Source organism: Euphorbia lathyris, chromosome 8 (assembly GCF_963576675.1).
Source record: "Euphorbia lathyris chromosome 8, ddEupLath1.1, whole genome shotgun sequence".
NCBI lineage: Eukaryota > Viridiplantae > Streptophyta > Magnoliopsida > Malpighiales > Euphorbiaceae > Euphorbia > Euphorbia lathyris.
Window position 1 is genome coordinate 82,174,199 of NC_088917.1, and position 72,089 is coordinate 82,246,287.

General features: G+C 34.4%; 4 protein-coding genes across 5 annotated transcripts; all 4 read left to right on the forward strand.

Annotated features, from left to right (window-relative positions):
• The first annotated feature begins 23,834 nt into the window (after window positions 1–23,834).
• On the forward strand, window positions 23,835–24,349 carry LOC136204093 (protein RESPONSE TO LOW SULFUR 2-like). Its single transcript, XM_065995286.1, has one exon. The coding sequence runs from the start codon at window positions 23,853–23,855 to the stop codon at window positions 24,147–24,149; it is 297 nt and encodes a 98-aa protein (XP_065851358.1). The 5' UTR covers window positions 23,835–23,852; the 3' UTR covers window positions 24,150–24,349.
• A 4,867-nt stretch (window positions 24,350–29,216) lies between these two features.
• Window positions 29,217–32,827, forward strand: LOC136203442 (uncharacterized). The gene is made up of 4 exons (XM_065994599.1): window positions 29,217–30,745; window positions 31,263–32,066; window positions 32,142–32,270; window positions 32,363–32,827. Exons 2-4 carry the CDS (start codon window positions 31,479–31,481, stop codon window positions 32,825–32,827), a joined length of 1,182 nt encoding a protein of 393 aa, XP_065850671.1. The 5' UTR covers window positions 29,217–30,745; window positions 31,263–31,478.
• An 87-nt stretch (window positions 32,828–32,914) lies between these two features.
• On the forward strand, window positions 32,915–33,834 carry LOC136204035 (vicilin-like seed storage protein At2g18540). Its single transcript, XM_065995227.1, has 3 exons — window positions 32,915–33,439; window positions 33,525–33,698; window positions 33,763–33,834. The coding sequence occupies exons 1-3, from the start codon at window positions 32,915–32,917 to the stop codon at window positions 33,832–33,834; spliced, it is 771 nt and encodes a 256-aa protein (XP_065851299.1).
• Window positions 33,835–53,494: 19,660 nt separating this feature from the next.
• LOC136203650 (fatty acyl-CoA reductase 3-like) lies at window positions 53,495–56,808 on the forward strand. 2 transcript variants are annotated; one of them, XM_065994852.1, is made up of 9 exons: window positions 53,495–53,658; window positions 53,767–53,870; window positions 53,954–54,156; window positions 54,243–54,343; window positions 54,437–54,629; window positions 55,532–55,693; window positions 55,876–55,957; window positions 56,032–56,426; window positions 56,531–56,808. In XM_065994852.1, the coding sequence occupies exons 1-9, from the start codon at window positions 53,574–53,576 to the stop codon at window positions 56,697–56,699; spliced, it is 1,494 nt and encodes a 497-aa protein (XP_065850924.1). In that variant the 5' UTR covers window positions 53,495–53,573; the 3' UTR covers window positions 56,700–56,808. The 2 variants fall into 2 exon arrangements, with proteins under 2 accessions (XP_065850924.1, XP_065850925.1); XM_065994853.1 differs by lacking the exons at window positions 56,032–56,426; window positions 56,531–56,808 and having other exon boundaries at window positions 55,876–55,966.
• Window positions 56,809–72,089: the final 15,281 nt, after the last annotated feature.

Genomic DNA, 72,089 nt, shown 5'->3' on the forward strand with positions numbered 1-72,089 from the left:
TCTCTCCTAACCAAACAACACCTAAATGACATCAAAACAAAAATTTTCAAAAATTAAAGTTCCTTAGAATATCATTAACTCTTCGAATTTTTTATTTTGAGGCCGTCAACGGTCGTTTTGAAGCGTTGAGTGGCCACCGATGTTAAAAAGTATAAAGTTTAGTGACTATACCATTAAAAATTAAATTTCAGTGGCCACAATGTTAAAATGAGTAAAGTTCAGTGGCTATGGGTGTAATTTACCCTTACTTTTTGTATCAATTTTTCGATGACCGAATGTTTCTTTCTTCCTCCGAATTCAATTGCTTTCTGTAAAATAATGGAAATGTCGGTAGTTGGTAGGAGACTTTAATAAAATAATAATACTGAATCTCTAGTAATCCTTACCTAAACAGGACTTTCAAAGCGTATAGCATATACAAAATCATCATGCCTAACCTTTGGTTCGGATCCACCAACATTCGGTTTATACTATCCGGTCTAATAGATCTATCGGATAACATTTGCATGTTATCATCAGTATATAAAATATAAAATGGATAATTTCCTATAGTTTAAGTGAAAATGATAACTACCGAACTTCAGTTTTTAAATAAAATTATTGAATATTAACATGAAGCCTAAAGATCAGATAATAGTCAGGCATCGGCCTAGAGAATAGGAGTTGGCACGCAGAGATGCTATCGGTCTACCTTTCTTTAGATTGATTGGAGTGCGCAGATTAGATGGCAGAAAAAGTTATTTGCTCAATACTCCATCCGTTTCATAATGTTTGACGTTTAAGGAATTTACACACAGATTAAGAATTGTAATTAATGCATGTTTTTTAAAGAGAAAAAGACTTATTTGTCCTCCTTAATTAAGGAAAAAAATCTGACGGCTGTTCATTTCCATTAGTTTTTTTATTTGATTTTTTATTAAATTATAGAAAAAGGGCTGAACTTTATGGTAGGCTTCGAGATATAGGTAGAATTTATTGGTCTGTTGGTCATCCATTGGTCTCTTTAATTGTGAAGTTGAAAAGTTGGAGTAGGATTACTTTGAGAAACGTAGAGATTAATAAGGGCATAGATGGAAAATTAATAATTAAGTGCCATGAATTAGAGTGAAACGTCAAACAATTTGGAACTAAAATTCACTCCCTAAACGTCAAACTTTAAGAAACAGAGGGAGTAGATCCCAGAGCTGCAGTGATTTTATATTAACTACATCCACGGGAGAAAGAAAACTTTAGCTGCATTGCATCAATATGGATCAAATAATCCATTGGGTGTACATTCAGAGATGGATAAAATAGCTTTTTACCCTTATTTTTATGTAAAGGATCTAGTAGGTTGGGTAGCTTTTGCTATCTTTTTTTCCATTTGGATTTTTTATGCTCCTAATGTTTTGGGGCATCCCGACAATTATATACCTGCTAATCCGATGTCCACCCCGCCTCATATTGTGCCGGAATGCCTACCACGCTTCGCCCCTCTCCGCCCCTTTCCTTTCAGTCGATAGCAAATCAAGTTGAGCGGAAAATTGTAGTCATTAATGGTTGGCTTCATTGGTACCTTTTCGGTATGCATTGCGAACACTTTCATTTTTAGCGTCTCACCTTCTTTAGAGGAGCAAAACTCGAACGGATAGAGCAGATGGTCCAACTACATAACTTTTTCTTTTTCATTACTTCCATAAGTCTTTCTTTCTTGCTTTGCAAAAAGTTGAGTTCTTCCTCTTGAGCGCAGGATAGCCACTGACTCTTCTGATTAATTAAGATATAGCGACAATACATTCGCAAGCAGAAAAATCATATAAGAAAGGAGTGCGTAAACATTCTATCTAAACTTCTTGGCATAACTCCTCATCACTACCCTACCTAGTATTAGACTTTTTCCACGAGTCTTGCATTCACCTAGTCCCAAAACCTTTAGTAAGCGGTGCTATCTTTCTATATAATTACAGGCATTTCAGTTACCTTGGATAGGGGTGCAGGCCTCTTTCCTTGGGGCTACGAATATTTTTTTTATCTCCTCTGGGCAAGACAGTTTTAAAGTACAAGAAGCATGTTGTAAGAGTTGTTGGCCCCATTTCCTTTCTTAGGGGAATATCTGCTCTTGATTCGATTGATGATAAAGAAAGAGAATTCTTGGTTCAGTTCTCCACCTTAACGATAGAAAAAGGGATTGATCAAATTCTATTGAGTCTGACTCATAGTGATCATTTATCAAAGAATGACTCTGGTTATCAAATGATTGAAGAGCCGGGAGCAATTTATTTACGATACTTAGTTGACATTCATAAAAAGTATCTAATGAATTATGAGTTCAATACACCATGTTTAGCAGAAAGACGGATATTCCTTGCTTATTATCAGACAACCACTTATTCACAAACCTCGTGTGGGGTGAATAGTTTTCATTTCCCATCTCATGGAAAACCCTTTTCGCTCCGCTTAGCCCTATCCCCCTCTAGGGGTATTTTAGTGATAGGTTCTTCAGCTTACCTTTTACGACCTAAACCAGACTCAACGCAATCTTATTCAAACTATGACAGAAGAATGTGAAAGGCTAGCGATGGATTCGCCTCTAAATTCTATCTAAGACGTTTTCCTCCAAACACTGTCGAAACTCAAAAACTCTTCGGTTAGGACTTAGATCTATGTATAAGGATGCTATGTTTTAAATTTCGAGTGATTCGGACGGTCGAAACTCCGTAAATCAAAGAAACGGTGGTGAAACGGTTCGGAGAAAATTGATGAATTTTAAAGGAATAGAAAAGAAAAGAAAAGAAATAAAAAGACGATGATGATCTATCGGATATCTCTTGGAACATTGAGATATATATCTCTAATTTAAAAAATATCCGTTTTGATCCTCCATCTTTGTATAATCTTTTACAAATTACTCTAAACTTTTAATTTACACATAAAACCATCAAATTAACTCCAAACTTTTCCTATAGCACCAAATAAAAATCACACACCTAATAATTATAATATATATTACTATCAAGGCACGGATGTGACAGATTGAGTGCCAGAGGCTGAAGTTCGAGGATGACTCCCTCCATGGGAGTTCTATTATTGAAGATTTCCTTGCGCTGAAGAACAGTTATTTAATATTTTGGGGGTATACCCGTAATTCCAGCCATTGGGATACCTACAGTTGCAGCCTCTTTTCTTTCTGTCCCTTAGACCAAAGCGGAGGCGAGTCGATTCAAGAAGTACTAAACTATTCGTCTTCCTTTCCTTTCTTTTCTTATTGCCCTTTCTCTACTTTCTTTTACTATTCCTATTCTTTATCCTCTGTAAGACTCTTTTCTTAAGCCTAAGCCCTTCGTCGCTTCCTACTGCTCTAGTACAGATTATGGACCGTCAGGGGCTTGAAAGCCTATCTGCTAGCCTTTTGACTTCCTCCTTTTGGCTCACCTTTTGCGATGTGAAAGAAATTGTCTATATAATAATAAGAGATAGATGAGGGCTTAGCTTAGTTGCTTACTGAACCTGGATTGCTGAGCAATCTAGGTGAATCACTGCCAAATCATGTTCTAAAATCTTTTATTTTAGATAAAAAAAAAGTTGCTAAAACCCGGGTTTTTTCGATGAAAATCTCTGATTTTAGAAAAGATGATATCTTATGATATTAGATCTAATCCCCGGCGCAGGAAGATGGGAGGAAGTGAAAGACGAATATTCCTTGCTTATTATCAGACAACCGCTACAGGCCTAATACATTTGTTCCGCTGTATTGATCCAAAATTTCAATTGTCCCATAAACTTTTAAATGTTATATGTGTAACATACTTAAGATTCTCTAAACCGGAAGATAATACTATGTCCCAAATTTTCTTTCCTCGTCACTATACCTGACACACACACACAAAAAGTCCTCATTTATTGAAAATAATATATTTTGTGTCAGTAGCAGTGTTCAACAACAAGAAACATGAACCGTATAGGTTTCATCTAGGTGCTTAAAATCGAGAATTCATAGTAAATTTTCTCGTCTAGGCCTTGGGCATTTTTTTTGTCTACAAGCTATTTTTTGGGCGCTTAAGTATCTCTTAATGGCACCTAGGGTCCACCTCGCTTGACCGGCAATAAAATAAAAACATTTTTTTGATTTATTATAATTCATGACATTTGAACATTCACACATGTTAATAGGTAAATTGTATTTATTAATTTTCATATAATTTTGTTTGCGCTCTCTATTTATTTTCATGATATTGTTTAAAATTTTAAGGATATTATTTCATATTTTCAGTGAATTATATTACTTATGTACATTATATTTCACTTATTTGGGTCGTTTCAATGATATTATTATCTATTGTTGGAATATTTTTAAAAATATATGTCAAAAATATACATATTTTTCTATATTAAAATCATTTTATATTATTATTTGTAGATAGTATAATACATATTTTAATTACATGTACATAATAGTTTGTTTATTAACAAATAATAAGATACAAAAATATAAATTCTATTAATTCCCGACTAATTTCTGAAATCTCCAATTAATTCTCGAGAGCCTTATCCGTCCAATTAGTCTCATCTTTTAGAAGTTTGGTCAGGAGGACCCGTGTAGAAAAATTGATATTTTTGTTTGTGTGAGGGATATGGATGGGCATAAGGAAATGGAAACACAAAGGATTATGTAGGCACATCTATACTCATAAGTAATAGTATGTGTTTTGCTTTATTATAGTTCACTTTTGAATATTGTCGCATGGTTTTGGATAAATTGTGTTTATTATTTTCAGATAATTTGGTGTTATTTGTTTTCTATTTGTTTCCATGATATTGTTTAACACTTTAAGGAAATTACTTCATAGTTTTCAATGAATTATATTACCTATGCACATTATATTTTACTTGCTTGAGTCGTTTCAATGATATTATGGCTTAAATATTATTGGTATATTTTTTAGGATATATGTCATAAATATATATGTTTTTCTATATTAAAATCATTTTATATTATTATTTTTACATAGTATAATATATATTTTAATTACATTTAAATAATAATTTATTTATTAATAAATAATAAAATATAAAATATAGATCTGATTAATCCCCGACTAATCCTCAATTAATCCTCGAGAGCCTTATCCACCCGACTAGCCACTTTTTTACAACTTTTGTAAGGAGGACCTATATAGAAAAAATGAGATTTTTGTTTATTGTGAGGGATAGAGATGGAGATAAGGAAATGGGAAGAGAGGATTATCTTGACTCTTACGTATTTAGGCACATTTATAGTCCTAAGTAACATATGACTTCACTTATCATATTCTCTTTTTAGAAATTAATGTCCTTAATAGAATAAGAAGATATAAAATAGGAATAGCGCATCTCTAGGAATTCTTATCTAAACAAAACTTTCAAGACATATAACATATATAAAATTGTCAATCTCTAATTTGGATACATCGACATTCGGTTCAGGTTATCCGGTTTAAACTTCAATAGCTAATCCATCAAATAACATTTGCATGTTATCAATATATAAATAAAAAATGAATAATCAAAACGCCAATTTTATTTTCTATAATTTAAGTGAAAATTATAATTTTTATCCAAATTTCATTTTCTTTAAATAAAATTATTGAATTTTTTATTTAATTTAATAAAGTCATTTCAGTTAATTTGTATATAAAAATTAATTAAAATATTAACACGATGGATAATTGATTATAGGCCTAATAATACATCTATTGTCTCTATGCTTGTCTAAAATTTTAATTGCCCTCTCTGAAGTTGAAATTTTCAAATGATTTCATATTTTTATCCAATTGTATTTAATAACCCTTTCTGCCATGTGTCAAAGTTCTCGCTATGTGTAAAAAATATATATATATATAAACAATGTTGCATTATCTCCTCAACTCCCATGTAAAAAAAAAAGTGAGATTCTTAAGGGGGTGTTACCTTGTGAATAGGCTTGGCCTTTAGTTGAATTTGTAGCAATCTGAAGACTAGTTAACTAGAAACGTGTAACTTGTGATTTGAGTTTGTGAGTGTGAGAGAGTTTTACAGATTTGTCCGTTCAAAAATTTAAGAGTTTATAGTAGAGACGTGAGCACCGATTTGTCCGAACTCAATAATGTATGAATTGTTACCCTTTAGTTGTAGGTCTGATGCGGTGAAATCGTGTCCAAGTCTCAAATCCAAAGCCTAAAAAAAATAAAAGTCAGTTTGAGTCCGTCATAGCCACAGTTTTTTTTACCAGTTTTTCTATACATATTATCAGGGTAATTAGTATCGGTAGTTATAAAAGTTTGGACAATATCCTCAAAAAGTCACAAAAGTTTAATTTGTTTCAATAAAATCACTTAAGTTTGTTTTTATCCCAATAAAGTCACTCTTGACGTTTTTCGATCATTTTTGTGCCGAAACTGCTCACATGACATATTAAAAAAAATGTAACTACATATTTTAATTGATAAATGATATGTCATGTAATTTAATTTATGGTTAAAATTTTAATTGACAATCCTTATTTACTTGAGTTAATTTATGGTTAATTTTTTTAATTATGTCACATGGTGTTGAGACGTGTGATTAAATATCACATAATCAATTCTAACAAAAAAAAATTGATTGAAAAACGTCCAAAGTGATTTTATTGAGATAAAAACAAACTTAAGTGATTTTATTGAGACAAATTAAACTTTTGTAACTTTTCGGGAACATTGTCCAAACTTTTGTGAGCACGGGTACTAAGTAACCCATATTACCATTAATATTATTTGTATAATATTAGTATATCAATTTTTTACATGAGATTATTAAGGTTAATTTATAGTATTATAAGTATAAATATGAATCTGTATTTTCAACTTTAACATGTTATTATGGTTCCTTCCAATTCGACCCCATGATCGTTAAATGACTTCAATCAGGTCCATCCTCTTTACGGTTTCCCCCATTGATTTATGTGGGTTTTAATTTGGCTTCCGGACAATTTAATTCGCCTCAATTAGGCCCTCCTCATTTTGTAAATTAACCCATTTTTATTTATCTATCTATCTATATATATATATATATATATATAGATGAGATCAAGTGTGACACATTTCTTATGGTAGAACAAGTCTTATTTTGTGACAAGTACCAATAGTGGCAAATTTATAAACAAAACGAAAGAGAAAATTGTTTTATTTTTTTTTTCTTTAAAATGCATTTTTCCAACTTTTCCAACCTTGTTTTTCAAAAAATTTTATACCGTTGGACTCGTCTTAATTAGACGGTCATTTTAAGATCCAATAAGCTCGGGTAAAAAAATTTCCGGTGAATGGAATCCGGCGATCTATTTTTCTGTGAGAAAAAAATATCCAGAAAATTCTCAAAAAATTTCAGCAAATGTAAAACATTATTCTGAGAAACTTTAATTCTTGACTCAAAATGAGATTCCTTACGGTTTAGTCCCAAATCAACGGAATCCGGCGATTAGATGGGCGTTTTCCGATAAAAAAAACCGAAAATGCCCAGAACATTCTCAAATAATTCCAGAAAATGTAAAACATTATTTGGAGAAACTTTAATTCTTAAGTCGAAGTAGGATTTCTTACGGTTTAGTCCCAATAAAACGTTTTCCTTAATTTTATCCATTTTACATCCTTCAACAATTTATTGGGTCAAAACCGTAAGAAATCTTGCTTCGGCCCAAGAATTAAAGTTTCTTAGAATAATGTTTTACATTTTCTAAAATTGTTTGAGAATTTTTTAGGCACTTTTTTTCTCGCCAGAAAACGCACATCCGGATTCCGTTCACCGGAATTTTTTTTACTTGAGCTTCAGGGATCTTAAAATGACCGTCTAATTTAGACGAGTATAATAGTATAAAATTTTTCGAAAAACGAGGTTAGAAATATCAGGAAAATGTATTTTAAAGAAAAGAAATAAAACATTTTTCTGTTGGAACAATATAAGTATTATGTCGGAACAAATGGTACACTGATTAGGAACAATGTAAGTAGGACAAAAAAACGTGCCCAGAAAATTATCAAAAAATTCCAAAACATGTAAAACATCATTTTAAAAAACTTTAAATCTTGGCTCAAAGAGAGATTCCTTATAGTTTTGACCCAATAAATTGTTGAAGCATGTAAAATGGATAAAATTAAGGAACAAGTTTTATTGGGACTAAACCGTAAGAAATCCCGCTTCGACCCAAGAATTAAAATTTTTTAGAATAATGTTTTACATTTTCTGGAATGTTTTGAGAATTTTCTGGACACTTTGTTTCTCGCCAGAAAATGCTCACCCGGATTCCGTTCACCGGAATTTTTTTTACTTGAATTCAGGGATCTTAAAATGACCGTCTAATTTAAACGAGTCTAATAGTATAAAATTTTTCGAAAAATGAGGTTAGAAATGTCGGAAAAATGTATTTTAAAGAACATAAATAAAACAATTTTCTGTTGGAACAATATAAGTATTATGTTGGAACAAATGGTACACTGATTTGGAACAATGTAAGTAGGACAAAAAAAAACGTGCCCAGAAAATTATCAAAAAATATCAAAACATTTAAAACATCATTTTAAGAAACTTTAGTTCTTGGCTCAAAGTGAGATTCCTTACAGTTATGACCCAACAAATTGTTGAAACATGTAAAATGGATAAAATTAAGGAAAAAGTTTTATTGGGACTAAACCGTAAGAAATCCCGCTTCGACCCAAGAATTAAAGTTTCTTAGAATAATGTTTTACATTTTCTGGATTTTTTTGAGAATTTTCTGGGCACTTTTTTGCTCGCCAGAAAACGTCCACCCGGATTCCGTTCACTGAAATTTTTTTTACTTGAGCTTCAGGGATCTTAAAATGACCGTCTAATTTAGACGATTCTAATAGTATAAAAATTTTCAAAAAACGATGTTAGAGATGTTGGGAAAATGTATTTTAAAGAAAATAAATAAAACAATTATATATATATATATATATATATATATATATATAGTTTTGTTATGTCATATTGGATCTCACCCTTATATATATATATATGGGTTCACTTTTAATGGTGATTACATTTTATCACCATATATGGTTACTACAATATAAACCATTAGATTAAAATCCAATGGTTTAGAATTTAATTAAGCTATTTAATGTAAGTTTGACTTTTTTTTATGTTAGTATATTATAAAAAAAAGGGTAATTAATTTATTAGTCCTTATATTTTGATAAAACACACTGTTTAGTCCCTGTATTTTCAAAAACACATGATAAAGTCCCTAATATTTTTTTCGATGAACTGTTTAGTCCCTAACGTTTTTTTAATACTTATGTTTCCAAAAAGCAAATAAATGCCATGTTTTCTCCCATGCACCACTTAAAGCTTTTGGTAATAATTCCATTTTAAATTGCATTTTTTTCAAAAATATTATACTTCTCTACAAAACATTATATATTGTATAATTATATAGTTATAAAACATAGTTAAGATAAAGAAAATTAAGAAATATGTTATATTTAGTATTAAAAAAACTAGGTCGATTGGACAGTATAGGTCCTGTGTAGGCGTTTAAAATCGATTTTTTTTTTTCAGTTTCTCCTAGGCCCTGTGTAACTATATTTCCTAGGAGATACCCGGAGCCGTTTGGGCAACGATCAAAATGAAAAAAAAATATTTTTTCATTATTATTTTGATTTTTTCTTTATTATAATTCACTTTTAATCATAAATAGTAATATGTTTGAACATTTTAAGGACAACGTTTCATAGTTTTCAGTTAATTATATTATTTATGCATATTATTTTTTACTTGTTTCAATAATATTATTGTTGATTTTTTTTTGTCACATTTTAAAATATATGTTACAAATTACATGTTTTTCTATAGTAAATCGTTCTATATTACTACTAATTTTAGATAGTATAATACATATTTTATTTTGCATTAATTTTTTAAAGTAATTTTAATTGCATTTATATAACAAAACACAAAAATGCAAATCCGAATAATCTCCAATTAATTTCCGACTAATCCTTAATTAATCATCAAGGGTCCTATCCGTCCGACTAGCACCTAACGTTTTCTACAACTTTGATCTCTTCTTAAAGAAAAGTATGTTATCCGATTGTGTTTCAATTCAATGTTCTTATACTTTATCATTTTTGGAGAAGTACAGATTTATCTCGTTACGTATGAAATGTAGTAATTTACCTCTAAAATTGCTAATTTTACTCATACATAATAATAAAAAATTGAACGAACTGATTTGAATACTAATTCACCCTCTCATCTTCAAAAAAAAATTATTCGAAACTTGGGGTAATTAGGAGAAAAACGGATTTTTAATCCGCTCCCTTACCTTTTCTAAAAATAAAATAAAAATATGTTAATACAGATAAAGATTGATTTTGTTTGAAAACGTTAGAGAGTAAAATTGTATCTTTCCGTACACTAGGAGTAATATTTCGTATACTATTTATTTTATGTAACGTTTATTAGGAGTGCAATCGAACCGAGCTTTGACCTACTCATGTTTGGCTTGACATAAAATGGACAAGCTCGAGCTCAGTTTGAAAACGTTAGAGAGTAAAATTGTATCTTTCCATACACTAGGAGTAATATTTCTTATAATATTTATTTTATGTAGCGTTAATTAGGAGTGCAATCGAGCCGAGCTTTAACCTACTCATGTTTGGCTTGACATAAAATGGACAAGCTCGAGCTCAGTTTGAGCTCAACATCTTATTTGAGCTTGGTCATTAAGAAAGTTTTCACGAGCACATTGTTTATTTGTTCATGAGTTTTCCTCGCAAGCACCTCGTTAATTATGTTCATGGATTTTGCTCGTGAATACTTCATTAATTATGTTTACCGGCTATATAGTTTTAAAACTTATAAAACTAGAGTTTCATACAAATTACATTTCTCTCCTTATATAAATACTATTATTCACAAACCTATAACTGAGCATGTTCACGAGCTTTTGATTCGAGTTTCACCATGTTCAAGCTTCGCTCATTTACAAATCGAGCCTTAAAATCATACTTAAGTTGAACTTGTTTATAAATTGAGTCGAACACGATCGAGTTTTTACCGAGCTCAACGCCAAACCACTCATCTAGTGCTTATAGTTTATGTAACGTGACATAACGTAATGTAACATAGTGTAACGTAACATAACATAACATAACGTTATGTAGCGGAACATGATGTAAAGTGACGTAACGTAACGTGACGTAATGTAAAATGATGTAACGTAATGTAACATGACGTAACATAACGTAACATGACGTAACATAACGTAACGTAACATAAAGTAACGTGACGTAACGTGTCGTCACGTAACGTGACTTAATGTACCGTAACATAATGTAACATGGTGTAATGTGAGTAACGTAGCATAACGTGACGTAACTTCACCTAACGTAATGTAACGTAACGTGATCTAACAGAATGTAAGTTAGCCTAATGTAATGTAACGTAACATAACATAACATAATGTAACATAGCGTAACGTAATATAACATAACATAACGCCATGTAGCGGAACATGATGTAATGTAACATAACGTAAAGTGACGTGACATGATGTAACATAACGTTACGTAACATGACATAATGTAAGATAGCATAACGTGACATGACGTAACGGTAATATGACGTAATGTAAGGTAGCGTAACGTGATGTGACGTAACGTAAATTAACTTAACTTAATGAAACTTAATATAATTTAATTTAACATGACATAACAGAATGTAACTTAGCATAATGTAATGTAACATGACGTAACATAAATGATATAACGTAACGTGACATGACGTAACGTAATGCAATATCACGTAACGTCATGCAACTGATGCAGAATATAAAAATAAAATATCTTAGTTTTTCTTAATATTGTTTGAAACTGATCTAACTTATCAATATTAGAGATAAAATTACTCTTACTTACTAATATTAAATTTAAAATTATCGTATTTTAAATATTTTTACATTTTATAAAAAAAATAAGGAAGAAACATGTGCAATTTTATTTTAATACATATAAAGATTGATAAACAATAGCGGAAATCAACTTTATATAATTAATTACAACCTAGATTTTTTCAAAAAATAAAAATAAAATGATAACCTAGAATTTCATAAAAAGAAAACACAATCTAGAAACTAGGAAGGCATTAATGCTAGCTAGTAGAAAAAATAGCATTAGTTAAGATATAAAAAGAGAAAAAACGTTTATATATCTCAAGGTCACATTAGTCATTTTATTAAATAAATATTATCTAATCAAATACTAGCATTATCCTTTATAATTAATTTTTATATGGAAGGAATATATAATGCACATTTTCCCATATTGTTTTTATAACATTATATTTTGGAATTTGATATCATAGGTCACTCTAATAAATTTAGACATTTTTCAAAAGTATCCATCCATAGATAATACCCATTGAGAAACAATCCATATATATATATATATATAGAGGGGAGGGATCAAGTGAGAACCCTATATACATAGAGGAGGGATCAAGTGAGAACCCTCCTTTAGATGAGGACACTTTGTTATGTGAGAACAAGATGAAACGACATAGTTTTGGTACATTTAATTAAAGATTAAATAAGAGGGATTCGAACCTGGGACTGGAGCATAAAAAGAGTGACACACGCATGCCATCTACCATTGGCCACTTATTTAGTTTGTTTATTATATAATTCATTTATTTATATATTAGTAAGTGGCTCTGATACTAAAAAAAAAATCCAATACTATATTTTTTAAATAAAAATACACTTGTTTTAGTTTGTTCATTATATAATTCTTTTATTTATATATTATTAAGTGCTTCTCATGCTAAAAAAAATCTAATACTATAACTTTTAAATAAAACACGCTTGCTTTAGTTTGTTCATTATACAATTCTTATCTAATGAAGTAAGTATGTTTATAAAAAAAAATGCATCTGATGCTAAAAAAAATCCAATACTATATTTTCTAAATAAAAATATACTATATATTTTAATAAAATTTCATATTAATATTTTATTTATATAAGAAAATATATTTTTTAAAACATACGTTAGAACATATATTTTAACTTTTAAAACACGAACTATAAAGTTTAGAACATACACCATATTTTTTAGAACATATGTTATGTTTTTTAGAACATGCGTTACGTTTTTTCGAACATGAGTTATAAATTATATTATAGAACAAATGCAAAAATGATCGAGATATCTACTGATTTTTTTAGAACATTATACTTAATTTTTAGAAAACAAACTATAAACTTTAGAACATACGTTATGTTATTTAGAATATGAGTTATAAATTATATTATAGAACAAATGCAAAAATATCCACATAATATTTTTTAAGTAAAAATATATTATATATTTTAATAAAATTTCATATTAATATTTTATTTATATAAGGAAATATATTTTTTAAAACATACATTAGAACATATATTTTAACTTTTAAAACATGAACTATGAAGTTTAGAACATACGATATATTTTTTAGAACATACGTTATGTTTTTTAGAATATGCGTTATGTTTTTTCGAACATGAATTATAAATTATATTATAGAACAAATGCAAAAATGATCCAGATATCTACTGATTTTTTTTAGAACATTATACTTAATTTTTAGAACACAAACTATAAACTTTAGAACATACGTTATGTTTTTTAGAATATGAGTTATAAATTATATTATAGAACAAATGCAAAAATGGTCCATATATTTACTGATTTTTTTAAAACATTATACTTAATTTTTAGAACACAAATTATAAAGTTTACAACGTATGTAACAATATTTAGAACATCGTCCTTAACATTTTAAAACATAAATTACAAAAATATAGAGGAATTAAATAAATAAGAAATTGGAGCATGTTCTTGGATTTATTTTTCTATTAATAATTCATTATTATGTACATTTATTTTTTTTCTATTAATAATTCTTTTTTTTTTTTTTGGTAGAAACAGGAAAAGAAAAAACAACAACAAAAACGAAACCTAACCTGGGATCAGCCTAGGAAAGCTAACCCCAATCCTATCTTCTAAAAGAAGAGAAGAAAGAAAAATAAGAGGATCAGAAAGGGTAGTGACGCCCAACATCCCCTCATGACCAGCCGCCGCCAAGCGATCAGCAACTCGGTTCTGCTCTCTGAAAATGTGGCTGAACTTTATGAACTCAAAGGAGGAACATAGCCTTTTAATAGCTTTGATAAAGTTACGGCTATTTAGACAAATAGCATGATTATCAGAAATCATTTTAATGGCCTCCAGGTTATCAGATTCAACAGATAACATCTTCAAACCCAGACTCTTGGCAAGCTTTATACCAGAGAGAATACCCCAAACCTCTGCTGAAAAGGAAGAGCACATCCCCAGATTCTGGGTGAACCCAGACAGCCAGGCTCCCTCAACATCTCTAAGAACACCTCCGGCAGCAATCTTCCCATCATTGAGGCATGAGCCATCCGTGTTCAATTTCACCACCCCTTCTCTCTGCCTGCTCCAACCAAGGAGGTGGACATCTCTCTTCTGGGTAGACCTAACAAGGGAATCCCCTTTGAAACTCTCAATAATGTTAGAGAGTTTGACCGAGAAGAACTCAGCTAAGTTAGGAATGTAAACAGCTTTATCACCAAAAATCTCCTCGTTCCTCCACTTCCAAATTTGGTGACAGATGATAGAAAAGAAAATATCACCATGCTCCAGGTTAGCCAGTAACTTCCCACTGACACCATCAGAGAACCAGTCACGCTCAGAGTGGGTAAGGAAAGAAGAAAGAATGTGGTGTGGGAGAATTTTCTTCCACACCTCTTTACTCTTAGAGCAGTCCCTAAGAGCATGGCACAAAGTTTCATCATGGCCTCTGCATCTACTGCAAGCTCCTGAATCCACCAAATGCCGTCTGTGCCTATCCGAATTAGTAAGCAATCTGTCCTTAACCCCCAGCCATAGGAAACTCCTAATACGGTAAGGGATTTTAAGGGCCCAAATGGATTTCCAAGTATCAGAGAGAGGATCGGACCTGTTGAGGGTAAAAGCTTCAAAGGCCGATTTGCAGGAATAAGCTCCATTGTTAGTCAGGGCCCAGCAATGCCTATCCTTGTTTTCATCTTGATTACTTATCTTCACTCCCCTAATTCTAAGGAGAGTATCCAGGCTAAAGAAGGTATCAAACTTTGACCAAATCCAGTCCCCCTCAGAATCCACCACATCGGCTATCCTCCAATTACGGATATTACTAGGCGGAGGGGACCTACACACTTCTAATAACGGTTTGTCTCCAATCCAGGTATCATTCCAGAAACTGATGGATTTGCCATTACTCACCTCCAAGCCAACCCCCGAGCAGAACTCTGCAAACACAGCGCTAAGCCCTTTCCAGAGGAAAGAACAATTGACAACTCTCTCCTTAGGACCCCCAAAGATTTTGTCTTTTCGATACTTACCACAGAGAAGACGAACCCAAAGAGAGGAGGGGCATTGCCACATTCTCCAGAGAAGCTGCATTAATAAGACTTTGTTATTATCCTTAGCTTGTCTTATTCCAAGACCCCCCATACTTTTCGGCTGGCAGACCTCCTTCCAAGGGACAAGGTGAATCTTTTTCCCCTCTTCAGACTCTCCCCAAAGGAAACGCCGGTTAATTTTGTCAAGCTCATTAAGAACAGGCTCAGGCAGTCTGCAGGCTTGCATGATATGATTAAGAGCCGCGTAATTGACAGACTGAATTAAAGTTAGACGGCCTTCCAGGGAAAGAGAATTAGCTTTCCAACTAGCACACAACCCATTAGTTTTATCCAGAGTCTCTTTAAAAGAGGTTTTGGAAACTCTGTCGCTATGGAGGGGGACCCCAAGATACTTACCCAAAGAGTGAGTAAGAGGAATACCAGATAAATCACTTAGCCTTTTACAAACGCCTTTATCCATGTTTTTAGAGCAAAGCATCCGAGATTTTTGGATATTGATCTTCTGGCCAGAAGCAGCGCAGAAACAATTAAGGATATCCATAACCACACCAACTTGCTCCTCATTCCCTTCCACAAAGATCATCACATCGTCAGCGAAGAACAAATGGGTAATAGGAGGGCAAAACTTGTTGATGGACACAGGATGGAGATTCCCATTGCTCACAGCCTCCTGGATCAGGTGCGATAACCTCTTCATTGCAATAACAAAAAGAAAAGGGCTCATAGGGTCCCCTTGACGGATTCCCCTGGAAGGGGAGAACTCATCAGACATATCTCCATTGATCAAGACCTGGAAAACAGAAGAAGAAATGCAATCCTTAATCAAACTCCTCCAGCTCTCCGGGATACCAGCTCTTTTTAAACTATCCAGAAGAAAACTCCAGTTTAAACGGTCATAAGCTTTCTCCAGATCCAGTTTGAGAGCCACAATTCCTTTCTTACCCTTCTTTATCTTCATGGAGTGAACCACCTCCTGGGCAATAACCACATTGTCCATCATCTGTCTGCCAGGAACAAAACTGCCTTGATTCTGGCTGATAATCTCAGGAAGAATACACCGGAGTCTATTAGCCACAATTTTTGTAATAGCTTTGTACAACACATTGCAAAGACTAATAAGCCTCATTTGTAAAAAGGAGGAAGGTTTTTCCACTTTGGGGATCAGAACCAGAAGGGTTTTATTCACCAGCCTAATATCATTGGATCCGCCAAAAACACCTTTAACAAAACTGTAAATGCCTTCCTTCACAGTTTCCCAGTGCTTGTGATAAAAGCTAGCAGGAATACCATCGATTCCCGGGGCCTTAGTAGCTCCAATACTAGAGAAAGCCAGATCAATCTCTTTCTGGTCAATAGGATGGAAAGCTTCCTTATAAGTTTCCTCCTTCAACCTAGGGAAGGAAATCCCAGAAAGGGATTTATCCAGATCCACATCATCCTCTTTAAATAAGTCTTTATAAAAGTCAAGGGCCAAGCGACGAATATCTTCATCCTCATAGACCCAATCACCATTAGAATCTTTAATAGCATCGATCTGATTCCTCTGCCTTCTAATAATGGTAGAAAGGTGGAAAAACCTAGTATTCCTGTCACCGTCCTTGATCCAAGTCTTCCTAGATTTTTGAAACCAAAGAAGCTCTTCCTGTCTAAGTACAACTTCCAACTTGTTCTGGATAGATCTAAGATGACAATTCAGACTGTGATCAAAACGGATCTCCAAACAGCGTTGAATGCCTTCAATTCTTCTTAAAAGTTTATTCTTCCTTCTGATAATGTGGCCAAAGATGTTTTTATTCAATCCCACCACATTCCTTCGAAACCCCTCAGCGGCAAGGAGAACATTAGAATGAGGCTGCCAATTGTCCTTGACAAAAATTTTAAACTCAGGATGGGACTCCCAAGCTATCTGGTACCTAAAAGGTCTGTCCCCTTTAAGCCGATGACATTTAACCAGCTTAACAAGGATAGGACAATGATCAGAGTGGCGGAAAGGAAGATTCAGCACATTTACTTCGGGAAATCTATAAATCGCAGCAACATTCGCATAAACTTTGTCCAACCGAACAAACACGTTGTTCCGTTTCCAAGTGAACTTGTGACCAGCGGCTCCCAGGTCAGACAGCCCGCATAAATCCATATTCTTCTTGTGATTGAGACACCGGTTCACATAATGATTACCCCCCCTTTCTGATCACTCATAAGGGCAATATCATTAAAGTCCCCAGTCACCATCCAAACATCTACCATGCTTGTACTAATAGAATACAGGATCTCCCACAACCTTTTACGGTTAGCCATAACAGGATCGGCATAAACAAAGGTGAAAAGGAAGGGTTTATTACCAGGGTAACAAACCTTACTATGAATAAATTGTTTATCCATACTGATAATATCAATTTTAACACGATCTGGCTTCCAGAAAAGCCAGATCCCCCCGGCCCGACCAGTAGCCTCAGATCTGACACAACTCTAATTCTTAAACTTTCTAACCACCTCATCTGCTTTGCAACCACTAATCTTGGTCTCAAGCAAAGCAAAACAAGAAGGATTAAATTGTTTAATTAAATCTTTAACATGGATGCGGGTAGCCTTACTAGCCGCACCTCTAACATTCCAAACAAAAAGGTCCATCAGAAAGGAAGACTACTGACCACAGGCCCAAACCCTAGACCAGGTATTTATTCGGGGCTCCTGAGAGCCTTGAAGAGGTACCCGCAGGATTAGCCTTAGGTTTCTTCATATTTAACTTATTGACTCCCATAGGTTTCCCATTTGAAATGTCAACAAAAGTTTTCAATTTACTAACCTCACTGGTCTTCAAAATTCCAGTTGAGCCAATATTCTGGGAGCTCCCCATGGCAACAACTTTGGAGTCGAACAGAGGATTGATAGAGTCACCTAGGATAGTAGTTGGCTCAACAGACTCTAGGACTGGCATACTCAACTCCAAATGCTCATTAGATAAATCCGAATCCTAGCCATCCTCAATAGCCAGGACCCCGAACCTTGACCCTGAGCCGGAGGCAGACTCTACACCAGCATCAATCTTGATATCGGGGGGCCTGACCTTGATCTTAGGAGCAATTTGGAGAGAGTTCTTTTCCTTGCTGATATCAGGGGGCTGAGTACGAACAACATTTGACCGTGGCTTTCTTCTAACCGACCTTTTAGCCAGCATCCAGGGTCCAAAATTCCTCTCTTCCCCTTGACTCTCTTCAGCTCTAACTTTATTAGTCACCATCACCTCCTCTGCCACCTTCCTTCTCTTAGGACAGCCATCATAAGTATGGCCAAACATGCCACACTCATAGCAAATATTGTGAATATCTTCGTATTCAATATGATAAACTGAATTCTGAACACAGAATTTAGACAGAAGAGGCTTAGCAAGATCAATGTCGATACAAACCCTGGCAAACTTGCCTCTTACTGGCCCAACGGTAGTTTTGTCCACATGGTGAACTTTCCCAACAAGGCCTCCAATTTTATTAAGGAATCTTTCGTTATAGTATTCAATAGGTAAGCCTGGGAATCTAACCCAAGTAAGGATCCTATTCACAGAGTAGTCATGAGGATTAAAATTTGGGACCCATGTCCTCAACGCCAAAACATGATTGGATATGATATAAGGGCCACCATTAACTACTGCATTAAAATTCTCTGCCCTTGTAAATTTAATGACATAATAGTCATTCTCCAGGTCCGTAATGGTAACCTTCCCTTTCTTTGCCCATTGTGCCTGGATCCTCTGAGCAAAGTAATTAAAGCTAATCCTTTTCCCAAGCACAGTGACAATTAAGGCTAATTTCCATTTTGATCTGAGAATGCGCTTATCCTCAGAGGACAGTCGGATCACAAGACACAGCGGGTCCTCTTGTTCACCATCCTCAACATCAGAATCGGAAAAGACTTCCTCCGACTCATCCTCGATAATGTCATCCTCCATCATGGGTTCCTCCTCGACTACCCCCATCACCTTATCTCTCCAGGAGGAATTCCCCAAACCTTTCTCAAAAGTAATATTATCTACCGTATCCCCAACTTGTTGCGGTCCCGGATTATCAATAGTAAAAGTAACATTTTTACCCGCAGCCCCCTGGGCCAACGACCCGCCCATCGGGGCTGCCTCAACATCCCTTACTGCCTTAGAATTCGTGGACACAGCCGTCCCCCTTGTCTGGGCAGCCTCCACCGCTGTCGGCACTTTCACAACATAATTACCCATAACCGCACCAGCAACAGAGCGACTCCTGCCAGGCGCCCCTGCCGGATCAATGTCCACCGCTGCGCATGACATCTCCTCACCAGGTCCAAGGGGCCGCTCGACAAGATCACCAGTTCCGGATCCCCTAACCGGCACTCCCGCAGCAGACACCGGCACCCCGCCCCCAACAAAACCATACTCCGCAGCCCTCTCGATCCGCTCCCTGGCCCACACCATCCCTGCAACCCCTGCACTAACCAAAATAACAGCCGGATCCGATCCCTCATCCCCCTTACGAGCCAGCCGCTCCCGCTCCCTGCTCTGATCCCTCACCCTCTCGCCACTCCCACGTCTATCACGTGGAGAGGAAGCCGATCTCCCTTCGCCCTCCGCCATCTCCCCCTCCGGTCCTGGATCCGCAACCAGCACCCTCCCAGCCGCCCGATCCCCCAACCCCTGCTCCGATCGGCCGCCTGCACCGCCCATCGCCATTGTCGCCCTCGCTTTCGCCGTTCTCTCTCGCTCTTTCGCCATTCAGAAATAATAATAGAAACCATATATATATTAATAATTCATTATTATGCACATTTCTTTTTTTCTATTAATAATTTATTTTTATTTTTTTTGGTAGGATTCTATTAATAATTTATTATTATGCATATTTCTTTTTTTTTCTATTAATAATTTATTATTATGCAAATTTAATCGATATTAATAAGTGTATGCGTCAAATATTAAACAATAGAAGATACAAGGACAGTAGTACATTAAGAAGCGCTCGACTAAATTTTCATAACCTGGAAGAAGCTTCTTGTAGAGTCTGATAACCTGGAAGCGGTTAGAATGCTTTTTGAGAATAATGCTTTGTGCCTAAATAGCCAAAACTTAATCAAAGGCATTAGAAAGATTGACTACTCCTTTGATTCTCTTAGCTTTGCTCATATTTATATGGAGCAAAATCGCGTAGCAGACCGTCTTGCAGTGGAAGGGCATTCAAGAATGTTGGGTCTCTCTATCTTTTCTTCTCCTCCGGTCTTCATTTCTTCTATGATCTTGGAGGATGTGGTGGGGGTCAGTTTTCCTAGGCTGATCCCAGGTTGAGCGGCTTTTATTGTTTGTTTTTCTTTTCCTATCCTACCAAAAAAAAAGAAGCGTTCGACATAATGTATAAGAAAAGCAATTGGTTTAGTGGGAAGCAGCATGAAATATAGTTGGGAGTGCATGGGTTCAAATCCCACTAGAAGCATTCTATGTTTTATTTAATTTTTATACTTAAAACGGCGTAATTTTGAGTGTTCTCACATAACAAAGTGTCATCACCTAAAAAAGGGTTCTCACAAGAGCCCTCTCCTATATATATATATATATATATAATTTTGTTAAATCCATTTATTTCAAGGGATATGTTTCTTTGCCCATGTTTTGAGGGAAATGAAAGATAGAGAGAAAAATAAGCAGGAAAATAGGAAAAAATGAGACAAGTGAGAGACTTTTTTTTTATATCTCGGGAAATAGGTTACTAATCATTCCAACATACTTACAAACTCGGGTTTGTTCAGATAGCATCTTCGTTTGTAGCTTTGGGTTAAAAATCATCAAATTTTCTTAGTTTGTATCGTATTCGGCTTCAACGTACTTTAGCTACGGGTTTCGACGTGGGAGACGCCAAGTCAGACTCTACGAACGCTGTCGAGGCACGATATAAAGGTAACATACTAAGAGGCTTAAAGATCGTGTTATTTTTCATATTTTAGACTATTTATTTTATTATGCTCGTTTGTATTTTTTCTTTTTCCTTTCTACTTACGAAGACTGATTGGCCTCGTAGGGTTGTTTCCGAGAGCCGATCGGCTTTATGAGGAAATATTTACATATTTTTCTTGTAAATATAAGTTGTTGGTACATTTGTTTATAAAATATATTCTTTCTGATTTTTGTGTGAAAGATGGATATTGTAAATTATTTGTAGAAACAGCTTTGTACAAAATATTTCATAGAGTTTATTTTATGTTTATATGTAAATATAGTATTTTTTAGATTAAGTTGTTTACCTACAAAAGAGTTTTCTTGTATAAGTATATTTTATTATATTTGTATGTGTAAAAAGTGACTTTTTTATATATATATTTTAATGTGCAAAGTGTCCTAGAACCAGGCTTGTCCCTAAGCATGGGCAGGAGGGGCGCCTGCCCAGGACCCAATTATAGTAATGTATGGTATTATTATAGGCTTTTAAACTATACTTGATTAAATTAAAAAAGAAAATATACTTTGATTCAAAACATTATCATAAGATTCTTTCCAAATTAAAAATCTTGGCATTAGATTAAATTCAAAAAAAAAGATTATACTTAATTTAAAACATGGGCATCCGTTACTAAGTAGTGTTTCTAAATTCTCTAATTTATCTCACATTCTTTCCAAATTTCTTAATAAAAATGTTAGACATCAATTCCCTAATTTATCTCAGAGTCTTTCCATAATTATCTCTCCCACCCATTATTCCTAACAAAATTTCTAATTTATCTCTTCTGTATTTGCAAAACTTTATCAGATTCTGATTTACTGTCTTCAGAAACAATTTGGGAGAAACGCATCAAAATCTTCCAATTTCAAGAACTTAGCCTCTAAAACCTGTTAAGTGAGATGATTTTCATATTTAATTTTTTATTTTTCTGTTATCATACTTTGTGTCTTGTAGAGCATAAAATTTATTACAACTATTTCATAATCTATTAAATTTGAAAATTTTGCATTTAGAAATGCTCATAGACATCATTTTGTATAAGAAATTAGGTACTCAAAGGAATATAAAATGTTTTTCTCATATGAAATGTTTTTATTAGATTGTTTGTTAAATATAATAAAAAATGTCATTTTTAAGTAATATTCTTTTATACAATTGACTTTTCTATTTTTATTTCTTACTTGTACTTATTTATTAGGGCCCCAATTAGTAACTCGCTCCTGGGCCTCTCAAACCTCAGGATCGGCCCTGCCTAGAACTAATGTTTGAACCAAAAACTCAAGTTAAGCTAATAGTTAAGATTCAATCATATATATTATATTAATTTCTAACACATTCCTACATGCAAAAGCCACTAGGCTTGTAATGTCTACAACAAGTCCATCCTACTATATATATTTAATTTCACAAATTAATAAAGTTGTGAGGACTTAAACCGTGAAATGTTTGGTCTAAAACACCCCGATACCATATTATGTCATACTATATTATAGGCTTAATACCTTTCCAGCCCTCCAAGTTGTTCCCATACTGCAACTAATCCTTCGAACTTAGACTTGTGACAACTAATCCCCTCAACTTGCTTTTTTGGAACAAATAACCCCTCAAATAAGTTAATATTTGTGATTTGATGAGTTTTTTTTTTTTACCTTTAGTTAATGTATTAGTAGGTTAGTTAGATTTACCAATCAATATTTTGGAAATCTTTTATTTCGGGTGTAATATTATATTGAATGTTTTTTTTTTGGATTTAGCAGTATTTGTTCCAAAATAAACAATTTGAGCAGTTATTTGTTCTAAATAAACAATTTAAGGGGTTATTTATTCCAAATAAGCAAATTGAGAGTGTTACTTATCACAAGTCTAAGTTTGAAATGTCAGTTGCAGTATTATGATAATATGGAAAGACTGGACATGTATTAAACCTATATTATATTATATTATATATAAATAAATTATATTTATGGATTTTTTTAGTAGAATAAAAATGTAATAAAGGAGATTTATTAATTTTGTAACATGTCATTTACTTGTTATTAAATTTACTTGTAATCGGACGAGTTTTTATATTAAGCATCGATTTCCATATCATTCGAAGGGTTTCTAATTCATATTTAGATATATGTATTATGATTTTATGTAATAATTAAAATAGTAAAATATTTTATAATATAAATCTATATTAAATGTGTCAAAATATGTATGGAAGATTCTCCATTTGGAACGAATTCTTCTAATAATTCAAGTAATCGGACACACGGATTAAAAAGAAAGACTAGATACTTTTCGTAATGAGTGGCTGGCTGGATAAAAAAATAAAAGAGTGGGTCCAAATCTTTTAGAAAAATAAACGAATATGCGAAATGTGTTGAGATTCATTGAACCTGGACATAGTCATACCAGTCTATAAAACACGAGGTTCCCTCTCTGTAAAAGAAAACAAAAATGGGGATATCAAGAAGAGATTTGGAAGAGAAAAATGAGGCAAAACTGCTGAAAAAGAGAAACGAAGAGCTGGAAAAAGATGTGCGAGAAAGTAAAGAGAGGGAGGAAAAGATGAGAATAGAGCTACAGAGAGCTTGGGAGAGACTGAGAGTGGCGGAAGAGGCGGAGGAGCGGCTATGCTCCGATCTAGGTGAGCTTGAGGCTGAATTTCTCAATCAAGCTCGATCTTATGAAGCTCGCATACTCTCTCTTATGAATCAGCTCTCTCAGGTTCATAAATCATCTAATTACTTGTAAAATCAATTTTCTGTAAATTTATCAAAAAATTGGGGAAGGAAGGATGTACTCCGGGGATTTCTTTCAAATTGGCTGTGAATTCATCTTCCTCCGGGGTTTACATGTTGTTAATTAATATTTCTTCTTGCTCGAGAATATGTATTGTAATGTATTCTATATATAAATACTAACAACTTGTATTGTATGTGTTTTCCTTATCATTTTGGATTAAGTGTTTGGTTTTTGGGTTGATGATAGCTTAATCACGTATGAGCGTGCAATGATGAGTGTATAAATTAAATTGACAGTAAATGATAGGTTAATTCGTTTAGAACATCTTTAATTGATTGTGATTGGACGGATGGAGACTCTGCAAAACACGCCGTTCAGTGTGTTGCAAAGGAAGGAGGAAAAGATGAGAATAGAGCTACAGAGAGCTTGGGAGAGACTGAGAGTGGCGGAGGAGCGGCTCTGTTCCGATCTAGGAGAGCTTGAGGCTGAATTTCTCAATCAGGCTCCATCTTATGAAGCTCGTATCCTCTCTCTTATGGATCAGCTCTCTCAGGTTCATAAATCATCTAATTACTTGTAAAATCAATTTTCTGTAAATTTATCAAAAAATTGGGGACGGAAGGATGTACTCCGGCGCTTTTCTTTCAAATTGGCTGTGATTTCATCTTCCTCCGAGGATTTTCTTTCAAATTGGGTGTAAATTCCTCTTCCTCCGGGGATTTTCTTTCAGATTGGCTGTGATTTCATCTTCCTCCGGGTTTACATGTTGTTAATTAACATTTCTTCTTGCTGGAGAATTTGTATTCGTTTTTCTCTCTGTTCTATATATAAATACTAACAACTTGTATTGTATGTGTTTTCCTTATTATTTACTGATTAAGTGTTTGGTTTTTGGGTTGATGATATAGCTTAATTCGTTTGAGCCTTTGAGCTGAAGTGTTTGGTTTTTGGGTTGATGATATAGCTTAATTCGTTTGAGCCTTTGAGCTGCAATGATGAGTGTATAGATTAAATTGATAGTAAATGATAGGTTAATTCGTTTAGAGCATCTTTAATTTGATTGTGATTGGACGGATGGAGAGACTGCAAAAGACGCCGTTCAGTGTGTTGCAAAGGGTGGACGGTTTGTCACGTCTATCACACCTGGGGCCAAAGAAGTTAACATGTGGGATCGGGCTTGGGCACGGCCCTTGGCTTGCTCTCTCATGGCTCAAGTGAAGGGGCAGCCCCTTGTGGGCCCAAGTCCTAGGGGCAAGTCTTGGGTCCTACGTCCTAGGGGCAAGTCTTGGGTCCTACGTATTTGATTTGGAATCATATCTCCGTTTGTAAAAGCATAATGTATATTTAGCTCCTTAAACTAAGGCTTCAAAGTCTATTAAAATCATCAATGAGGTCTCTGAACTATTCAAAAATCACTAATTGAATCTTTATTCTAAATAAAAATCATCAATTGAGGCATCATCGAAAATCATTCGGTTGAACAGTTTCAGATCATTTTCCTCAAACTCATTTTGAACCAACACAGAGATGATTATAGTCTATATCAAATAGTCACGGTTTATGATTTTAGAATAATATAGAGACTCAATTGATGATTTTTACTTAGTTCAGGGATCTGGTTGATGATTTTGATATTTTCAGATTCTAATTGAGTTTGAAGTTTTAGTTTAGGGATCTAAATGGATATAATGCCTTTAATATTTCCGTTTTTTAAAAACATTTTTCAATAGCAACACTAAAACCAAACAAAATCGTTAACTTTACAAATTCTTTCACGATTTATGATGCAATATGTTATGTTTCAAACTTGCAGTTAATTACAAGCAGCTGCAAAAAGATTATATAGAAGCTTAGGTGGAGAATATTCTAAGTTTTGAATGTTCAGGGAGTAATTTTACTTATCGTTTAAAATTGTACAATCTTATCCCTAATATTAATATCCAAGAGTAATTTTACCCTTAACGTTATAAATTAGGTCAATTTGAGAATAATTCATCAAACTGTTTTTTCGATTTGGAAGCTTATCATCTAAACTTCACACGTTCGATATTTTATCACTCATCTAAAAATTTAAATATTTTACTAGATTTATAAATATTAATCTTTAATTTTATTATTAAATCACATAAAATGCGATTTTTTTTGGAACCAACTGGTATGTTATAATAATGTATAAAATTGATTAAACTTGTAAATGTTAAGTGCAAAATTGCTCTTGACCGCTAACATCAGAGATAAAATTGCACAATTTTAAACATTAAAGATAAAAATTGTGTTTCTAAATGTTAGAGGTATTTTTATACTTTATTATTTTTACTCTATCAAAATGATGCAAATGATATCAAACCCGAAATTCCCATTGCATTCGAATACTTAAATCCATTTATAACTGATATCCATATTGCCCCCAAAGCAATGGCAAAGCCAGAATCTAAATGTCGGAGATTGAAACGTGTAAAATAATTTAAATGCTATTTTAAAAAATTAATTGTGCGGACGGGGCTGGAAATTCGGCCGACTCTCCTTGTCCTCTTTGGCTCTGCCCCTGCCTCAAAGGAGAGAAGTCTATTATACAAGCATTTAAAGAAACGATCTAATTCCTGTATAATTTCTCTAAGACATGATAAATAATGATGATGGAACCATAAAATCGTTGATAAAGTTTTAGTTAGCAGTAAAGGATTGAGAAAATTTCAAGAACTTCAAGAGCATAAACCGTTAGTTTGTTTAGCAATGAAGGATGGAGCAATTTTCTGTTATGGATAAATAAGCCTTTTTCTCGCGAGAGTTCAAAATCCAATCGCGGAATGGTGTGATGCCGAGACTGTCAATGATGATGATGCGGGCATCCAATCGACCAGATTAGAGGAGACGAGTGCCGGAAGAAGTCGGGATAAAGGGGCAACACACCGAAGCAAATGAAAGGCTATTTATGTGAAAATAGATCTCACACGCGGTATAGATTGTTGAAAGAACATCAGAGAGTTCAGAACCAATCCCACACGTCATTTGGACTACTTAAATCACCAGCTAAAATTCAACTTAAAAAGCCCACACGTCGTGTGGCTATTCCCACACGCCGTGTAGACTTTTAAAAGAGTCTTACAAATTAGCCATGCCCCTCACTCTGGGTGATTACTCCTTTAGTGTGGTAACCTCCTAGATCAGTGATATGAAGTCAATGTCAATTACTTTCGCTGCTATTCAACGGATCTGTGCTACAAGAGATAAGTCTAAATCTGTTGATTTACTTATTGATTAGATCCGGATTCATTACCCGTCCCTAAGAGGTTAGAGAAATCCATTAGGGTTTCCCATTGAAGCCTTCAGACCCATACTTCTATTTAGAGAGATGTTTATAGTTTTTTTTTTTTGTTAGTGTAATTTCGGCATTTATTTATTTTTCTCACATTTTATCACTTAATATAATTATTTCATTTAAAAAAAATAGCATAACTAAAATCTTAAATTAAATTAATTCTTATCCAAAATTGGGTATGTTGTCTTTATAAATAAATTATATCCCAAAATTTATTTTTATCATATGTTATTACTTAATATTATTACTTAATTAATTCGAAAAAAAATATTTAAAAGAAATAAAAAGAATAAACTCCATACAACATTCATGATTACAAAACGTTTTAGTGCATTGATATTCTGCACTAGTGCCGACGCGAAAGTATCATGCGGCTACTAAGAATATAATAGTTTTTTAAGTATAAAAATATATTTTAGGTATCAAAATGTAAACATGATAAAATTTGGGTATTAAGAGAGTCTTTGGTAGCTATTTTTCATGCTCATGTTTGTTTTTCCCTTTAAAAGGAAGAGTTTTAGGTGTTTGGTTAGTTATATATTGTTTGCCTTTTACACCTGAAAAGCAGCATTTTACAAAAGCAGAAATCCCTACTTTTTGGAAAAACAATTTTTTCCAACAATAAATAGCAAACTGTAACAGCAAACACCAAACCGTAAGTAAAACAAAGAGACCCTAAAACTACAGTAAAACCTTTATAAATTAATAATGTTGGGACCATGTAATTTTATTAATTTATAGAGTTATTAATTAATCGATAAATTAATCATTATTAATTTATAAAGTGATTTTAAAATTTCTTAAAAATAAATTTGAAATTACTAATTTAAATAAAGTTTTTATCTAAAATCAATGAACAAATAAAATTAAATATGCATTATATAAGTTAACTGAATTGGAAGTTCATTGTATTTATGTTAAAAATATTCAATGTATCATGGTTAATGAATTACTATATAAATTTATATGGAGTGTTGTTTCAAATCATACAAAAAAAAATGAGGATGAAGCTAAGGATGATTCAGTACTTTTGAAACCAATCACAAGAAAAGAAGCAACTATATATAGCATCATCAACTCTTTACAATTTTTTGTTACAATTTGACAAAGATACATCAAAACTTTTGAATGCACTGAAAATAGTTAGAGATGAAATTCAATTAGATTTAAATTTCAAGAAAAAATAAATTACTATAGATTAATATTTTGCTAAATTATCCTAAGTATGTATATCTATATATAGTTCGTATATATATTTTAGAAATTATTAATTTATAGAGGTAATAATACAATGTATTTATAAAGGGTTATTCTAGAAAATTATTATCTTATTAATTTATTAAAATTGATTTTAAAGAGTTTATTAATTTATCCAATATTAATTTATAAAAGTTTTACTGTATATTATATTTTCAGGGCTGATTTGATCATTGGTTATTTTAACTCTTCTCGTCAACTTTGAGGATTGAGTTGATATCCAAAAATGATTGGTACTAAATTGACTATTCATATCAATTCTAAGGACCAGTTTCAATCTGTATTCCCACAAATCCATTGGAAATAATCTTGTCTATTTAGAAAATAAAAGTATAAGCTTACAAGAAAGACTAAATATTTTTTTTAATGAGTGGCTGGCTGAATAAAAAAATAAAAGAGTAGGTCCAAATCTTTTGGAAAAAATTGAATGTGTTGAGATTCAGTCTATAAAATGAAGGTTCTCTCCCCTTTCTCTACAAAATAAAATAAAAATGGGGATATCTAAAAGAGATTATGAAGAGAAAAATGATCCAAAATTGCTGAAAAAGAGAAACGAAGAGCTGGAAAAAGATGTGCGAGAAAGTAAAGAGGAGGAGGAAAAGATGAGAATAGAGCTACAGAGAGCTTGGGAGAGACTGAGAGTGGCGGAGGAGGCGGAGGAGCGGCTCTGCTCCGATCTAGGAGAGCTTGAGGCTGAATTTTTCAATCAGGCTCAATCTTATGAAGCTCGGATCCTCTCTCTTATGGATCAGCTCTCTCAGGTTCAGGGGCCCGAGCCCCTCCTGCCGCCAGAACTACCATGACCACAATAGTTTCGTTTTCATGTCTTCACGAAATTTGAGGCCATGGTGGTTCTGGTTCTCTGTTTTCAATAAATAATGATCGGGTACTGAATTAACACTCCAATATTTAGACACCCTCTAAATCCACAATTCCAATTTTTTTTTTTTTTTTTTTTCATTTTAGCTCATTTCTAAATCTAAATTTCTAATTTTTTAATTCTAAATTTCTAAGGGTAAATTACACTCATGGCCTGTGAACTTTACTCATTTAACATTGTAACTATTGAAGTTTAATTCTTAACAGTATTGCCACTGAACTTTACACTTTTTAACACCGGTAACCACTCAACGCCTCAAAACGACCACTGACGGTCTAAAAATAAAAAATTCGAAGAGTTAATGATATTCTAAGGAACTTTAATTGTTGAAAATTTTTGTTTTGATGTCATTTATATGTTGTTTGGTTAGAAGAGAGAAATTGAATTTTTAGAGAGAGAAAGCTCCAAAAAATGTGATTTTGGAAAATAAAAAAGATGGTTTGATGGTAAATGTCGTTCTGAACAACTTTAATTCTTGAATATTTTCATTTTGAGGTCGTTAACGGTCATTTTGAGGACTTGGCTAAAAATTAGTAGCCACCGGTATTAAAAAGTGTAAAGTTTAGTGATCATACCATTAAGAATTAAAATTCAATGGCCACAATGTTAAAATGTGTAAAGTTCAATGGCCATGGGTCTAATTTACCCAAATTTCTATTTTTTTTTTTTTTTTGCCTATTAGGCCGTCCCTAAATCCGATTTTTTCTATTAGATTATTATATACAAATTTTTTTACATGTTAAGAATCTTAAACACAATATAGTTTAATTTTGAAATTTTTTACATTGATACTTAAAAATTGGTTCTCAAACACTATATATATATATAATGGGACAATTACAAAACTAGCACCTTTTTGGGGGTTAGTTTTCATTTCTAACACACTTTCAAAATCTCACCAAAACTAACACATTTCATTAACTAATTTCCAACCTTACCCTCATCTCTAACACTCCGCTCCCGCTCTTCAATATTCGAACTTCCATCACTCTAACCTAACACCCCTCTATTCATCTCTCTAACTTTCCGGCGATTCATTGGCCGATTCTGTACATTTCATCCGGCGAATCTCTGTTACTTGGAGTTGACATGGCGAGAACACAAAGCTCAGACAACGAATCGAACTCAGAAGGAAGAACGAAAAAGAGGGTAAATAACTTGACTTTACATTTGCGTGTTACTCTCTTCTATTGCATGTACATTTGTTGTGTTTGAGAAGGAACATTTCGTTTCGTTTCGTTTACTGCTTCTGGTGTTAGGGTTTTTTCTGGGTTCGTCTGGTGTTAGGAAGTCATTCGGTTTGGTTGAAATTCGTCGATGTGTATGTTCATCGGCAACCTAATTGTAGATAGCACATATTCATAGACAGCCTAATGGCCGATAGAACATCCATAACGACGATATACTGCCGCTATAATATTCATATCGTCGATCAGTTTGCCGATAGAACGTTCATATCGTCGTTATAATGCCGATAGAACATTCATATCGACGTTATATTGCCGATAGAACATTAATATCGACGTTATATTGCCGATAGAACATTCATATCGACGTTATATTGCCGATAACTCTCTTATTCTAGCATACGCTAGCTCATTCTAGGTCAACGTTATAATTAGCTTGATTTTATGTTCCCTGATTATATGTCTACAACATTTTTCAGCATGATCGTGTAGACAAGAGGAAGAGAGATGAGCATGCCTCTCCGTCGAAGAAGAAAGCCAAGAAGAAACCTGCATATAAATACAAAAAAGCATTTGGAACGGAAAGCGTCATCACGGTTAGGTGTAACCTACAAGCAGCAGAATAGATAAAGGGGTTGTTAACATCAGACCAACTAAATCTATTTAGGAAGAGTTGCTTCGGTCAGTACTTGGAAATGACCAATACAGTATTTGCAGGAGTCCTATGCCACACCGTTTTAACAAGGGAGATCATACGTGAAGACCTCAAACCCAGGGAGCTTTGCTTCAGAGTTAGAGGTGTTGAGTTAAGATTTGGGGATTGGGAGTTTGGACTCCTAAGTGGGTTACGGTTTGGGGACATGGAAGCATTTCTGGAAAGGTTCAGTGGGATAAAGAAGCCATATAGAATTAGGAATAAGTTTTTTCCAGGCATCCCTACACCATCCTATAAAGACGTGGAAACAATTATGCTGCAAACTGTTTGGAAGGATCAGTCTGACCATGATGCAGTTTCATTTGCCATGTTGTATTTTGCCATTGGCTGTGTGTTGGATAACACTCGGGAAAAAAAAGTTCTTCGTTGGGTGTTGGAACTTGTTGAATTTCCAAGATTGTTTAACGAGTTCCCGTGGGGTGTTTGTGGCTGGGATGTGACCTACAGGTCTCTTGTTAATGGAATAGATGGTGGAAAAGACCGAATTGATCAATTGATCGCTTATAGGGAGAATTTAAGGATTAACCGTGTCTCATACAACCTATATGGTTTTGCATACGTATTTCAGGTATGATGTGTGTATATTCTGTATACTAGAAATGTTGGTCATAGGCATAAATAATGAATTGTACCTTTGTTGCAGGCTTGGTTGTTGGAAGTATGGGATGCCACCCGGACATGGTATGAGAAGAAAGGCACTCGCATCCCACGATGGCTACGATGGAAAAAGACCGCTATCGCTAAATTGCCCAAAGTCCTAACCATTTTTGAAGTAAGTTGACCAAGCATTGTGCCTATATGTGTCACTATTGTGCTATACATCTGACTGATTTGTTTATTTGTACATTTGTATTGTATTTTTAGTCGGGTGTAAAACCAAATGCCATAAAACTTACAGCTGAAGACACCGAGAAAGAAAGCTCATGGTATGATCATCTAGTAAACCATGTGGATGGTCTGCATTGTAATTATGACCATGTCTTTACCGATTTGGAAAAGGTGCAAGAGGAGGAAAAAGGGCAAGAGGCTGCAAAGGGGAAGGAGGTGGAAGAAGAGGGGAAAGAGGAGCAAGAGGATGAAGGTATGGAAAAGGAGGAACAGGAGGGATTGGGTACATATGAAGGCGGATATGTTGATGTAGAGGATGGCAGTGAATCTGATACTGATAATGATGAAAATGCCTTCATTGTCTCACCTAGAGTACCTGTCCAGAAGAAGAAACACTCTGGTATTGAACGAGTACTGAGGAGGATGTTTGATGAGCACGAGAAGAAGATGAATGCCAAGTTTGATGAGCAGGAGAAGATGATAACTGAACACTTTGGTTAGCAAGATAGGAAACTGAATACCCTTGTAAATAGATTGTCCGTTGTAGAACGTGATGTGCAGGAACTGAAGTCACAACGCGACGTTGATATGTATGATATGGGGATTGGAGGACAAGGTCTGGATGACCAAACTGTTCAGGAGGAGAGGGAGAATAGAGAAACTGAGGAGAAGATAGACCAGGAGGAGAAGGAGAATAAAGATCAGGAGGAGAAGGAGAAGAAAGAGCATGAGGAGAGGGCTAAGAAAGAACATATGGAAAGGGAGAAGAAGCAGCAGGAGGAGATGGAGAAGAAAGAGCATAAGGAGAAGGAGAAGAAAGATCATGAGGAGAGGGCTAAAAAAGAACAGGATGAAAGGGAGAAGCAGCAGAAGGAGATGGAGAAGAAAGAGCAGGAGGAGAGGGAGAAGAAAGAGCATGAGGAGAAGGAGAAGAAAGATCATGAGGAGAGGGCTAAGAAAGAACAGGAGGAAAGAGAGAAGAAAGATCAAGAGGAGAGGGCTAAGAAAGAACATGCGGAAAGGGAGAAGAAGCAACAGGAGGAGATGGCTAAGAAAGAACAGGAGGAAAGAGAGAAGAAGCAGCAGGAGAGGGAAATTGTTATGCTGATTGATGTAAGTTTGTTTTTAACGTTTAAGGTGGTGCTTTTAACTGAATTCACAATGACATAATCTGTGTCTCTATTTGGTGTTTTAACAGGATGAGAGCCATGACGGCCATGATGCTGAGATCGATCATGGACAGCTTACTCTTCTGGTTAACCAAGTTGTCCAATCGTCTTTACCTATACGTGAAGACAAAGGAGAAATAGAAGATTTGACTATCGAGGTTAAACATGAGGAGGAAGGGCAGGGTAATAGAGGAGGAAGAGGAGTAGGAGGAAGAGGAGGTAGAAGAGGAGGAGGGAGAGGGAGAGGAGGGGGGGTAAGGGATGCAGGAGGAAGGGATGGAGTGGGAGGAAGAGGGACAAGAGGAGGAAGAAGAGGGAGAGGTAGAGGAAGGGATGTAAACATCAAGGAGGAAGATGTGAAAGGTAGACCCCAGCGAGAAAAGAAACGTGGGAAAGACGTTAAGTCACCATTCACTGATCCTCGGATGGAATATCACTTTGATGATGATGATGATGATGCAAAGTACCCCGTGGAACAACACGATGGTCGCGATCGGATAAAAGGACACCTTCTAGAATCATATGACGACTGGAAGAAGAGTACCCCCCGCGATCAGCTGAGGACGTTAGGTGGAACCGATTGGGGTCAGACTGTATCGTGGTTTGAAGAGGCAGAGATAACTGGAAAGTATATAGACAGTCAAGTAAGATATTGGTCACTTTCCAAGTTGTTGGTTTATATTCTTCACTATGTATGTGTTGTGTTTGAACTTATTTGTGCATGTGTGTTGCAGCTTGTAAATCCATTTTTGTGGTTATTAAACGGTAAATACGTCCATCAAAGTCAGGATTGGACTGCCATCGACTCAAATTTCTTTGGCTTTATGGAGTTTGCAAATATGACCAAGAATTATGACAAACCCGGCAAATGGGGACATTCCAATGTGTTTGTGCAATGAATCAATGGGATGAAAGAGTTTCACAGTCGGCCCTGGTATGAGGTTAAACATGTGCTAATACCCATCAATTATAAAGGAGAACACTGGTTACTCGGTGTGTTCTACGTGGAAGAAATGAGGATAGAGTTCTATGATAGTCTGGAGTCAAATGCATCCAAAGAATCAATGGACAAATGGCTTGAACCCCGTTTTCGTATCATGACAAGAGCAATGGAAGAGGCCGAGTTTTGGAAGAAAAGTGGGCGGCCTGATAACGGCAATAGATTGATAAAGTGGGAGAGGGCTCGCGGGTGCCCACAACAGCTGCGCAAATCCAATGATTGTGGTGTCTTCCTATGCTTGTTTGCTCAGCATTATGTTGAAAAAGGGCCATTATGTACGGATTATGGATTCTCTGGGTTTGATGGACGTTTCTATAGGCTGCGGGTGTGCTTGGAACTCTTCAACCAAAGATTGTTGAACCAGAATGATCTTATTCCAATGCCTAATTTGCTTGGCTTATAATCTATTTTAACATGTAAATGTTTGTTGGTAACTTATAAATGTATATTATTGGTGACATCTTCTTGTTGTACAAGGCCGATATGGAAACATATCGGCGATTACGTATGGACATATGGGGTCATGGAAGGCGTGGACATAGCCGATATGGAAACATATCGGCGTGTACAATGTCAATATGAAAACATATCGGCGATTACGTAGGGACATATGGGGTCATGGAAGGCGTGGACATATCCGATATGGAAACATATCGGCGTGTACAATGTCGATATGGAAACATATCGGCGATTACGTAGGGACATATGGGGTCATGGAAGGCGTGGACATATCCGATATGGAAACATATCGGCGTGTACAATGTCGATATGGAAACATATCGACGATTATCAATACTCATTATCAATACACAAATTATGAATACAAAGTAACAATACATAAGATAGAGTACACTATTTATCAATACTCATTATCAATACTCATTATCAATACACAAATTATGAATACAAAGTAACAATACATAAGATAGAGTACACTATTTGCCAGCAGAGTTTTTAGAACACCTTAGATTGACCACCAACGTATATCATAGTGTCCATTGGCCCCTCTTTTTTCCATTCTCCATCCCACGAAACCATACACAGACAAATATTCGGGGTGGACATATTTCTGCATTACCATAAACACATAAGTAAATTAAATGTTATATTATTGTAACTAAACGAAGAAAGTTAACGAAAATTATATATTATTGGTATTCACACTTCAAACTATGAGATATGCCGATATATGTCGATGCAACTTGCATATAGACACATATCGGCGCATATACGTCGATACGGCTCATATATCGACGTATATCGACGGAATCTGAATAGCCGTTTTTCTAGAATGATCTGTTAAGCGGTGCCTTAAATGCATGTAATGATGACTTTGACTATCAGGCTAAGCATTAAATACGTCGATATATGCCGATACAACATAGATTTCGACACCTATCGGCACGTATCTGCAAAGTATTGTCGGTTTGAATGTCGACACGGATTATATATCGACGTATATCGACGGAATATGAATAGACGTTTTTCTGGAATACTCTATTAGTGAGCATTAAATGCAGGTAATGATTAATTTGACTTTCAATCTTCTTCGAATGTCACTCTTATTTGAATATCACCCTATAGTCTGTTGAGATTCCCCATGCATATTACAATTCCTTCATCTATAAATAGACTCATTACCTGTTCATACTTTATTATTCATTCTAGTAAACTCTTCAGTTCTCAAGTTTATCCAAAAATAATGGCAGCGTCACCACCGGGATCACCACAGTCGCCACCACCACCACCTCATCCTATGCCTGAGTTTGAAGAACTCGTGGCTTCTTTCATCCTCTCGTTCCGTGATGGAGACACGGACGAAATCGTCAGGTTCATGAGGGGCATGGCACAAACCATGTCGTGGGCTGCAGAAGAGACCTCTGACCTTCTGGAGTCAGTCATGGCCCAAAACAGGCGGCTCAGGAGGACAGTAAGGCGCCTCAAGCGGGACTTGGAGAAGTCCAAGAAGGACTACGCTGAGGTGTTAATGGGTCTTGAGTATCAATAATTGTGTTTTTTTTGTTTTGTTTTTAATGTTTACGTACTTATATTAGTTGTTCTGTGTTTGTTTCTTTTTTTTGTTTATGTGTTTTGTGTTTGTTACTCTGTTTTTTTCGTTTTTTAATGTTTTATGTATTTCTTTCCTTTTTAATATATAATATAAAAATTATGCTTATGTTTTATGTGCTTTGTGTTTGAATTTTATGATTTAGAATGGAAAATCACACATCTCTGAATGTCGATATGAATCTTGTATCGACATTCATATCGACAGTATCGACAGTATCGACAATAATCGACACTGTCGAGAAAATCGCAGATTGAAGTTCCAAATCAAATGCATCTTCTTACAATTGATGTCACTCATTTTAGGGTTTCGCACGAACAGGAATAGCATGAATAGACGACAACAACGATATACATTGGGTTTCAAAGAAACAAATCGATACATCAACAATGAATAGGACGAAGCTTTAAATATTGTAAATTCATGAAAAACTTACATGATTGTGTATAAAAATCTTGAAGCACACACTGTGGGTTGGATTGATTATTGATCGTTAGCTGTAAATTGATCCCGTTCTTTAGAGAGAGAGAGAGACAGAGAGAGAGAGAGCGCGCGGGACGAAAAGAGAAAAATGGGGGGAAGACAACGTTATTAAAAGGTTAGAGATGAGGGTAAGGTTGGAAATTAGTTAATGAAATGTGTTAGTTTTGGTGAGATTTTGAAAGTGTGTTAGAAATGAAAACTAACCCCCAAAAATGTGCTAGTTTTGTAATTGTTCCATATATAATTGAACAAGTTCAATTTAGAAGAAAAAAAAAACAAATATTTTACACACCATCTCTAACCGAACAATTATGTATTCGCCATTGCCGTGATTCATAACCATAATAACAATTCATCCAATTACTGATAAATATTTTTTCTGTAAATTTAACAAACAATTGGGGAAGGAAATTTCTTCCTCCGGGGCTTCTCTTTCAAATTGGCTATGAATCCATCTTCCTCCGGGTGAATTTCTTCTTGCTCCAGAATTTGTATTCGTTTTTGTCTATTCTATTCCATATATAAATACTAATAACAACTTGTATGTGTTTTCCTTATTATTTTCGATTAAGTGTTTGGTTTTTGGGTTGATGATAGCTTAATTCGTTTGAGCTTTTGAGGTGCAATCATGAGTGTATAAATTAAATTGACACTAAATAATAGGTGAGTGGTTTACTTTTTGATTGGGTCCGAATTGGACAGATGGATGGAGACTCTGCAAAACGCGACGTTGAGTGGGTGTGGCACCGCCCTTTTGCTCTCGCACGCAAGCCAAGGGACAACCCCCTTGTGGGCGCAAGTCCAACGGGGCAGCCCCTCAGCTTGCGTCCGTGCGGGCGCAAGTTAAGGGCAGTGTGTCCCGTATTCCTATAAAAGGGGCACGAATCTCGAGAATCGGTGGCTGGATGTTTGTTGAGCGATTTCCACAAGTACACGGTTTCGCTTGTAGTAATAAAAAGATATCGATCCCATAGGAAACGTTTTGATAATAAAAACTTATAATTCTGATTAAATTCGTTTTCTCGAGGTTAATAGAAAAATCGTTAAATGGTTTAGATAGTATGGATTCTGATTCAAATTTTGGTTATAGTTAAAATTACAATTTCTAAAAATTATGTTTAGATTAAAGTTAATTTCAAAACTTATTTATACTAAGTGAAAACACAACTTATAACTTTGATTTGTTTAGAAAGATATGTAACAAATTATCAATTAATTCAATTGACAGGAATTGAACTGTAATCAATCTTTCCTTTCGGTCTAAGACTGAAAACCTTAATCAAATTCGGAATCTAAATTCGATTATTCAGGGTAACACAATGACCAAATATAAATCCGAATTTGCTTAAGTTTTCAACAAAGTTTTCACGGGAAATACCAAATTTGTTTATAAATGTTTTGCATAAAAACACAAATTAGATTACTTAAAGAATATCGGTTAGATCAAACTTTAAATAAACAACAGTAAAAATGGAATTGCATTGAAAAGATATTTTATTAGTTTGAATTGAAACGTCATAAGTTAAGAGAGAAGAAGAAGCTTGGATAGCATTTTAACTAATTGAGTTCCGGGTTGTCAATCCTTTCCTCAACTTCGTAGGTTTGTGAGACCCTGGGGTGCCTCCTACACTGGTTCCTCTCACTGAATCCTCGAAATAGCACTTGGTAGGTCACTGCAGAGCATAAACTCGTCTTCGAAGAAAACTCTAATGTAAACTATAAAATATGTATATTGTATCTAACTATTTGTACAACTTGTATAATAAGTATGTTTCTAACAAAATTATAAAACTAGAAAATCTAATTTTGAATTCTGAAAATCTCTTCTATTTATAATTGTTCAAGAGATGAGTTGAAGGGACGTATCCGTTGGTGAAGAGTCGCCTCTATCTGGATGAAAGAATGCGTCACTTGGAATTTAAAACATGTAAAATATGCTAAATTGAGTTGCTGTTTCTGTAGAGATTATTGAAATCTCTATCGCGGCTTAGGGAGCAAGGAGGAGTGGACGAATTGCGCGTTTCTAGTGTTACTAGATGCGTGTCGCGATCGAGATTTACAGAATCTCGGTCGCAACAGAGAGTTGATATTGCCTCATTTGTTTTGTTTGCTGAATCTCTGGTGCGGCCTCTGAATCTCGTATGCGTCTTTCACTGAAAACTTGATTTCTTACTCATTTTTGCTCCATTTAAGCTTCTATTTGGATTTTTCCAAATAATTAACACTTTGGATACAAGTAACAAATACCAACGTAAAATCTTTCCAAAATAATGTAATTAACATATTTTTCCTATGAAATTGACATATTTATGCATGCTATTTTAGGTATATTTTGGGCTTATCAACACTTTTGAATGGAAAAATTTAGAGGTGAAAAAAAGGAGAATTTGGTAGTAAAACATTAAAAAATCGATCATGAGATTAGTATTTACAGAGTTGGTAAAAGTATACATGACACAAAATCGACATGAAATTTTAGTGTTCAAATTTAGTTTAGTAGGTAATGTTATACGAAACTGACACGCAAACTTTTGGATAGGGTTAATATACTAACCCGAAAACGATACGAAATGACACGAATGGTTAAAATTATTGTTATATTTTCTAATGTTTTTATATGTCACTTTATTAATAAAGATAATAAAATTATAATTATTACTTGCAAATATGATTCTGTTAGCGATATTTTGCAAATATTGCTAAGTTCAATCTTGCCACGTGTGGTTAGTGTGCGGGCGTGCTAGAGAAGTTACTTCTTAATTAATGTGTACGGTTAAGTTTATGGATTTTGTGCGATAAAACTTGAAATCTAAACGAAACGATTGGCGAGGGATGCAAGGATTGAAAAAGTCCATCTTGGATCTTTAGGACTCTTATAAATTTTGCTAGATAGTTAATATTTTTTTAAGCTATTGTGGATATATAAAGACGATTAAGGGTAAGAAAATAAAAGTGCAAAATTGACACAAGCTTTGATGAATGGATATGTAAATAAAGGTCTGAATAATGTTTAAAGATAAATAATTACAATTGAAATAAATATATATTAATATAATATATGGCTAAACAATTGTAAGAAATAAGTTAATACAAATCAATAATGTGTGTAGCAATTGAATTGCAATATTCACAATAAAAGAAACATAATTGAAAATTCAAACGATAAACTCGGAGCTACAATTGGCTATCTCGGTGAGGCGTTGAATTGACGTTAGCTTGGGATTCATGAACACCACGATTGGTCGGTAAGGAACGAGGATGACTTTGATAGAGGATTTCTGGTTTGCGTGGTAATTGAGTGGATCGGAACAATTAATTAAAGTAAGAGGCAGATTTGGACAAAACTTTGGATGACTCGTGTGTGAGCTTTTGGATACTAAATTGAGTGAATCAAAAGAGTAGAATGAAGTTCAAGAATTCAAGAACGAGTGTATGTAAAGATTGGGGGAAAAACGAACTTTAGATGCTCGAGAACGTGTAAATGGAAAATGGGGTACATTTTATAAAGCTAAAACCGAAAATGTAAAATGATTTAGGGTCAGAAGAGTGACTTGTAAAATGAGAATCCGGATTCGGAATCGAGCAAATTGAAAGGCTAACATGAAATTTAAAATGTGAGGAACAAATGTTTATAAGAAGTCGAGAACAAAAATGGACTTTAAAGGCTCGGAAACGATAAAACAAAAACAATGGGTAGAATTTGTAAAAGTTCGGTAGATTGTGTAAAAGAATTTGAGGTGCAAAGATTAGCTCGTAAAATGTATTTCCGGACACGGAATCAGGAAAAATGAAATGCTAAATTTGAATTTCAGGAAGTCAGGAACAGATATTTATGAGAGACCGAGAGCAAAAACGGACTTTAAATTGTCTGAAACGGGAACGGAAAATTACTAGAGAGAAACTATAAAACTTGATAGAAAATGATTTTAGTGAACTTCTAGCCAATAAATTAGTAACTTTTGGACTAGCAATTATTAATTGAATGTAAACAAGTTGAAATTATATTTCTGAAGGATTGAATTGAAATTAAAACAAGATTGAACAGTAAAATTGGAAATAGGAATTATGAAAAACAAAGCTAAGAATATAAGAAGATTGTGACATTATGTATGTGTTTTACAGATTGTTGGTTGGTGATTTGGAATGAATGTTTGGGATTATATATATACTTTTTTAGGGTAGTTTGTTTGTTGAGTTGGTTACCAACTATTCATATTTTTCTCCCATCTTTTACCCACTAACTTGCCACATCAGCCCACTATTTCCATTCATCAATTTCTTCCTATTTTTACTCTCATTATCTTGCCTCATCAGACCACTACTTCCTACTTTCTTGTGTTAGGGATTGTTTGTGGTTGTGCACTTGTGTGAGTAAGGAATCGGACACTTCAAGCGTGAGCTATTGGTTTGGTTCGGTGTATGTTGGTGCGTGTGGGACCTCCTGTATTATTGAGCCATGTGTATGCACATGATATGCGTATATTATACTTATTTTTACCCATTAATTCTCATGATTTAATTGGATAATTAAGCTATTAATGAGAATTTTAAGTGATTTTCCTATAGATTATAGAAAGAGGACCTTGGTAGATCATTTGTGCTTGATCGGAGTGAAATTGGTATTTGGAGGAGCCAAAATACCAAAATGGAGAACCAAGGATCAAAGAGGAATTTGGAGAAAAACATATTCTGCTCGTTCAAGGGTCACTACCCGTTCAATGGAAGAGCTCATGTTGGGTGCAAGAGGAAAGGAGTGCTTAAAGGAGAAGAACAACCAGAAATGAGTGAGAACAACTGGTTGGGTGGAGCATGAACCCAAAATATGAATTATTAATCTTTTCTGAATTCCAAGGATACCTTTCTTGAAGAAGAATTAAATTTGCTGCAAAACAGCCATGATTTTGGCAGAAAATGATACAACATGGACTGTTTGACTGTTCAGCAGACTGTTTTCTGTCTGTCAGAATAGTCTGGCAGACCTTATCTTGAATATTTTAATTTATCTAGAACAGTGATTTCTGTTTGATTTTTTGGCTATTTAAAGAGCTTTCTTTTATGTTTTGATCATTCAGATTTTACATCTGAATCTTTAGTGCGTAACTTTGTTTTTAGTTTTTTTGAATGAATTGTTCTCTTCTTCCTTATTATTTTTGTGTTACCTCATTCAATTATGAGTGAGTAATTTAATTAACAGATATGCAGATGTGCATGAATAGGTAAAAGAGCAGGTTTAATTCCCTCTAAATTCATTTGGTTCGGGGTCTTTAGGAATGAGAATGAGAATGGGAGGGTTTCATTCCCTTTGTTATTGTTTGTTTAAAAAAAACTCATTCACTTTCCCCATTTTAGATTATGGGTTTACCCCACTTTAGGTTAAGTCCACTACCCCAGGCCCTGTAGGGAAGTGGATTCCCTTTACCCCATTCCATTTCCTAAACATATCCAAACACATAGGGAAATTAATGTTTATTCATTTCCTTTCCTTTAATTTCACTTTCTTGATTCCTTTTCCCTTACCCATTTGTGAACCAAACGCCCCCTAAGTATACTTAGCTTGACTATTCAGTGAGTAATTAGCATTAAATAGGAGTAGCTAACCTATTTCTTAGTGGAGCAATTACGAGGAGACTCTATTTGTGAAACTGAACTTTCACTAAACACATATAATTATGAAACGGAGACATAATTGATTATGTGTTAAGGGTTTTAATTGTTTAATTAAATGTTTTCCTGTTCTTAATGATTGGAGATATATTAATCTCAAGGAGACTTATTTTAATTGTTTTTAAAGAACGTTGGGAACAAGGGACACCTAACTCAACCGATTTTCGTGAAAGATACCTTAAGCCAAAACTGTTTCTACTTAATGAACAAGGAGTGAAGTGTCTGTTCACTATAATTTCTATGCATGATGTATGCCTGTTTTCCCCAAATCTGAAATCAAACTTCTTTTGAACTTGCTTTATTTTTTTATTTTGTCAAACAACACCAATTCAATTTGAGTGATAAGTTACTTTTAAATCTGACTGTACTCATGTTTTTAAGTAATTATATTCAACTGTTCTATTCTTGTGGAAATGATAATTTACTTACAGTTTATTACTTGTATTTAGTGCACTTGCTAGTGTTCACATTTTAGGACAATAACACCATTACAGAGTTTCTATTCCACACGATATATGAGTTAAGTCACAATGCATATGAGTTATGTGATTATTCCTATCAACTTTAAGAACAGAGTTAATATGTAATTGATTTTAGTTAATTTCACCATTTATAACAACTTTAGGACCAATTTGAACCTTTGTTGCCTCAAATCATTTTTTTTATGGATATTCCCTCAAATCATTGAAAATACTCTTGTTTATTTAAAAAATAGAAGTATAAGCTTAAAACAAAGACTAAATACTTTTTTAATGAGTGGCTGGCTGAATAAAAAAATAAAAGAGTGCGTCCAAATCTTTTGGGAAGATATTATTTTGATCGAGTTAAATGGACAAATATATGAATGTGTTGAGATTCATTGAACCTGGACATAGGCGATCCCATTCTATAAAACACAAAAGCTTCTCTCCCCTTTCTTTACAAAATTAAACAAAAATGGGGATATCTAGAACAGATTATGAAGAGAAAAATGATCCAAAATTGCTGAAAAAGAAAAACGAAGAGCTGGAAAAAGATGTGCGAGAAAGTAAAGAGAGGGAGGAGAAGATGAGAATAGAGCTACAGAGAGCTTTGGAGAGACTGAGAGTGGCGGAAGAGGCGGAGGAGCGGCTCTGCTCTGATCTAGGAGAGCTTGAGGCTGAATTTCTCAATCAGGCTCGATCTTATGAAGCTCGCATCCTCTCTCTTATGGGTCAGCTCTCTCAGGTTCATAACCATAACAACGATTCATCCAATTACTTGTAAATCATTTTTCTGTAAATTTATCAAAAAATTGGGGGAAAAAGGAGATGCTCCGGGGCTTTTCTTTCAAATTGACTGTGAATTCATCTTCCTCCGGGGCTTTTCTTTCAAATTGGGTGTGAATTCCTCTTCCTCCGGGGTTATTCTTTCAAATTGGGTGTGATTTCATCTTCCTCCGGGGTTACTTGTTATTAATTAATATTTCTTCTTGCTGGAGAATTTGTATTCGTTTTTCTCTCTGTTCTATATATAAATACTAACAACTTGTATTGTATGTGTTTTCCTTATTATTTTGGATTAAGTGTTTGGTTTTTGGCTTAATTCGTTTGAGCCTTTGAGCTGTATAAATGAAATTGACAGTAAATGATAGGTGGGTGGTTTGACAGTAGATTAAATAGATTTCGGATATCAAAACGTGAACATAATAAAATTCGGATATCAAAATAGATTAAATAGATTTCGGATATCAAAACCATATTATACTGATCATGAGTTTATTTTACTCTTTAATCAAACATATTATACGGATCATGAGTTTATTTTACTCTTTACACAAATTTTGGATTTTGATTTGCGCTAAATTGGCTGTTCATGCCAATTTTGAGGCTAATTTGAACTTTTATTCCGTCTTTAATTGATTGGGTCCTAATTCGACGCACGGTTGGAGACAATGCAAAACCTACGGTCTCTCACACCTCGAGCCAGTCGGATCGGGTCTGGGCACCGCCCTTGGCTTGCTCTCTTTACACAAATTTTAAGAATTGAATTAACACTTAAAAATGGATTTGATTTAAATTGATTTTAAGGTCATCTCCAACCATACTCTATACTTTATTTTTAGAATAAAAAGTACTCTCTCTAACAGTACTTTAAAACCTTACAGTATCTTACCTTATCTTTAGATTAAGGTTTTTAATACTATATATATATATGAAGTATTAAAATGTTTTAACGAATATTTAAGAAAAAAACTATCATTTAATAGTAAATGATATATAAAATTAATATAATATATCCATTCGTTTCACAATACTTGTCTTTTTAAAGAATTTTTTTTCCACAATACATGATATTTTGTTTTAATCTATACAAATTAATTTACATTTATCAAATATATCCATATTTAAATTAATTTTTTATGGGAATAGATAAAGTTACTAGTGAATGCAATTAATACAAAGATAACAAAGTCTTTTACTTAAAATTAGTTGTATTTCTTAATTAATGTGCATTAACCTTAAAAGACATTTATTGTGTAACATATGGAGTAATAATAAAATATCATTTGTTAATACAAATATTATTATTTAAGTTGTAAATAGAGTAGATAGTTGGAAAAATGTCACTACAATAACTCTATAATTGAAGATGGAATAGAAAAAAATAGAGTTAAAGTAGAAAAAATAGAGTTGATGGTTGGTGATCACCCAATGCGACGTTTAAGGCGAATTTGACTCTTTGTTCCATCTTTAATTGAATGGTCTGAATTCGACGGACAGATAAAGACTCTGCAAAACGCATGTGTGGTTGAGTGGGTGTGGGTCGTGTGTTGCAAAGGGAGGAGGGTTTGCCGCGTCTATCACATTTGGTGCCAAAATTGTTAACATGTGGGAGGCTTGGGCATCGCTCTTGGCCACAGGTGCAAGGTGGGCCCAAGCCAAGGGGCAGTTCTTAGGCTTGGATCCTTGCAGGCACAAGTCAAGGGCAACGTGCCCCGTGCCCCTATAAAAGAGGCACAAATCCTGAGAATTGGAGCCGTTTTGCACCAAAAAATTTTAAGAGGTGAAAGAATGAGAATTTGGAACCGAAACACTAAAAAATCTATCCCGAGATTGGTATCCAGTTATTAGTGCCGGTTAAGGCTTCGGAACTGGACTCTTTGATATAAGAGTATGCAGATTTGTGTACAATGTAACTTTTGAATTATTAATAAAAAAATGGCTTAATACATCATTTGTTGTGAACTTGTTTAAAAAGCTTGATTGACCCCCTCAACTTTCATAAAATGTTCAGTTAGTCCTCTGAACTTGCACAAAATGTAATAAATTGATCACTCGGTTGCCAAAAAGTAAGTTAAATGTGGAAGATGTATTGCACGAGTCTTAAAAAAATGTAAAATGACTAAAATCAGGATATGCGGTTGAGCAAGTAATAACTCTATTTTTAATTTATTTTTGAATTATGTAATCACATTCTAAGATGCGTGGAATGTCATAGAACCGATTGAAACCGTTTGAACCAAAAGCTCGAACTGATAGTTAAGGTCCAATCGTAGATCTTATATTAATCTCCAACATGGAATACATTTTCCGCGTTTAACTTATTTTTTTGTGATCGAGTAATCAATTGATTACATTTTATGCAAGTTCAAGGAGCTAACTGAACATTTTATACAACTTCAGAGAACTATCGGAATACTTTAAAAATTTAAGAATCAATTAAGCTTTTTGTACAAGTTGAAGGCCACGGAACCTAAAAACATTGTTTACCAATGATGCACACATTTAACTTTACAAATTGTTTTGCAATATGTTAGGTTTCAAACTTGCAGTTATTTACGAGCAGTAACTTTAGTGCAAAAAGATTCTATAGAAGCTTAGGTCTAGAATGTTTGGAAAGTTTTTATGTTTATAAAATTAAAACTTGATTATTTCAACATTTATTAAACAAAAAAAATAAGTGAATCAAATAAAAATAAGGTTTAATATATTAATATATCATTTGCCTCGTGAATTTGTCCAACAAACTTGATTGGTCTCCTGAACTTTCAAAGTGTCTCGATAATCCCTTCAACTTGCATAAAATGTTCACATAGCTTCTCAACCTGCGTAAAACGTAATTAATTAATCACTCGGTTGCAAAAAAAGTAAGTTACATGCGGAATGTGTTGCACGCACCTTAGAAAAGTAAAACAACAAAGGTCGAAGTATTCGGTTCTAATATTAGAGAAAATAAGTTTTATAGTTTACCAAGTAACAGGTCCGTCTTAAACATTTGTGGGGCCCTGTGCGAATACAATCAAGTCTTAATATAATTTTAAGCTAATATAAATTTTTTACTTAAAAAGTGCTATCCTTCTAACACTTTTTGAAACAAAATCATCAATTAAGTCTTCATATTCTATTTTCTCCAAAAGATCATTTTCAATCGATATCAATGCCAATCCATTAAATCTTTCTTGTAACATCGTAGATCGCAAATAGGACTTCAATAACTTCAATTTTGAAAAGCTTCTTTCTGCGTATGCAACAGTCATAGGAATAGTCAACAAAATTCTCTATGCAATAATTGTATTAGGAAAACAATCTAAACCTTTCAAAAACATCAAAACATCAAGATTATCATTCTCAATAGGCATATCATCAACATTATCATTCTCAATAGGCATATCATCAACATTATCTTTCTCAACATTATCATTCTCAATTCGACATTAATTTGATCATTCTCAGTCGATACCACATCTTCAACGATAACACTTTGATTTTCAAGAGGAAAATATGACTCTTTCGTAATGAACTTGTCAAGAACTCCTCTTTGAGACTGAATTAACACGTCGATTTTTTTCCTTTTCATACATTTTTCATATCTAGATTCGTATTTTCTAATTTTAGGTGGCATAATTAAAAAAACTCAAACCAATGTTTCAAGTATTTAATATTAAATACAAAGTAAATAAAAAGAACATACAAAATCGTAAATGAAAATGACAAGTGGATCGAAACAATCTGGAAGACAGAAGCTTCAAAGTTAAAATCAGTAAAATACCACGCCACTCTCCATTTTCAGCCAAACAAAATTCAACCTAAAAAAAGTTATTAGTTTACAAAGAGAGAGAAGCAAATTAATAGAATTTAAGTATGTGTTGTTGATAATAAAAACAATTTGTATGTTTTGTTGTTGATAATAAGAAACTAAAACTTTTGTCTTGTACTGAGATCTTTATAAACTGTACAAAAGGTTTTTGATTTATAATAATGATAATGAATCAATTAATTTAATAATTACTTTGAATTTGGGATTCTCAAATTTGTTGCAGGCATAAGACAAAACAACCTAATGAAGAGGTGGAGTGGAAGAACTCAAAAGGAATAGAATAGATGGCCGTCTCAAAAAATGGATCGCGCGGCTGCCAAGGGTAGGTTGAAGAACTGTAAGTTTTGTTCTATTTTATTTTTAATAACTCATATATATATAATTCTAATTAATAAAATAACATAAAAAAAAAATTTAAAATGGGCCCCTAAAATTTGGGGCCCTGTTCCATAGAACTGCTTGAACTGGTCTATCTACGGACCTGCCAAGTAAGAACTTCATTTTTAATATGTTTTAATGAATTCTTTGGATTATTTAAAGGTGCGTGCAATATATCTTTCGCATACTGAATATTTTTTTTTTTTTGGCAAGCAAACGATTAATTGATTACATTTTACGCAAGTTAATGGAGCTATCAAGATACTTTCAAAGTTGAGCGGGCCAATCAAACTTTTTGGATAAGTTCAGAGTGCAAATTAGGTATTAAACCTATAAGTCTAAAAATAATAACTATAAAATATTATGTAACACGTTCATCTCAATTTTAGCCAACTAATATTGTTGCTCTTTTTAAGGGCTTGTGTTTTTTTATTTATTTGAGTTGATAGCAGTTGATGTTGTTAACTTTTGTCTGTTACTGTTAGTTGTTGTTATTAACTATTTTTTTTGTTTGATAAAATTATAATGAATTGTTGTTGTTAGTATGTAAAATGTCTAATATGAGCGTATTTAAAACTAATCAACAAATAAATTATAAAAATAAAAAATTTAGGACAAAACACAAACTCTCTAAACATAACTTCCTAAATCGAAACCATAATCATATGGTGGATATTTAATGTTTTTTTTACTAATTTGATAGGTTATAAACTAAAATGATATCTAAGTTCATTTTACACAGCTGTAATTTGAAAACAATTCATCTCATTGGTCGATTTAAGATGATGCGTTTAAGCAACGACTTCACCCAATTGGCGTAAGCCTCAAAAAGCATCCAAAAGCCTAATGAGTCACGATTGTTTGATGATTGTTTTAATTCATGCAATAAAGTCGACATCACGCATTCCATGAAGACTTTCAGGACTATGTAAATAAGAAGTCTAAGCGAAAGGAAGAGAAAAATGAGTTGCTGAAGAAGGATATCATTGAACATGTTGTGGACATGCATGGACTCAGTTCCAGTGGAGAAGAGTTATACAATTTGAAAACTTACGTGTCAGGGTTAGCTTTGCCCTTGAAATTCAAGTCCCTAAGATGAAGAAGTTCGATGGAACTAGTGATGCTAACGCCCACATTAATCAGTACGTGGCGGTGATGAAACACATCATCTTGAATGAGGAACAAGTTTTGGGATTGTTCAATACTTACCTAGAAGGAGCTGCTCTCATCTGGTTCCACTCTCTAGCTGCAGTACTGAGGAAAGATTAGAAAGAATTGGTGTGAGCTTTTATTGCTCAGTACAACTTCCATAATGTACTTGAGGTTACCTTGAAGGACCTAGAGAGAACTAAACAACAATTTGTGGAATCCCTTTTAGACTTTGTGCGAAGGTGGAGAGAAAAAGTGGTAGTGATGAAGCAAAAGCCTCCGGAGCAAGACCAGATTCGAATGGCGATTAACAATGCCCTCCCTTAAATGAAGAATGAACTCAAGTATATGCCATTCTCAGGATTTACTCAATATACAGATGTGCTCTAGCCGTTGAAAATGATGGATAACCAAATAAAGGTTATACCAAATGGGCTAAGGGAAGTTATGAAAGCAATAATGCATGTATGAGTAGTGAAGGGGTGGTTGTAAACATGTTGGATGTCAATATGATGTCTAAAAGTCAGTTCTCAAAATTCGATCAACACTACGCTAAGGTTTTAGAGAAGGGGTTACTGCACGCTTTGGTACCTAAAGAGAAGATTCCCCTAACTCCCCAGATGCAAGCAAATGGATACTGTGATTTTCATAACATTTACGGGCATACAGCCGAGACTTATGACAGGCTCGTATCATTCCATTCACTTCCTGGTTCAATTGTCTTGGTAAAGATCATTTAGGAGTAGGATTAATTTAGATAAACCACATCAATCTAAACCCCCATCGCCTAGATAGCATTAGAAGCCTAGTAGTTTGGTACTCGCGGTATAAATCTTGTGGATTCGATACTTGAAATTGTCCAGATTTATTACTTGATAACGGTGGAGCCTTTGAGAGCAAGCTCAGGGCGCATCAATAATTTTTGCATTAAGAATGTGATGTTTATTCCTGAATTTAGCTTTAATTTAGTTTCTACTAGTAAACTAATGAAAGACATGAATTGTGAGGTATTGTTTACCTATGATAATGATCTTTTACAGGACAATCTGACTCTAAAGAGGACTGGATGGACTGTATGTTCTTAAGCAAGACATTAGCAAACATCAATCCAGTTCTGCTAATACATATATAAATAATCTTCACAAGGAAAATGATGTAAACACTTATGTTTTTCCTTTATAGCATTTTAGATTGGGGCATTTAGCTCATACTAGACTAAAATAATTACTTGTTTAATTTAATGGTATTCAACATAGTGATAATATTGCTTGCTCTATCTGTCCTTTAGCTAAACATAACATAGCAATTTTTCATATGACTGGTAATGTTATTAATAACTCCGTTGATCACTTAAATACTAATATTAGTCATGAAAATATAGATTTTTTTGATGATGTTTTTGGGGAATCTGATGTTGTTCAGGGTATTACTATGACTAATGTATAGAGTGAGAATCGTCTAGTATTTCCAGAAGCTTCTTTATTACCTAATCAATAGGTTATCAATTCTGCTCAGATTGTTTAAAAATATGAAAGAATTAAGAGAGCACCTGAATATCTTAGAGAATTTCACTGCAATCACATTTCTCCAAAGACAAAAGATAGTTTATCTATGGAAATTCCTAAAGTTAAATATTCTATTTCTTCGGTTATTAGTTATTAGTTATGAAAACTTGTTTGAGTCTCATAAAGTTCTGTTATGAGTATTTCAATTATTTCTGAACGAAAGACCTATGCTCGAGCTGTTAAACATCAAGTTTGGAGATGTTATGGATACATAGATCAAAGCTTTAGAAAGCATCAAAACTTGGGAAATCACCACTTTACCTCCAGGAAAGAAAATAGTAGGAATAAATGGTAATTTAAGGTTAAGTATAGGTCAGATGGAATTATAGAAAGGTATAAGGATCAATTAGTGGCAAAAGGATATACACAGTAGGAGGGGTATATTATTTAGACACTTTTTCACATGTGGTTAAAATGACCACTGTTAGATTAGTTATTGCCTTAGCTAGTCTACACAATTGGGGATTGTTTCAATTGGATGTCAATAATGCATTTCTCAATGATGAAGAATTTAGTATGTAAATTGACTAAATTATTTTATGGCTTGAAACATGCAAGTAGACAGTAGGCATCCAAATTGTCCGAGACCTTAATGACTACTCAATACCAAAAGTTCCCTTTTGATCATTCTTTATATTAAGAGTGATAAAATTACTTTATTGTTAGTATATGTTGATGATGTGATCATGACCAAAAATGACGTTGTGGAGATAGAATCTGTTAAAATGATCTTAGATGATAAATTTAAAATTAAAGACCTAGGAAATTTAATTTTTTTCTTAGGACTCGAAATTCCTAGAAACAGAGATAAAATATCTATCTGTCAAAGTAAATATGTATTGGATTTATTGCCTAAAACATGTTTTCTAGCATGCAAGCCTGTATATACACCAATGGATTCCACTATCAAACTATCCAGAAAAACAGGTGTTGCACTTGATGCTAATTAATTTATTTGGCCAACACAAGACCAAACATATCCTTTTGTGTTAGCTGTAAGTCAATTCATTGAATATCCAATAGATATTTATATGCAGGCAGCACATAGAGTTCTGAGGTACGTGAAGAAGACTCCAACTCAAGGTCTTTTCTATACAAGCATCTGAAAGCCTTTAGTGACTAAAATCGAGCTAGCTGTGTAGACACAATGAGGGAGAAATTTTACAGTACTTCTGGAGTAATACTCTGACCAATGAAAATCGTTTTAAATCCCACTATAATGAGGTCTGTTACAGAATTTGCAATTTTTTTAGGAGAGTCTCTTATCTTCTGGAAAAGCAAAAAACAACCAATCGTTGCCAGAAGTTCGAGTGAGGCAGAATATAAGATCCTAGGACTAACAACTCATGAAGTGCAATGATTTCTCTATATGCTCGATTACCTACATGTTCAACACAAACAAGCTGCATCTATGTGTCAACCAATCTGCAGTACATATTGTAAACAATCCAATCTTTCATCAAAGGACCAAGAACATAGAGCTTAATTATCATTTCATTCGAGAGAAAGTTCAAACAAGGTGGTACATTTGTTATCTATTTCTACTTCTCAGCAACTAGCAGACTTAATGATCAAAGCTTTATACAGACCTCAGTTTTAAGAATTTGTTTGTTAGGCTGGACTGAAAACTTTATACTTGTGGGGGATATTGAATTAATTAGTTTACAATTATTTAGTTATAAAGGGTAGTTAGTATTTTTGTATAAATTTATGTACTATTTTTGTACTATTACCTACTATAGAACCGTAACGCAGGTAGTTATTTATATGTACCTTTACTCTTTCTTCTTCTTCCTTACTTTTTGTGAACTCTGTGTATTTTTCTTTTTCAATTCAATATTTCTGATCATCAATTTTTAGTTTTATTTAAACATTTTAAGCAAGTTGAAGGGACTATAGAAATAATTTGTAACTTTATGAGACCAATCAAGTTTTTTTTGGATAAATTTGTAAGTTTTTAACCTTTTGTTTTTTTATTCAAAACTCTGCTCTATGATCTTTTTCTCTCTTCTTATATTTATCTCTCTCCTATCTCCTCTCTCTCTACACTATTATCAGATGTTATATATCCAACTTACTATAATATATATAAAGAAAAATACATATTTAAATCTCTAATCAATTTAATTTTTATTGATTAAATAATCTTTTATTATAATTATAATGTCTAACATCTTTGACTAGAAATTTTGAACTTATTTGATGATGAATTCCTTAATATACTAATTGTTATTGAGTTGATGAACTCCTTCTATGAAACTTCATCCAATATTGTATAGAACACATTTTTGGAACATAATAAAAGTACTTTAAAACTGACTGCTGCAGAATACATAATTTTGAACTTATTTGAATTTATGAAACAAGTTGATAATATAATTAAGATAGAAAAAAATATAATAATATCTGTACGTACAGTTTTGGTTTTGATCAAACAGTATACTTTTCCACAAAAATAAAAAAAATATAATAATATCTGTAAGTAAGTCATGTCTTTGAGAAATTAATTGGAATAATTGACCGTTCATATAAGATGGCCAATAGTTTTATTAGTTTAATCCATAATCTCTCCTATATATATATACCTTTCTCTTGCTTCTCATTTCCACAACTTACACCTCAAATTCCAAACGAATAATTTCAGAATTCATAAATCTGTAGCAATTTATACAATATTACTTTATTTTTTATTCAATCCATTAAATTGATTATAATGGCAGCTGAGTTAGGAAGCATTACTCAGTTCCTTGAAAATAAAACTTTTTTGGTCACTGGTGCTACTGGTTATCTAGCTAAGAGTATGTATTTATATTCTATATAATCCTTTCACTTTCTCTCTTCATTCAATTTAATCCTTTTTTATATGCAGTGAAATTAATTGATTTTCTTTAATTAATTTGGTGCAGTTTTCGTGGAGAAAATATTAAGAGTTCAACCAAATGTGAAGAAAATGTATCTTCTTTTACGAGCTTCCGATGCTAAATCTGCTATGCAACGTTTACAACAAGATGTATTTACTCTCCCTATAGCTTTAAATATTTCTTAATTTCTTGAAATTAGTATTAATTTTGATGTAATTAATTATATAATCAGGTGGTAGAGAAGGAATTGTTTAAGGTTCTCAAAGAGAAACATGGTGAAAATCTGAATTCGTTCATATCAGAAAAAGTTAGAGCTGTTGCTGGAGATATTAGTTGTGAAGATTTAGGAATCAAAGATTCTTCTTTGAATGATGAACTCTTGAAAGAAGTTGATTATGTAGTCAACTGTGCTGCCTCAACCAACTTCAATGAAAGGTATATAATTATTTTAATTATAATTATCTCATTAATTAATTCATAACTAATGAAAACTAACTATTTTGTTTTGGGGGATTTTGAAGATATGATGTTGCATTAGGCATCAACACATTTGGAGCTTTGAATGTAATCAACTTTGCAAAGAAATGTCACAAAGTCAAGATGCTTGTCCATGTCTCTACTGGTAATTAATTGATTAATTAAATGCCTTGATTAGTTAATTGACCTTCGAATTAATTAAAGTTCCATTAAAATTAATTAAATATTTTCTGTGCAGCTTATGTATGTGGAGAGGATGGAGGATTAATACTGGAGAAGCCATTATCATTAGGAAAATCAAAAAATGGAAGTAACAAAGTAGATATTGAAGTTGAAAAGAAATTGGTACAAGAAAAATTGGATCAACTTCTATCTGAAAATGCTTCACAGAAAGAAACTGCAATAGCCATGAAAAAATTGGGTCTTGAAAGGTAATCATTTATTAATGAATTAAGTATATATATTAGGGTAAATAATTATAAGGTCTCGGTGTTTTTACCTAATACACTACTTAGTCTCTCTGTTTTTAGAAATAATTATATAGTCCATCAATTTTTGTTTTTGTTAACTCCTCAGTCCTTATGCTTAGGTAAATTGTCAAACTATACTAAATAAATTTTAAAATACCAAAATTACCATTTACTTTATGTTTTAATAATAAAACATCTGTTTTTCTGTTTTATATTTTTTTTTCTCTTTTTTCTTACATAATCACAATCTCTCCAATATAAAGTAATTGATTTATTAATTTTTATACAATTATAAAACTTGAATTTAATAACGTAAAATTGATTGACTAAAAAAATGAATGAAAAATATTTCAAAAATTATTAAAATAGGAGTAAGACTATCTTTGTAAAAAGTTTTTACAATTCTAATAAATTTTACGAACGAAGAAAAAAATATATGATTTTTAAAAAATTATAAAATATTTATAAGAATATTTAATGTTTAGTTTAAAGATATTATATTAAAAATAAAGAAAAAAATAATTACAATTTAAGAAAATTAATAATACATATTTTCAAGTATATTAATTTCAGTGTATATGTAGTTCAAAAACTTTATTACAACTAATTAGATTAAATATGGAACTAAAACAATTTTTTTTATGTATATAACTAGTGGCAATTTTGGATTTTCATTTACAAAAACAAATGGAAGGATTCAAAAATTAATAAAGATAAGACTTAACGATCTTATAATAATATGATGGACTTCCTAACGTGTTAAGTAAAAATATAAGGACTTTATAATTATTTATCCTATATATTATGAGATATTTATGAGATTAAGATAATAATTTATGTATGTTCTTATTGACTAATTATAGAGCAAAATTACATGGATGGCCAAATACATATGTATTCTCAAAAGCAATGTCAGAGATGCATTTAGTAGCTTCAAAAGACAATTTATCTCTTCTCATCATTCGTCCATCTATGATCATTAGCACTTACAAAGAACCTTTTCCTGGTTGGATTGAAGGTGCAAAGTAAGTACAACTTCCTTCATAGAGACCTGTATATACGATAAGATTTAATAAGTAACTCGAATTGTTCTACTATAGTTGTTAAATCAAGATTCGACTAGTGAATCAAAATTCTTATTTTGTGAATCATGACTGATGAATCGCAAATGAATGTGAATAATATTTTGTTGATTTGAATATGACAGAACCATTGATAGTGTGATTGCTGCCTATGGAAAAGGGAGATTAGAATGCTTTGTTTACAATCCAGAGACAGTCTATGATCTGGTTAGTTAATCTTAATTATATTTGTATAATCTAATTAATGATTAATTGAAATAAATATCTAATGATCCATGCAGATTCCTGCTGATATGGTGGTGAATAATATGATAGTAGCAATGGTAGCAAGAGAGAAGAAATATTCAACAGAAATAGTGTACCAAAGCGGATCATCATCGAGAAATCAAGTTACATTATCAAATATTGATGACTTTATGTACCGGTACTTCTCTGCAAATCCATTATTCGAAAAAGATGGAAAACCAATTCAGTATCACAATCTCACTCTTATCAACTCTATGTCCGCCTACCGTTTGTACTTGGCTATTCAATATCTCTTGCCTTTCAAGGCATTGCAATTAGCATCCAGATTCTCAAAGAAATACGAAGATATGTATATGACTCTTGGTCTCAAGATAAGGTTGCTCACAAGATTCATTGAATTTTATAAACCTTATACCTACTTAATGGGCATGTAAGAATTCTTAATTAACCTTATTACATCATCACTAATACAATTATGCTTTATCAAAATTCTATATATAATAATATTTAACTTTTTTTATGTTTGTGATACAGTTTTGATGACACGAATTCAGAATACCTGAGAAAAGCATTGAGGGAAACATGTTCCAATAATGAGGCAGAAATATTTAACTTTGATCCGACTACCGTTAATTGGGATGATTTCGTTGTTGGTTCTCACATTCCTGGTCTCGTCAAATATGGAATTAAATTACAATATTAATTCATTAATGTTATTAATCAATTAGTGTATATTCTAATTGGATCAATCAGCAATTTGTTGATAGTTCCACATATTTTTATTTCATTTGTAATTTCTGGAAATAATAATGTTCGGGAGTTTATTTTATTTGTTAATAAACAAGCGTAGAGTTGTCAAAAAAAAAAAAAAAAAACAAGCGTAGGAAATTGTGGTATATATCATAACTAATTTACAATAAAAATATTGGAAGACATATATATCGTGAGTGTAAGAAAGTATATTGTCTATTTTACGGTTTTTTATTTGCCCAAGCATTACGGGTAGGTTTGTGTGACACTATGTATCACTGTTCGAAATGAAGGCCGTCTAGATCGTCTAGGCCTCGCCTAGACGCTCGAAATTGAGAATCCGTCATGATTTTCTCCAATTAGTCCCTCTAAACGTCTTATTGACTCCTAGGTGATTTTTAGCCATCTTGCCTCCGCCTAGGCTGTCTTGACGCCGCCTAGATCACATAGGTACTGCCTAAGCGACAATGAACAATATCATTTTTCATTGTGAATTTAGTTTTTTGGTTTATTATAATTCAATTTTAAGTTTTTTCAATAATATTGTTGTTGAAATGTTGATGTTTGCACATTTTTAAAGATATATGTTACAAATATACATGTTTTTCTATATTATTATTTTTTTTATAGTATAATACATATTTTAATTGAATTTATATAATAATTTGTTGATTAACAAATAAAAAATACAAAAATACAAATCCGATTAATCTCCGGTTAATTCCGACTAATCTCCGATTAATCCCTGAGGGCCCTGTCCACTCAAGCATTGCAAGCTTGAATATTGAAGTTTGATTGTTGGCCTGCCATTGATCTCGAAGGTTGAGTAGAATGGGCAGAAAGAACTTATGTTTTAGTTTAGATCTTGTATTTTATTCATTCTTCTTTTTTCCCACGTGACCTCTAAAATCGATAGGTTTCTTTTATACACGTGTCACTTAAAGAGTGGTTGAGAAAGTAAAAAATATATGAGTATGTTAAGCTCTTCTGTAACTCAGATCATAACAATTGTGTAACACACGCGTTAGTCATGTACATGACTAACGCGTGTGTTACACAATTGTTATGATCTGAGTTACAGAAGAGCTTAACATACTCATATATGAATTGATTTACGGATGGGCCTAATATACTCATATATGAAATATCAATGACTCAATATGTCTAAATGAAAGATCGAGGGCGTAATACACCAAATAATGAAAGATCAGGGGTTCAATGTATCTAAATGAAAGATCGAGAGCTTAATGTATCAAATAATGAAAGATCAGGGGCCTCAGGATGTTTCTTGCCCATAAGATATTATATATCCATAAATATTTAATTACTATTATTCGAATTAGTCTGTTGTGATAAACTCTTCTCGGGTATCCACTATGCCTATTTAAACTTAGGCAAACGTATGAAAAAAATATTTGTGGTTTGTCTAATTTGTAAATAGAGGTATATGGTTTAAAAGTTTACAAAACAAAGTTTTACAATTACATAGTTAAGTTATGATTACAACGAAAGACATTTTTATCTTAAAAAAATTATTTTTACATATCAGCAAAACATAACCCCCGAAAAAAACAACTTCCTAAATCGAAACAATAAATAATATGGTGGAATTTAACGTTTTTTACTAATCTTACAGTTTATGAACTAAATTGATATTTAAGTTCATTTTACACCGTTGTAATTTGATTTTGGGATCTATGTTTTGTCAATATATAAATGTAATTGAAAAAAGTTTAGAAATGCTCTTAATTGTCATCAATTATTTAAAAGTTCAATTTTAAATACTTTATTTTATAAAAAAAATATACCACATATCTCTATTTGTAAACTTTTAAACCACGAACTTCTATTTTCAAATAAGACAAACTACAAGTGTTTTTTTTTTTGTTTTTTTTTGTAATTTGCCTTTTAAACTACTCACATCTAATAGAAAATCAATTCGGACTCAAAAACTTTCAGTAACATGGTCTTGATTTTTGAAAAGAGCCATATAGTGTTGTACAATGAATTAAAGCCACTTAACTCTGTACACTACGTGGCATATAAATGGTGTGGCAGTATGAATTCCTGGTACAATTACATCACAGATAGCAACAAAAAATCAATATTTCGAAAACTCATTAATGTATCATGAAAATATAAAATATTATTATAATCATCATGCTTTTTAGGGTATTGTTAGTAATGGGAGTTTGTTTCAGCTTATTGAGTAAGTTTAGTATTTCACTGCACACAGTAAGAAATATAACGTTTGGTTAGGCGTATATATCCGCAATATTTAGTAGTTTTTCGGAAAACTGTAACATTTTGGATGTTTTAATAAACAGTGGTTTATAGTTTTTTTTTGTTATTGACAAAATTATCCTTCTTATTTCCACAATATATTTTTTCTTTAACATTGATAACATCGAGATATTATCCAAGGATCAAAGAGGATATTTGCCAACAACGGCCGCGTATTGGGGCGGTCTGAGAGGCGATGACATATCAAGGAAGTCATCCGAATGGCGTATCACCTGGACTCCGCCACGCGAGGTCCGTAGTCAAAACTATGGGAGACCCGCCATCATGCCTCGATCCGCCCGCCAAACGGTTGGGCCGATTCCCAATAAAGGCAGTTAATGGTTCTTTAATGAGCTAACGGCCAAGCTTAAAGGAGATCCGTAACCACCATTAATGAGGCATTAATGGAGACTTTCTAGTTACTAGGAGTTACGACTTCATGACTATAAATAGCTTACATCCCAAGCTATTGAGGTACACACTTGATGAAGGGAATATGTCACCAAAAACCCTTTTGGATATTTGCGCAAGCACCATAGGCAGAGAACATGGACCTATTATGGAAGGTCGATTAAGAGCATTCCTGACTAATCGAGATGTAGGTGGAGCAACGACAGGAACCGCTTTCTCGCTTAATCGTCGTCCGCCGCCAAGGCCGACCTTATCACAGTGGCCAAGTGCCTATGTGGGACCTAATGCTCGTCGTGACTCGTCATTTTTTCTCTCTCAACCCATAGATTCAACAATTGTCAACCTGGGGCTCGATGGTAACCCGCCATTAAATCGAGCGTTATTTCATGATCCGCCAGAGGGAAGTCAAAGGAATGACCAATTTTCCCGGAGAAACACAACAAATCCAGAGATCACCATTGGCGAACCTCGAGCTCCGCCAGCGGCGAATCAAGGACGGAATGATACGGCAATGGATCAGTCGGAAGGCAGACGTGATGATCACAGGCGTAAGAAACGGACTTGATCACATAGGAAGGGATGATCTAGATCTCGTTCTCATTGTAGACGCAAAACTAAATCCCCTCGGCGCAGAAAGTCACCTCCACCCCCCGAACAAAGAGGAAACGAGCACCGGGCCGGTTCACCTCGCCAGGTTGTACAACATCCCCCGCCAAATGGAGGCAATCGGGGACGATCTCCACCAAGGGGACGATCTCCACCCAGAGGGCGTGGCGGCGATAGGTCACCATCTGACCCTTCGTCAGAATCTAGCTCCTCATCTTCACAGCGAAGCAGGTCCCATAGTAGAGGACGTCCTAGAAGGGGTCGAGGTTCTATGGCGGATCAGATCAGGGATGAGGTACGTAGACAGAATGAAGAGAATGTCAGGCGTAATACATTCGCCAATCGAGAATCGCCCTTCGCCGCATGGATTGAGGCCGAGGAGACGGATATGCATTTAAGATCCAAATATACCAGCCTATTCTGGCGAGGATAATCCTGAAGCCCATGCGAGGAAGTACCGCATGTTGCTCGGGCTTAACCGTGCAAGCGAAGCAGTGCAATGCCGAATGTTCATCACCAGGTCCAGCCTACTGGTTCCAATCTCTCCGCCCAGGGTCGATAAACAGCTGGGATCAATTGAGTAGAGAATTCTGTTCAAAATTCGCAAGAAGTATCCCTCCAGTGGTTAAATCACGAAAACTCTTTGAGTTAAAGCAAAAAGAAAATGAACCTCTAAGGGAATATGTTGACAAGTTCAATAAGTTTGTATCCGCATTGTTGATGTGGATCTCTCTATGGCAGTGGAAGCGCTCGTAAAAAACACAACATGTAAGAGCTTGAAGGAGGACCTGATCAGAAACAAACCGCAGGATGTGGCGGAGCTGATAGACAGGTGCAAAGACTTCATGGAAGTCGATGATATTCGTAGAGAGTCGGCATCTCCACCCAAGAAAGGAAGGGGTGAATCTCGGAGATGGGATAAGGAAAAAGAAAGCCTCCCTAACTCATCCTCCCGGAACAGGCGAAGAGGCTCCAGGAACAAATCGGCATATACGCCATCGTTCACACCGTTGAACGCTTCCAAAAGCGAAGTGCTGATGTGAATAGAGAACAGCCAGCATAAGCGGAGCATTTCATACCCTGAACCAAAAGGGGGGGAGTACACCAACACGGGGAAAAACCCCAAAAATTATTACAAATACCACAGGAGGAACAACCATGATACAGATGTATGTTGGGAGTTGGCTAGAGAAATCGAGAGGCTTATTGAGAGAGGAAAGCTGGACAGGTTCATCCAGAATGATAGAAAGGGAGATGGCGATAAGCCCAGAGATGAGCCAAAGAAGAAGGCTAAGGGGGTCATTAATGTTATTGCTGGCGGACTAGGATATCAGCCTACGGTGAAGAGAGCAAAGACCACTGCTTTAGATAGAGCGTCACTCAACCGTCCCTTTGCAGACGTTGGTCCGGCTATCTCTCCACATGCAAACACCCTTGTCATTACTATGATGGTGGAAGGATGGGAAATGAAGAGAGTGATGGTAGACACTGGCAGTTCTTGTAATGTCATCACAAGGGGTGCGTTCGCCAAGCTCAAGGTTGACCCTATTCAAATTGAGACTACCATTGTAGATATTCTGGGAGTGACGGGTCACACAATCTAGACAAAGGGCCAAGTAACACTGGAATGCGAATTAGCAGATGACGACCAAGTATGGATGGGAGATCTGGAGTTCTCCATCATGGATGGTCAATTGGTGGGTAAATTTCATCAATGATGTACAACATTTGCCCCATTTCACACTTTGGTGTACAACCTTCAATTTGTCTCACTAATATGTACGAACTTATAGGTGACCTCCCACTACGGTGTACAACAGGTAAAAGTGACCGGTCAACCCGAAGTCAACGCGCCACATCAGCATTTTTCATTCAATTCATTAAAAAGTGGGACCCACAAATTATAAAAAAAATCATTTTATCATTTTCTCTATTTTACCCCTATTCCTCACTCTCTTCATCTTCTTCCTTATATTTCTTTCTCTCTCTTCACATTTCTTTCTTCATCTTCAAATTTCTTTCTCTCTCTAACATCTCTCTTCAAATTTCTTTTTCTCTCTAACATTCTCTATTTCTAACATTACAAAAAGAAATAGCTCTTCTAATAGTTCAAACAAATTGTAAACAGAGATTTTCATTTACAAGAAAAACTAAGAGCAGCATCATTAGCTCATGTAATATGCCCATTTCCAATTCAAGGCCACATAAACCCAATGCTCCAATTCTCAAAACTTTTAGTTTCAAAAGGTCTAAAAATCGTTGTAATTTCCACAACTTCCATATCCAAATCAATCTCCTTAGCACAATTCTATCAACATCGAAACCATATTCGATGGCTTTAAAGACGGTGAAAAAGTAGCAAACGCCAATGAATTCGTGGTTTTCGATGTGGCTCGAAGCTTAGGGATATATGGTGCTTCTTTTTTTACTCAATTTGTGCTTAGTTCCAGAAATGGAGTTTGATGATCTTCTATCTTTTATTAATGGTCCAACTCTTATACATCCATATATGGTAACCTTATTTTGAGCCAGTTTGATAAGATTGATGAGGTTGATTGGCTCCTATGGAATACGATTTAATCATCTTGAAGATGAAGTAACTGTTATGAGCTTAATTTATATCTTGAACATCTTTGTTTACAGTTTGTTTCAACCAGTTTTTTTTTTTTGTAAATGCTAGAAATAAAGGAGAGAGAGATGAGTGTGAGAGAGAAAGAAATTTGAAGAGAGAGAAAGAAATATAAGAAAGAAGATGAAGAGAGTGAGGAATAAGGGTAAAATAGAGAAAATGATAAAATTATTTTTTTTATAATTTGTGGGTCCCACTTTTACTAATGAATTGAATGAAAAATGCTGATGTGCCGCGTTGACTTCGGGTTGACCGGTCACTTTTACCTGCTGTACATCTTAGTGGGAGGTCACCTATAAGTTCGTACATATTAGTGAGACAAATTGAAGGTTGTACACTAAAGTGTGAAATGGGACAAAGGTTGTACACCATTGATGAAATTTACCCATCAATTGGCATACAATATCATCTTAGGGCGGCCTTTCATCTCAGAAGCGGCGACTCTCATATCAATTCGCCATTTGACGATGTACATCCCTACTGCCAAGGGAGGTGTAATGATCAAAGGGAACCAGAAAGTTGCCCATGAGACATATTCGGCATCCCTGTCAATTCGCCCGCAGTCTAATGATGATGATGATGAAGAACTCATTACGGCGGCCCTTGGAGATACGGAAATGTTCCTTATGGCAAAGGGCAAGCAGGTACGAATCACCAGAGGGTTAAAAGAAGAGGTCAAGGAGGACATCACAAAGGTTCTTCTCGAATCCGAGGGTGTGTTCGCATGGAAAGATGAGATCCTCACGGGAATCAGTCCGGATGTGATCACCCATAAACTCAATATCGCCGAAGATGCGGTCCCTGTAGCACAAAAGCGAAGGAACCATGGTCCAGAGAGACAGAAAGTAATTGAGGAAGAGGTCTCTAAACTGAGGAAGGCGGACGCCATTGAAGAAGTTATTTATACACAATGGCTGGCGAATGTGGTCCTAGTCAAGAAGGCAGGCGGATCATACCGCATGTGTATCGACTTCATGGATCTTAACAAGTCTTGTCCCAAAGACAACTACCCTCTACCTTGTATTGATATCCTAGTCGATGGAACCGCTGGGCACGCAATGTATTCGTTCACAGATGTGAAATCTAGCTCTCACCAGATCCCGATGGAACCGTCTGACAGGGTCAATACCTCCTTCATAACACACCAAGCGACTTATTGTTTTAAGGTCATGCCCTTCGGGCTCAAGAATGCCGGAGCTACTTATCATCGGATGATGAATAAAATATTCGAAGGAAGAAAAGGTGACAACTTCTCGGTTTATGTGGATGACATGATCATTAAAAGCACCACCATAGAGAAACATACTGAGGACATAAGGGAAGTCTTAGGATTCCTTCGTCGCCATAACATCAAGCTTAATTGATAAGTTAATATGATTAACATAAATATTACATAAGATAGTTATGTAATCAACCAATTAAATTTATTTAATTGAGTCTATGCATGTTTGGAGTTATGGACATATTTGGACCCTCTTTAGTCTTTTGGTATTTTTGAAATAGGGCTTGCGAGTCCTGCCTTTCTACTATCTATTGTAATTTCTCCTCTCATCTGATTCCCTTCAATTCAATTGAAGTTTTCTTTAGTAGTATAGAAATTAATATGTAATTTCAAGGCGCCATGGAGAAGACGGAGGACCTAAAGAGAAATATGTAATCGTTAGTATTTCCTTAGGTTTTCCCTTTTATTCCGTCTCTGGCTCGACGGAATAATTTAGATGATATGTCCATAACGCCAATGTATGTGAATGTATGTGTCTGATGTATGCTAAAGCAAATCAAGACTAAGTTAGATTATGAGACCTAAAATAAAAATCCCTCATTAAAAAGTTAAGTAAATAAACAAGTTATTAAAATCGGTTGCCCCTCCCTAATATTATAATTCAGCCGGCAGTGCTGAGGGCCTTTGGGTTGTTGAGTAAACTCAAGCTCGGGGTCCTTTCGGTAACACCTGAATTATCGAAAATCATTTTTCATGAATATGGGGTAATACTTAAATTAGATTATGATAATTGGATGAGTAAACTCATGTTGTCATAAACTAATGGGCAAGACGGTTGGGATTAATATGAATAGCATATTAGTTACTAATGTGGTTAGTAACCCAATAACCTAGGAATCACATTAAAGATGTGATTGATTATATGAATCTACCTAATGAATGAGACTAGCTTGTTGAGTAAACTCAAGGCGAAATCTCAGGAGTTAGGATCCTAGCTCACTAAAGGATTTGTGAAATTCTTCGAATTAATATGGAGGGCTATTAATTTGGCAAAATAGTGGGAGCAATCTAAAATAAACTAAAAGGCCTATAATTTTAGATTGATATACTTTAAAGCAAATGAATAACATACGTTTACTCTTTCTCACTCTCAAGTTTTAAATTAAAACACTCTTAAAATCATGACTAACACCAATCTGCAAAATATACTTACCGATAACAAGTTGAACAGTTCAAACTTCACCGACTGGTATCGCAACCTCAAAATCGTTTTGAAGTTCAATAAGATAGGGTATGTACTTGATACAACGATACCCCCTATCCCTGCTGATGATGCTCCCATCGAGGAAATTGATGCTTACCAGAAGCACAAGGCTGATGATGATCATGCCGAATGCATCATACTTGCATCGATGACACTGGAATTACAAAGGCAACATGAGGAAATGGATGCCTATTCCATCATCATGCACCTAAAGGAATTGTTTGGGAAACAGACCAGGTGCGAACGCTACGAGATATCCAAGTTGTTATATCGTTGTAGGATGCAAGAGGGCACATCTGTTATGACACATTGTGTCAAGATGATTGGCTACATTACCAAACTTTCTAGTATTGGATTTGCGATGGATAACGAATTAAGTATAGACATAATTCTTCAATCCCTCCCAGAAAGTTATTCACAGTTCATTATGAACTATCAGATGAATGACTTGCAAACCTCTCTTGAAGAGCTTGCAAATATGCTCAAGTCAGTTGAGCCCAATATGAAGAAAGACAAAGCCATACCGGCTCTTGTCATTGAGGGATCAAAGAAAAGGAAAGGGAGCTATCCCAATCCTAATTATCCCAAGAAAGGTAAGAAAGCCGTGCCCTACAAAGCTAAGGGAAAGGAAGTGAAGAAGCCCAAAGGAGAGTGCCACTTCTGTGGTAAAGACGGGCATTGGAAAAGAAACTGTTGGCGTACCTAGCCTTCCTCAAAAGGGGAAGAAGCTGGGACTTCAACATCTGGTATGTTTTATATTGAAATTTCACAGTCTGAATCTTTTGGTACTTGATACCGGATGCAGCCTGAGGATATTCCAGGAATATCTAGAAATATTATTTCTATTAGCCGTCTTGTTGACGACGGTTTTTCATATTTCAATAAAAGACAAGAGTTGCAATTTTTGTAAAGATTCGATCTTTTATTTTTCAGGAATATCACAAAATGGGATTTATGTGTTAGATGACAAAATTCCTGTTTTTGCAATTGATACCAAAAGACATAAGATAGATAATTCAACTTACTTGTGGCATTGTCGTTTAGGCCATATAAACAAGAGACGCATGCTAAAGCTACATTCAGATGGGCTTATAGATCCAATCGATCCCGAATCATTGGAAACATGCGAATCATGTTTAAAAGGTAAAATGACAAAGACACCCTTTAGCAATAAAGGTGAGCGTGTATCAGACACTCTAGGACTCATTCATTCAGATGTATGTGGTCCTATGTCAGTCCAGGCAAGAGGAGGATTCAGATTCTTCATAAGCTTCATAGATGACCATACCCGATATGGTTACATCTACTTGATGAAGCACAAGTCAGAAGCTTTTGAGAAATTCAAATGCTTCAAGAATGAAGTAGAAAATCAATTAGGAAAGAAAATAAAGACGCTTCGATCTGATCGAGGTGGCGAATATCTTTCAGATGATTTTCTGAATTATCTAACTGAATGTGGGATATGCTCACAATGGACACCTCCCTATACACCACAACACAATGGTGTGTCCGAGAGGAGAAACCGTACCCTATTAGATATGGTACGATCCATGATGAGCATGACCTTACTTCCAAAGACGTTCTGGGGCTATGCCTTAGAAACTGCCCTCTTCACCCTAAATCGAGTACCAACTAAATCCGCTAGTTCCACACCATATGAATTGTTCGTTGGTAGGAAACCCGTGTTTTCATTTATGAGAGTATGGGGTTGTTCAGCCTTTGTCAAACGCATTGCGTCCGACAAACTAGATTCGAAATCTGATAAATGTTTCTTCATTGGATACCCTAAGGAAACTATGGGATATTACTTCTATCATCCAGATGATCAGAAAGTAATCGTATCCAAGCACGCAACCTTTTTAGAGAAAGAGTTTCTCGAAGAAACACAAAAGGGAAGCATGATTGAACTTGACGAAGTTCAAGAAGAAGAAACACCGACTGAAACAACAGAGGCGGTTGAGGTACCCGAAGGAGTCCCATTAGATGAGACTCCAGTGCCACCTATTCGTAGATCACAAAGAGTTCGTGAACTCCCAGTTAGATATGGTTTTCTAGTGGGAGATGATAATAAGGTTCCCGTGTTAGACGACGAACCCGAAAACTACGAAGAGGCTCTTACTAGTCCAGATTCTAAAGCATGGCTTGAGGCCATGGATTCTGAAATGGATTCCATGTATACTAACCAAGTGTGGACTTTGGTTGATCCACCCGAAGGGATAATACCCATTGGGTGCAGGTGGATCTTCAAAAAGAAGACAGACATGGATGGAAAGGTTAGAACCTACAAAGCTAGGTTAGTAGCGAAAGGATATCGTCAGAAGCAAGGAATTGATTATGACGAAACTTTCTCTCATGTGGCTATGTCCAAATCAATCAGAATCATGCTTGCAATTGCCGCTCACTACGATTATGAGATTTGGCAAATGGATGTGAAAACTGTTGGTCCTTTGTTTAATTGCAAGTATAGTTCCAAGGGGGGGTTAGGAACTATTTAAACTTTTTACAATTTAGGCAGACTTCTTTTTCTAAAGAAAAAGGTTTGAACAGCAGCGCTGGGTAAACAGTAAGATGATAGCTTAGTCAACAGGTGACTAGGTCAGTTTCTTAGCTTGAGTCAGGAGATAGCACTTAGAGTCTATTCCTGAGCTCAGACGTTCAAAGCGCACAACTCAACTTGACCTATTCACTTGGTCAGTTTTGATTATTTAAAGCAAGCAATATAAATAAGGAGTTAAGGTAAGAAATACTTCACTCAGCAGATTTATCCAGGTTCGGCTTCTTCTAAGCCTACGTCCTGTCCCCGGAATACTTCCGAGATTTCAAATCCTCTACTGAGCTCTTTAAAGGTAGAGCCTCAAACCTTTTACAATATCAGCAATTGAGTATGACAAGAGTACCTTCCTCTATACTTCTACTCAATCCTAATCTCTCCACTGAGTACTTAAAACCGAGTACTCAGCCTCTCCTTTCTATCTCTAGAAATGATAAGTGTTTTGTCCTAATACAAAGATGTGCTAAGACACTTTAGACGATTTTACAATCACTCTAGACTTTTACACAGATGAGAAAATTGTAGTGTAAGAAATTTGCTTTGCTTCTTGGCCTGCAGAACTTGTAGAGATTTGGTCAGCGTAATGGCTTGATCAAGTTCTGTATGTTGTGAAGCTTCTGATGGCACTATTTATAGAGACGTCTGGGCATTCGGTCATTTCGAATTTCGAAATAACCGTTGGAGGGAAACGGCTATATGTCGTTGTCATCCTGACTTGCATAGAGCTCTCGGCCAATCAGAATCGTGTATCTTCTGTCCTCGGTCAGCTCAGCAGATGGTCTCTCCTTTTATGGTAAAGTCAACTAGACAGCATACTGTGTCGTCTGAACTTTGCCAAAAGAGGAAACACTTTGTCTGGAAGTTTTCTTTTGCCAGCTGCTGTCTTGTACGCTTTGTCGAGACTACTCAGCAGCTTCACTTTGAAGTTGTTCCCGAAGGTCTTCTAGATCCTTCCGTTTGCTGAGTTGCATTTTGCATCAAAACGGCAACGTTTTGACATATGTGGGCCGAGTGTACTGAGTTGTTTGACTTGGGCCTTGGCTTCCGTATTGGGCTTGGGCCTTCCAATACTTATAACATTTATAACTCAACATTGAACAAACACATTAGTAGAATAAATCAAAGCATTTAAACTTAGTGTGTTTAGAATATGTATTTTAATTTATACTTAAACAATTTTGTCAAATCAAAATTATGTGGAAAGGTGTTTCAACAAAAACAGCTTTCCTAAACGGAAACCTGCTTGAGGATGTATATATGATGCAGCCTGAAGGTTTCATATCGAAGGATGCAAATAAAGTTTGCAAACTTCAGAGATCCATTTATGGACTCAAGCAAGCATCTAGAAGCTGGAATAAGCGTTTTGACGAAACCATAAGACAATTTGGTTTTGAACAAAATTGCGAAGAAGCTTGCATTTACAAGAAAGCAAGTGGGAGCTCTATAGCATTTCTCATACTATATGTGGACGATATATTATTAATGGGAAACGACGTTGCTCTCTTACAGTCAGTGAAAGTATGGTTATTTGGTAACTTCTCAATGAAAGACCTTGGTGAAGCAGCTTATATACTTGGTATAAAGATCTATAGAGATAGATCGAGAAGACTGCTTGGTCTTTCACAGGCTACATACATTGAAAAGGTGCTAAATCGGTTTAGCATGCTTGAATCGAAACGAGGTAACTTACCCATGTTACATGGAGTAAAGTTAAACAATCATCAATGTCCTAAAACCGATAATGATAAACGACGCATGGCTGTAGTCCCGTACGCCAGCGCAATCGGTTCGATTATGTATGCTATGCTATGCACTAGACCTGACGTAGCGTTTGTTGGGGTTTTGTGTCCTATAGTCAATTGTTGCAGGATACAAACTTATTGTAAATGAATTGTTCTTTATATCATTTGTTTTAATGAGATATATGTTTTATAACTATATAAAGGCAATCCCTTTTAAGCACTAAATAAAGTCTAATAAAAGGAAATCCGTAAGTTTGTTTAAAGTGATTATAAAGTGTTCATACAAGCATGAAGTGAGACAAAACTTTATAATAAACTAATAAACTTAAAACCACCCCAAGTCAAGTGATATATTTAGGATTGATATATCACAGTTGAGACTTGTATGTAACAATGTCTTCTGTCCGACAGAAAGCTGATCTCACAAGCTTCACATATATAGATATCTGGACAGTTACATAGATCCGGTAAAACGTTGTTCATTAGGATTGGGGATCCGACTTGAGATAACAGGATGGGTAGATTCATCCTTATCAACTGTTCATCTCATTGGTATTAATAGGTATAACTAATCCTCAGACTCAAAGGAATGTTAATTGGTCATCCTGAATTACTGAATGTGAGACTTTGATCCTGTGGTCCCACGATCCTTAACAGAGATGACTCTGGGGTGTGAACTGCAAAGGTTGGGTGTCACAGGAAGTAATTCCAGGGTAGTTATACATTGGATTGAGCATTTATCACTCCCGATTAATGGGAGATACATCCAAGGATCGCTTGTGGAAGACTCGACTCTAAACCCTTGCAAGGTGATAGCTTAAGAGTAGAAATTCAGATTTCACTTAACCTATCTTTTTTGAGTTGACTCGGCCAATAACAAGTAAAACGAACGTCTCGCTATATGTGACTTGACATTACCCATAGTCATAAGATTCAGTTCAAGGATGTAGTTGATAAAGGATCGTATTATACCGTAACTAATACGGAAGGGTTAACGACAGAATCAACCTGTCTTCTTAACGGACTCTGGGGGAATGATTACGGACTTGCCAATAACATACTCTGTACATCATTCCGTTATGCAAGGGATTAAATATAATTCTTGAAGAAATTAATTTAATAGGTTGCATACGACCAAAAGTAGTAAGGACCTAATGGATCACACATAAGACTTGGAACCAAAAGAGAGATGGATATGATTAATAGATGGAAGCCCAATTAAGCCCAGTAAGGCCCAAATACTAGGAGGGGGTCGAAATTTATATATGTTAGTAAGGAATTAATTTTATTTCATTAATCCTAATTAGATTAGGATTATGAATTAAATTAATTAAGAGATAATATAATTAGGAGTTTTAATTAGATTAATATTCTCCTATTATTATCCAATTAGGTTATTTATTATTATCCTAAATATATTAGATATATAGTGAGATAATAATTACGAATCCTTTTCCGAATTGGATTCCTATTAAGTAACCTATTCCTATCTAACTAGGGTTTAGATACAAGCTAATATATATACCCATCCCCTAAGGAATTTCGACTAAGCCAATCCCTCCCCTATAGGTGATTTTCGAAATTGCTATTTTAGAGAGAGAAAAGAATTCTATTCCCAAGTTCGTGAACAAGAATTCATACGGCATTCCATCGATTGATTAATCTTATTCATCCCTCTTTCTCTTTGATCTTGTGTTGGTTTATGAGAGGCAATCTATTTTGGTTGCATCTCATAAGGGTTGATTCTAACTTAATCTCACCGTGTTCACGAAAGAATGAAAAACAATTAAAAGGGAGAAATTCGTTTTTCTTCGCCTACATCAGGTCAGTTCACGATTTCGAGGATTTCCGGAGATTGAACCGTCGGATCGTCGCGATGTTTGGACAGTAGCTTCTAGACATATTCTGCCACGTTTCCACCGAAGGGATTGTCGTTTGGAGGTCTGGAAGGTCTGTTTCGGATAGGGGCAGATTGGTAAACAGTTTACATCTCCTTTGAAGTTGTGGGCACTTCGTTTGCAACGGTAGATTGATCATCGAAAGGTATTTCTTCTTATCCCTCTTTATATGAAATAACGATTAATGGATCCTATGGTTAAAAGGAAGTAGGCTAAAAATTTTATATTTCCGCTGCTATACCTTAGCCTTAATTTCCTTCAGTGGTATCAGAGCCATCGTTAAATCCGTTATTTCATATATGAAAATATAGAAGTTTTCAATAGGATTGAATAAATATTTATGGTTAGGATTAATTGACAAATAGTATTGATTGATTAATTCTAAAGATAAATAAAGTTTTGATTAATTGTTAATTAAAACTGATTATGCTTATGTGCTTAATTATTTCGGTTGATAATCATTATAACAAAATCTATTAGTTTTATAGTTAGGTTGATAAAATTAGTTTTATTAATTCTAAATGATAAAATGAAAATCTATTGTAGATTATCCTATTTCTGAAAACCGTTTTAAAATTGTTTTAGAATGTTTTCAGAAATTAATAGTTTTCTGTTTTGATTATCGAATGAATAATTCGTTTAAATGTTTGTTTTTACCAATATGTAAATCAAAGTGTTAAATGAATTAAAATCAAAATAAATGGGACGAGTATAATCAACGTTTTATATGGTTATAT

Excerpts from the sequence above, each read along its gene's own strand:
- LOC136203442 (XM_065994599.1), top strand. The coding sequence starts at position 31,479 with ATGACCAATACAGTATTTGCAGGAGTCCTATGCCACACCGTTTTAACA. Across the intron at positions 32,067-32,141 it reads GTTTTGCATACGTATTTCAG|GCTTGGTTGTTGGAAGTATG; the intron begins GTATGATGTGTG and ends CCTTTGTTGCAG. Across the intron at positions 32,271-32,362 it reads AAGTCCTAACCATTTTTGAA|TCGGGTGTAAAACCAAATGC; the intron begins GTAAGTTGACCA and ends TTGTATTTTTAG.
- LOC136204035 (XM_065995227.1), top strand. The coding sequence starts at position 32,915 with ATGTATGATATGGGGATTGGAGGACAAGGTCTGGATGACCAAACTGTT. Across the intron at positions 33,440-33,524 it reads AAATTGTTATGCTGATTGAT|GATGAGAGCCATGACGGCCA; the intron begins GTAAGTTTGTTT and ends GTGTTTTAACAG. Across the intron at positions 33,699-33,762 it reads GTAATAGAGGAGGAAGAGGA|GAGGAAGGGATGGAGTGGGA; the intron begins GTAGGAGGAAGA and ends TAAGGGATGCAG.
- LOC136204093 (XM_065995286.1), top strand. The coding sequence starts at position 23,853 with ATGGGGATATCAAGAAGAGATTTGGAAGAGAAAAATGAGGCAAAACTG.
- LOC136203650 (XM_065994852.1), top strand. The coding sequence starts at position 53,574 with ATGGCAGCTGAGTTAGGAAGCATTACTCAGTTCCTTGAAAATAAAACT. Across the intron at positions 54,157-54,242 it reads TCAACCAACTTCAATGAAAG|ATATGATGTTGCATTAGGCA; the intron begins GTATATAATTAT and ends GGGATTTTGAAG. Across the intron at positions 56,427-56,530 it reads TATACCTACTTAATGGGCAT|TTTTGATGACACGAATTCAG; the intron begins GTAAGAATTCTT and ends TTTGTGATACAG.